The sequence below is a fragment of the Mytilus edulis genome, chromosome 11 (genome assembly GCF_963676685.1).
Source record: "Mytilus edulis chromosome 11, xbMytEdul2.2, whole genome shotgun sequence".
NCBI classification, from domain to species: Eukaryota; Metazoa; Mollusca; class Bivalvia; order Mytilida; family Mytilidae; genus Mytilus; species Mytilus edulis.
In genome coordinates this window covers 32521661-32593749 of record NC_092354.1, presented here as the reverse complement: position 1 = coordinate 32593749, position 72089 = coordinate 32521661, and the positions used below count along the sequence as shown (strand labels likewise).

Below are 72089 nucleotides of genomic sequence, written 5' to 3'. Positions count from 1 at the left end.
GTATTACCACCACACTCTGCTGGTCTTGTTGAAACCACAAACTTAATATTAAGTCTATCCATATTTCCAACAATAGTTCCTTCTCCGTTCATTCCAAGCCGTTTTACAATATCAGCTTGCAATGCTTAGGTTTTCACTGATGAAAGATTATATTAAAAGTAAAATATGTCTTCCCACTTCTATTCTTATCTTTCTTTCAAATCCTTCTCGAAGGAAAACGTATTTTGGATAATGATAAGCGATGGCCATTCTTTGATCCAGAAAAGTTCAAATATATATATATATATATAGGGGCAGTTCGAGCCAATTTTTAAAAAGAGGTCCAACCCCAGGATAAAGGGTGGAGGTGTTGCTCTAACTATATGTCCATATTCAAATGCATTGTTCACAAAAAGGGGGTGTTTCAACCCCTGTCCCCTTTTTTGGATCTATCACTGAATCTATTCTTGATGCACAACTGAGTTTTATGGCAATTAAATGATACAGGAAAGCCTCACTATCCTGTTGTTACTAACTTACTTGTAGTATCATGTGGTGATCAATCTACTGCTGGCGATAGCGTCAACCATTTAGCCATTTCTTGAATAGGACTGTCAATTGACTGCTTGTACAGAACCTCATTGCTGATGTTGATTGCCTTTTATTTTTTCCCGTCAAACTTCTGTTTTATGGTGATAACATTGGCGGCACTGGCAGTTTTGAAACTTTTTTAGATGAACATGTAGGTTCATCTTCATGTTCCGAGTCTTCTGAAAAAAAATTATATACAATAAAAATGATTTGAAAACTAAAGTTATATACATTTTTTTTCAATCAACAGGCTGCACTGCTTTCAACCATCAAATTTGACCACATATCACAAAAAATTGTACTAACATTCATGATTTCTCAAAAAGTGAACTTAAGAGAAAACAGACATTGTTTCAAAACTAGTTGTCTTTCTTTTGCAAACTAGGTTGATCAATATATTTCAAGATCTTCTTCCTGCATCAACAGATTTACTTTTAATAGGCTTTTACAAAGTAAAATGAAGTCTGGAATACGTTTATATTTTTCGTGTCGTCGTAGTCCCAACTATCTTCTATATATTATATTTTATGTGAACAGTCTTCTGCAATTATGTGTACGGCATTGTGATTTGATGTCAATGAGAGATAATGTACTCCTTGTCCTTTGGAATAATGTGCAATCGTCATGATAGGAAGGTGTCTAGTTATAGTGTTACTTTCATCGGACCCGTGATTTAATATGGAAACAATAACAATTTTAACATTAAATATATCGGATCTATAGTATGTGAACGGGTATAGCCTGTAAGGTGATCTAGGCCCGGTTTTTCAAAAGACTGGATAACTATCCAGCAGTTATACAGTGGTTAAATTGTCTTGATCTAACGCCTGGTTAGTAATTGGCGAGCTATCCAGTGCAAAACTCTTAGCAATTCCTGTTTAAATTGCAAAATGGAGACAGAAAAGAACAAAAGTTCTGCAAATTTTAGTGATACTGATGATATTCTACTAACTTAATTAATGTAAAAAAAACTTCAAGTACACTTTCAATAAAAATTATACTACACCAAGCGAACTAGAAAGTTGGGGTATGGTACAGACTGTACAACAGGCACAAATACAACAAATTATTTGCATAAGAGCAACTTTCTCCTCATTCCTCTTTGAAGTAACCATTGATTGATTGTTGGTTGCTTAACGTCCAGTGGCAAATATTTCATGCATATTCAGGACGAGAACAAGTTCACAATAAATACAATAGGTAGGTTCATACGATAGAGGCCATCTGGGATGATGATCGGGGAAATTTAGACTGGAAAATGAGGTTATATTGGATAGGGACCGAAATTTTGCCTTGCAACAGGCCACCTACAAAAAAACTGACCTACCATTAAGATTTATTTACTCTTAACATTAAACAATATATGTTTTTTCCTAATACCGATTTCCTGTCAAAATATAATTTGTTTCTTTAAAATGTATGATGAGTTCCCTTCGCTCGTTTGTTAAGTTCTCTTACGGTTTTTGTAGGTAGCAAGATATTTTGTCATCTGGGGACTACATGTCTTGTACATCAACAAAGAAATAATAAAAATATACATTTAGGATTATTTAAGTCTTCCATTTGATATTTGATTTAGATAATTTGAACGAAATTGTCTAAGACATTTGCATTTTATGCATCTACACATTAGATTTTTTTCTGCAATTGAATTTATAGGTGTGTAAAGTATGTAACTACCTAATCATTGTGAAAATAACTTTACAATCATCAAGCCAAAATGTAATACTAATTCTTGCATTAGTTGTATCATATAGACACAATTACTTATATCTAAATATCCTCCTATTTTAATTGTACATATATAATAAAAAGCATTTTCATAATTAATCTGAGGATTTCTATATTGATAAACATGACGATGATTTCTCTTCGCTCGTTTGTTAAGTTCTCTTACGAGTAAATCATTGGAGTCAAGATGAAAATGGCCAATTTAAACAGCAGGCAACTGTCAATTGTTTAAAATTAAACAAGAAAAGAGTCAGAATAATAGTTAAAATGAAAGCCATCGATAAATAAATTATGTTTGTCATCGAATATCCTTATATGGATATTCGCTTAGCTATTTGTGCATCACATTTGGGCGTCCATTGACTCTCTAAATGCAAAATTTATTCAGTTACATTATTTCTTTAAGAAGAATTTCATTACATATAAAATTTTGAGAATTGTTGGGTTTTTATTTTTAGTATTTTGTATAGCTTGTAAGCATGAAAGTGAATCAGAACATATAATAAATTTGGATCTATCTGAAGAAGAATAAATTTCAAAGCCAAAATTATTGCTTCTGCTTCAGTAGTAAAGATGGATGCATCAGATGACAAACGGAGAGTTGCAGCTCTGTCCCCGAAGACAGCAGCAGATGCAACTCTGTCACCATCTTTTGATCCTCAGTATAGACAGTTGAAAAAGCTGGATAATTGGCTTAAATTCAGCATAGTCTTGCTGAATTAAAAGAGGATTTGTAGGAAAAGTACGAAGTCGATTCACGTATATGTTTCTAAAAAGAAAAAAAGACAGTTGCTTTTTATTGTGCAGCAAATAGTTTAATTTTGGGAAAGACTCCTGAAGTGGATACCTTGGTATGTTGGGTTAATTCAAATTATTGCAAAACTGTAGTTTAAAATACCAATATATATAATTTCATATGACCCATGTCAACATTTATTTAGATGTACATGTTTAAAATGAAACAGCACTGTATTTCACCTTAGTAAGGATGTATAATATACATGTTGGTCCTTCTGCTTAAAACATAAAAAAAGTTTTTATTGACAGATGCAAATGATTTACGAGAGAAGGTTGCACCAGGAAACACTCAAGAGAAGGTTGCATCAGGGAACACCCAAGAGAAGGTTGAAACTTGACAATGTTTTAACTTTTGATTTTGTAGATGTCATCAGGAAGAAATGTGGAGTTACAGAACAAGAGGTTACTGAAAAAGCAGCAACCTATTTGAAATGGGCTCCAGATAGACGGGCGGTGGATAGATACTATATTCCTATAATAGTAAATGCAATTGGAAGTATATAACCTCAGAGTGCAGCCAGTTAAAACAGATTTCCAATGTCTAGTGAGAAAAGAAACTGACAATTGCGACGTTCAGATTCACTTTCATTTTAATGATGTCAATTCAATTACTTTGAGTAATCAGGATGTCTTTTTTTTTATAATTGTATTGATAAATAAATTTCTTTTATTTTTATTTTTTTTTGATTTTTTCTCTATAATCAGTGATTGAACATAAGAATACATGAGACTTTGTTTCATATATTTTCGTCACTTTTTTGAAAAAGGCATTAGGCGAAATATATTTGTAGTTCCGTATGTGGGTTAAAAATTAGAAAATTTTATGAGAATATGCTTTTTATTGTGGTTGGATAATTTGGTTTTTGTAAATAAAAAAGGTCGAATGGTCGCTCCAGGGCCAATCCATAACAACTACATGTAGTCCCATATGTCAAGACATCTTTCTACCTTCAAGAACCGCAAACGAACTTAATAAACAACAGAAAGGATGTTTTATATATATCATATACATGCCATTTAGAATGTAAAAACCAATTTTCTATTGCCGACAATAGTAATGTTACTTACTGTACTGATTAAATTGAGTTGATTTTTTTTTATAAAACCTTAATTTCAATATGCAGTTGACTGTAAAAAGAGATCATATCTTAAGAAAACATTTGGAAGTTTGAACCGATGTTTTTCCCAGTAAGTTCACATTTTGGAATACATCTACGATGGATAACTGTATCAAAAGAGTTAAGAAAGAGACGGTGGCATTGAAAATTAACCAGGGAGAAATAAGAGTAGTACGCACATCAAAACAATAAAGATAAACAAACGTGAATACATACATAATACAAATGATGGCATAGAAACGGGACAAAGAGTTCACCACAGGCTAGAAAAAGAAAAAAAAGGCGTGTTACTAAATTATATCAAACAGTTATTATTACTGTAAAGAAAAATTTTCATTTGCATTTTAAAAAGAAATGTACATATTAAAACTTGAAATTTATTAAAATGCCTAAAACTCTTAACAGAAAACAGGCTCATCATTTGAATTTAGAAGAACACAGATACCAATTTATACATGCAGTAAGCAATGCTTTAACTTTCACTACAATTTTATTTTTTTGTGTTAAAATAATATGAATAAGTGAACCAGTTTAAACTGCATGCAAGACATGTAAGCAAAGTTTTAAGGATGGCAGTAACCAATAGCAGTTTACATTAATTGATTATCTAAATTTAATGGAATATAAAATAATAAAATAACTAAATAAAAATGTTTATAAAAACTTTGTTTATATATGATGGAGAAATGTTTGCCACATTTCTGCAAGAGAAAGTACACTCACAGAGAAGAAACAAGGAAGACAGAAAGTTGAGATTACTCGCTGTCATTGAGCTTATGCTGTTTTTGATAGCTTACAGTTGGAATCTGTCAGATGGTCTAATTTTTTATACAGATATTCATTGTTTTTATACTGCAGGTTTTCAAACCATTGATGTCAAATGCGATCCTGTCATGTAACGGAATCTCCATAATAACATTCAAGTTCTTTTTGCTTAAAATTCATGTGGATATTCAGCTCCAGCAGATTTGCGACCTTTGTGAGAAAGGTTGTGGGAACTTGCTATACAGCCTTTTGACAGCAAACAATACCACGAGTGACTTTTTTCAAGTACCAACTCATCTCCTTTAATAAAAAAAAAACGACGTTGTACTGAAGCCATATATGTTTGGAATCAGCGTTCATTAAGCTACCATTTGACGCTAGAAATGAGTTGTCAGAAGCATGAAACATAAGGAACAGAAAAGCAATATGAAGATTTTGAAAGGAAAAGAATTCAGGTAAAAGTTCATTCACATGATAGGAATGCATCTGTCAGTAAAAATTAGAGCCAAACCCAACCAGATGTTATTGATTCCTATGACACTTGGCATCGTGCAAAGTAATATAGCTAAGATAACAAAAGGGGCAACGAAAAAAAATCGGAGACCCGAAGCATCCAGAACTAAGAGACAAATCAGCCGGTGATAACCCTATGTTTACTTGGCAATGCAGACCTGTAATTACCATGCTGATCACTTAGTGCTCTGGCTTGATTCCATTGTGGACTATTAGGATCATAGAAACTGTCACCAAATCTCTAGAGTCAAACTTAATGACTATGTTCCACCACGAGACATTATCCGGGATCCACCAGCCGATGTGTTGCTTAGAAACAGTATAAAAAACTTTACATTTATAACAATTCAGAAAAGTACACAAATTGTCGTTATATTGAGAGTTATCATAATACAAAACTTATACATGTAAATGTAAAGTTAACACCCATTATTGGTGCCCTGGACTTATATTGTAGAGCATAAGCAAAATAGAGTATCCCTGAAAATGAAATGACTCTACTGTGAGAATTAATGCATTGTTCTCCCCAAATGTTCTCCAAATGGTGGCAGCACTTCTGTTGGTGATTCATCTGAAAATGTTATCAAACTTCTCGAATCTTCTTTTAAAAGCGTGAAAAGAAAACATACATAAAAGATGAAGGGCTTCTGATAATATCCAAATATCTCATGTAGCTGTTTCAATACTTGCAATTGTCAGCTAATGAAATCAAGTTAAAATATGACAACAAACTGGCTAAGTACAAAGTAAATCTACTAAGAAAAATACACATTAACACACATTAAGCAGTGGTTTCAAGCCAAACGACAAAAAAGAAAACATTAAGATTTCGATTCGCAAACAATAAGGTTATTAGTTATGTATAATTTTAGTAAGTTAAGTTTAGTGAGACATTCAATTTAATAACCTAGACGTATTTATGTAAATATTTATTCTTCATGTTACCTCACCTTTGGTGAAATGCCCTTCCGAGACATTACTATAAAAGACAAAACTGAATTGAAGAAACGCATTGCATTATTTCTATATACCAATTAATTATTCGAATGTTAAAATACTTGAAAAATGCTCTTATTTCAAAAAATATCTGCATCCCAGCTTACAAACACTTCTTTGAAAAATACAGTCTCAAACAGAGATAATTCTAATTTTACACCTGATACTACACAATTATAAAAAAACCTATGCAATATTTGCTACAGATTGATGTAAGATAGAGTCGTAAAGATTTCCATTATTGTTTACCCCCAAATCTGAAATACACCAACAGAACAGTAACAATAAACAAAAACACAGAAATGTGGAATGAGGTGTTTAGAGAGCATCAGAATATATCACCACATTGTAATTGCATCCTTGAATGGGACTTGTCAATGGAAGAGAAGTTTGGATGAGCTTCGGGAGAGTGTGCAAAATGTACAAAATGTACATGCAGATCCAACATGCTTTACTTGTACAAAGGGATTGCAAGGATAAAATGGGATCGACGGGCTGTACAAATAAATCTTGGCTTACAAGTTGGTCTACATTATACTCCCATTTGTACAGCAAGTAACCGTAAACTCTGTATAGCCTCAACTATTCCTCCTCCATTTTTCTCTAGTCTGCAACATACTGCAAATGCAATATCTGAAAAGATAGAAGTAACCGTGACTCCCGTTTCGTTATAATTAAATCCGTTTGTGATACCGTGTGAAATAAACGTGCCAATGAATATTTGAACTATGCATTTTGTAAATTATATATAATGTAAATAGTTTCCTAGAATGGAATGTTAATAAATAATAGATTAGTGAATTTACTTGTATATTTCTTGGACAACAAGACTACATTATTGGATTATTTGTTTTAAATTATCTGTTATTTTGATGTACCCGGTCTGACCGGAAAGTTTTATGTTACTCGACCTCCATGGCGATTTTGGATATAAAAAGATGCATAAACAATAAACAATAAAACGGTTTGAGTTCACCCCGTTAATTACGCTGTTTAAACTTGATATATATTTTGTGAAAATTCTTATGTCAAACAAAAATTCCTGTAAACTTGGAACAAATGTTCATTGTGAGGTGAACTTTAACTTTATTTTCATTCAACAGTTGCTAAACCATTATATTAAATTGTGCTTTTTCTACAGAATAAGGTTCAATTTCTGAATGACACCAGCCTAAATTATGAAGGCTATAATTTTCATTAACTATAATATCTTTATTGTAAATTAGATACTACTTCATGGGTGTATGTTAAATTTATGAATTATGAAGGCTTAATATGGGTTTTTTTTATAGTGCAATAAAATTATACTTGAAAAATAGTTTATATTGAAGGTTGTAATTAACTCTAATGCTGTTCTTTAGGTATACAGAAAACAACGTAAAAAGTGTGGAAGGCTACAGGACATATGCAGATTGCATTCCAAAATTCTTACACAGCCGTTTTACTAAATTTGTAAAAACTGCCTTTCAAGAATGTCACCATCAATTTCAGAAATTCCATTTGAAAATTTTACGGCTGTTGGAGATTGGGAATTTCTTGTTCAGAGTGTCTCTTATGCAGATCATGGTGAAAGATCAAAAATATTTGCTTACATGCCTTGAACATTATATTTTGTTTCTATAAAAGGTACTGTTAGTTTGATCCAAATAATCCAAGTAAAAAAAAATGTATAAGTTGATGTAATTGAAACAGAATGTGAGGTCAACGACGAAGATGACATTATTGATAATCAAAACGTACACATTCTGTGAGCACTTGAAAGTGAAAGAAATGGCAAGGTAAGTCCGAAAGTTGGAAACTAATGACCGGGCAAATAGTTTAACGCTTGCAATTAAAAAAAAACAACAGTCAAAATAGTGTGTACTTATATTATATAGAAAATTACAAGGTAAACAGAGAAGGTGACGAACTATGGGAAAGTGACCTGGAGGATCTTGCACTGGACATGGCTTTGCCTTTCCAAACTATTAGTAACTAATAAGCAATTTTGATAAATATATACATGCAGTAATAAGGTTGTATTTGCTTCACAGAATAGAAAATGATAGCTCATAGTTCTTCAATACCATTCATCGTTCGTTTGATCAATGTGAAAATGCTTCTAGTGCTTACATATTCTTTATTTCGTAATCACCTTGAAACATTTGGTATTTGCAAAAGTTAAAATTTGATGGAAACAAGCAATTGGTGTTGATAGCAATCTCTGGTGAAAGTTGTGTTGTAGCTTTTTGTTAGTTTAATTTTATGTATAGCATTACTAAGTCCGTGCAATAATCACATAAATGTTGTGTCTTATTGAATTCACAGCTTTAAAAAAATATGATGCCAAAGGAACAGGTTTTTGAACCAGTGGAAGGACTGGTTGTCATATATGTTACACGCACACAATGAAATTAACTTGTTTAACGTTCAAAGAGTTCATAAATATTTTCGTACTATACTTTCGCTTTTAGCCATTTACAGGTTTTATAATGGCCTCCTTCAAGGTGAATCTTCCAATATTAAAGAAACTTAATACAGCTATCAACATGGCCGAAGATACAAGCCTTGGACTTCCAACAGTAAGAAAGACTACACTGATCTTGTAATGATAGGAAAGGATTCATATGTAAAGTCTTCAAATGACAAAAAGATGGAAAGTCCTTTGTAATATTGATTGATAACATGAGAATCCACACTTGCTTGGTACCAACAAAGGACTTGAGTACAGTTTACAACCTCCAGTACTCGTGAATTTCAGGAAATCAGTGTTTGGAAAGTTTAGAAGTTTACTTCAATCAATAGTATACTGCTTGAAGAGAATGCGTGCAGAAAATAACGTTGATGTTCCCATCACTAGTTCATCTGCATTTCATTGATCAAAACTTGCCAAAGCATTGCGATATGTATTAACAATGATGAATCGATTAAATTGACTTAAAATTGTAAAGGAACACTACGTTCAGAACGTCGAGGAAGCTCAAACAAAGAAATATAACAACTAGCAACATTAGCTGCTTGTACAAAGTAAAAACGAAATATTGCACAGAGATGTAAGCTGTGCATGTGTCTTGTCAGAGGAGTGTTCCGGTCATGTGCTTAAAGTTTCAAAGGTAGCACATGACCAGCCAGTAAAAGATACTAAAATAGTACATTAATAATACATGCAGTAGGAATAAAACAGCAGCAGGAAAGACACACCCTTGCAAAATGTTGAAATCAAACAACCCTAAACAGATAGTAAAGAGGCGATAGATAATTCAAGACATGACAAGTATGATAAGATCATGTTGGAATTAAAAGCATGCAAAAAAAGAGTGTCACCATTAAGAGCTTACTACTACGTCGCTTAATAAAGAAACCTTTCTGTGCGTACATCATGGTTGTACATCTTAACATAAAATATCCAGTCGGCAAAATGGCCAAGTATTAAGGAAATTATCGATGTAATAAAATTGGCTGCCTTATTAAATATAGATTCTTTGAATTTGATGTGCATTTTTCAAAAATTTAACATTACTTATGAAAATGCTTTTTATTATATACGTACAATTGTACATTTTAAATGAAGTGGTTATTTGGACATGTAATTTTGGAGACAGAACAGTGTGTGCAACGGAGGCTTGCACACAGATTTCTCCCACTGTTCAGGGATTGGTCCGTTTTAGTGGGACACATTTTAATTTATCAGATTTTTCCTTAGAGGCCTTATGTCTCATCAACAGACGGGTTACCGCTTGTACACTAAATGACCAAGAATTAAGGAAATAATAGATATAATAAAATTAGCTGCATTTTTGAATATAGATTCTTTAATTTGATGTACATTTTTTCAAAATTTAACGTTACTTATGAAAATGCTTTTTTTTTATCTACGTACAATTGTACATTTAAAATCAAGTGGTTATTTAGACACGAGTGATTTTATTTTATTCGATATCACAAATGCCAGAATAAGTGTAAAGGAAGAGGGACGGAAGATACCAAAGGGACAGTCAAACTCATAAATCTAAAACAAACTGACAACGTAATGGCTAAAAATGTAAAAGACAAACAGAAAAACAATAGTACACATGACACAACATAGAAAACTAAAGAATAAACGACACGAACCCCACCAAAAACTAGGGGTGATCTCAGGTGCTCCGGAAGGGTAAGCAGATCCTGCTCCACATGTGGCACCCGTCGTGTTCCTTATGTGATTACAAATCCGGTAAATAGTCTAATTCGGTAGGTCACATTCATGAAAGGGAAGGGGATTGTAGTTACGACGTAAGGAACATATCCGATATCATTTGTGAAACGGTTATTTCATAACGGTCAACCAACTCGTGATGGCGTCCGTAAAATTTACGAAGGGATGATTTCAACTTCACCATTTGGAACTCTTGGTTTAATAGTTTCCTTGTGAGCAGTAACCCTCTATCAAGAAAATCATGATAGGAAATGCAAGCCCGGGAATATCGCGTATCAATTGGGAGATATATACCCCGTGTGCAGGTGCTGCTGGAATGTTGCTACTTAGAAATGGAAAGTTTACAATTGGAAAGCTGAAATCATCTCTTTTGTCGTAAAGTTTTGTTTTCAACCGACTGTAAGTGATTCAGTAATTGGTAATGGTTTAATGTTATCCTAATGCTAAAATGCTGTTTTGCCCGGACAAAATTACATCAGCATTTTTGCAGTATGTTTCATAAATAAAATCTGAAATGAAATTTATGTATGCTGCAAGTGCATATGTTTCTGGAATAATTGCAAGCCAAATCACAGTAATATTTGTGTGTGACCATACAATAATTGCTTGTATTATGATAAATATTTAACAATAATTGTCGACCCTTAAAAAAATATTTGGTGTGCTCTCAGTGAAATAACCTTGAAATGTTTACTTTTTTGGATATTCACCTTTTCTAGGGGCCATATGTGTATATTTTTTATAACTTTAACCTTACTTTAGAGTAGTTTGTAAGTGAACCAAACACAAAATGAATAAATTTTGTAACATTCAAATATTTTTATTATGCCCCATTTATGGACATAAGGCTTTCTGGTCCTAGTTCATAGATTCCATGTATATGCATTAGTTAAAACTTTTAATAATTTCAGGCCGCAGTTGTTTCCATACCAGTGGACAAAAGAATAATTGGTAAAATCGAGGAGTATGTTGGTGAAGGTTTAGTGTCATCAAGCTGCTTAAGACCATTACTTGAGCAGTTTGTAAGACACGAAATATTTGCTGGTGAGAAATGTGCCAACTGGACAAACAGAAGATTTTTCCCAAGTCAGCGGGATATATCTGACTTCGTTTATGCTGCCAAGTTGAAGGGAATGTTATTGTGTATAATTAATGTATTGTAAATTATTTTGATCAAAAAGAAATGAAAGTATAATTAAAAACATCATTTTCCTATCAGCAAAACTGAGTTCTCGTTGTTTATTCGTTTAAAAAGGGTCGTTAGGCAGATTCCAACCTAGCACTACCTAGCTTTTCCCCAGAACATCAAAAAAGTATGCTGCAGCATTAGCGGTATTTGTCAATGACAGTCTGAAGGGTTATTTGGTCGAATGACATTAAGTTCCATCGTTTGTTGGTATTGGTCAAATGAATATGTTGAAGAGTTGTTGGAATGAGGGACACTGAGTTCCGTCACACAAATATGGTGGACGCAGAAAACGACAATAAGGAAAGTAACAACAGCAGATCAATTTAAGTTACCACACAAATATTTTACGAGGGCTAGCAAAAATAAAGAAAATATTTAGAACTACGTAATTCCACGGAGAATGTAAACCAGAAATTAAACAGCCGATACAATCGCATCAACACGGAATAATTGATAACGATCAATTCTTGCCAGAACAATTTAATGACATTTCTTCTACTATCAATGTTCAGAAATATTCGCTGGACCCAACCCTACAAGTCAGAGAAAAGACAACAGTGGCAAAAAGGCGAAAAAGTGAAGAAAAAGTAGGTCCATTTCATAGTGACACATTTAAAATTTAAACTAATGTTAAACAATTAGAACTTTAAAATGTATATTCAAAACAGTAGCTATTACTGAGCACTTTGCACTGGCTTGTTCTATTCTAAGTCAATTATTTAACGTCAAAGCGAACACAAATTGAGCAATAATATTATAAAGGGACCAGTCAGCGGTCATGAATTGCTTTTCTTTTTAATTAGAACAATTGGCTATAGCATGCAGTAAGATATATTCGTAAACTTCCCGAATCGCAATGATTTATAAAAGTTTGCTGCTTTAAGGCAGCAACCATTTGATTTTCTGGGGGGGGGCTATGGTTTTTTTTTCTGTGCAAACTTTTTTTTTCGCCTTCGGCGAAGAACAATCTATTTTTTTAGCGACAAACCGAAGACAATTTTTTTCTTTCAATTTTAGCATTACATATAGTGGCAGATGAGGGTGAAACAAACAATTTTTTTTACTCAGGGTCCAAAACAAATTATTTTTTTCACCAAAACCTGGAAACAAACTTTTTTTTCCAAAAAAAACCATAGCCCCCCCCCCCCCCCCCCCCAGAAAATCAAATGGTTGCTGCCTAATTACTTCTAACAAAGAGCTTATAATCATAATATAGTTTTGCTGTTATATGTACACTGACAATATTATTACTTCCATCACTATTCAATATGTTTGCTAATAAAATAATGTATGTCTCATACATTTTTCTGAATGCAATACGAAATGTCTCAGACATTTGTATTCAGAGATAATGAGTAGACTAGCAAAGCGAATGTCCATATATGGAGATTCGAGGACACATAACGGTTCGGTTGCTTTCATGTTCCATGTTAACGACTATTCTGACTTTTGTTTGTTTATAAATTTTACAATTAACCGTTGCCAGCCGTTTAGTTAAGTCGTGTTTAATCAGATGAATTACTCATTCTTTTCTAGTGTGTTCATTGCTGCTGGCTAACAAACAGCTTATTATCATAAAATGTTTTTGGTGTAATCTGTATAGTAGCAATTGGTTTTCCCGTTTGAATGGTTTTACACTAGTAATTTTGGGCCCTTTATAGCTTGTTGTTCGGTGTGAGCCAAGGCTCCGTGTTGAAGGCCGTACATTGACCTGAAATTGTTTACTTATTTAAATTGTTATTTGGATGGAGAGTTGTCTCATTGGCGCTCACACCAAATCTTCCTCTATCTATTAACACTATCGTAGTCAATACCACTGTCCTGTGGGCAGTCCATATATCACGATAATGACCAGTTATTCAAGAACTATTATGTAAATATTTTCCCAAACAGATGAAAGCCCTTGGGGACAAGGTAGATAAGCTGGAAGAAAAGAAAACAGCAAATGACGAATCGGATTAGAAAGAGTCAGGCAAAACGTGAAAGAAGAGGCATCCAAGGGACCAAAGTTGATATTGACGTTTAACACGAGGGACTTGTAATTCTTGAAAGTTTAGCTAAAAAGCAAAACAGTGATATCAAAGACAAGATAAACATAATTTTAAACCGATTTAATTCTCATAAGTCAAACCCATTTGTTGCTGCAGCACTTGTGTTGAAATAAATTTGCAACAGAGAAGAAGAGGGCATTTTAGATAAGGAACAAATGTTAATGAAAAATTTCAGAATGGTAAAAAAACAATGATGATGTCAATACAAAAGGGTATGGCATGTTTCAGCCAATGCCTTATAATTACGGTTACAATCGTTTTAGTTATCCACAAGTACCTTCACCTCCACGTTTTTCTCAATAACCACGAAGGTCAAGACCCCAGCCCGCATACCATTGATATGTTATCGTTGCAATAAACCTGGTCATATGGCTAGGGATTGCCTTATCCCTCCACCCAGAACTAGTTATTGGACTCTTATCGTTGTTTTTCGTTGTTGTAGCTCATAAGATGTTGGCATACATTGTACATATGATATAAAATATCTATATATATATTACCTTATATAACTGAATTCTGATGCAAGTTATATATAAAACCAGGAATTTTTTCGAATGAAACAACCGGGGTGTGATTTTGAATAGCGACCAATGAATGTGTTATATAAGCATATGAACCATAAGCCTGTATTGTACTGCTTCGTAAAGGGAATAGTGTAAAATGCACAAGTAAGATTTTTTATGAGAAAATAAGGGGCTCTTAAAAGGGCCGATATGAATGTCCCAACTATGATGGGAAATCGTAGAAACTCTAACGTGGTGAATAAACTCATCATATATACCAGGATTAAAATTTACAACTGCTTTTTCTTTGGTCTGCCAAAATAATTTGTGATCATGGTAGTTAAAGTTTAAAATCCTCATAAAATGAAAATTCTTCCGAACAACTAAAATGTTAGATTCGAAATTGAAACTAGAATTGTCATAAATTTGTTTTAAGCACTTAATGATTATGGACTTTATATAAAAATTAGTCCTGGTATCTATGATGAGTTTATTTACAACCACTGAGTCGATGCCACTGCTGGTGGAGATTTATTTCCCTGAGGGTATCACAATCCCAGTAGTCAGCACGTTTTTGTGGTGACATGATTTATTGATATTGTTATATTTATAAATTAACTGTTTACAAAATTTAGAATTTTTTGAAATTCTTAGGCTTTTCTACCTCGGGCATAGATTACCTTAGCTGTATTTGTCGACACTTTTAGGATTTTTTTTTATCTCAATGCTCTTCAACTTTGTACTTTTTTTGGCTTTTTTTTTACTTTTTTGGATTCGAGCGTCATAGTAAGGCAGCTTTGTGAAAAATTGTGCACATCCTGCTACAAGCATGAAATTTGACATAGACCTTCCTCAACTGTTACTCTTTCATTTCAGATAGGGAGGCATTTGAAAAAAATGTCTCACTTCCGGTTAAAGCCAAAATGGCGGACATTATACTTTAATCAGCCCAATATCAGAGGCTGGCCCAAGACCACAATTAATGACCCCGCTTTTCGTTGTCCACGAATATAGTTCCTTTTAATTAGAGTGTATTTTTCCTTAATTTTTTTTCTTTCCTTTCCTCACTCATTCCTTAAATCTTTTTGGGTGGAAATGAAAGAAGAGAGGTCAAATAAATTTTTGGAGGTTGTATTTTAACTGATTTTGATATGGAATGAGTGATTAGGTCAAGTGCAAAAAGGTGATATTTACAGTTTTCGGAACATCTCTTGACTTGTCAATAGGGGTATGGATGTGTATTGGCTAAATTTGTAAAAGTGATTGCTTCAATCTTTCTGAATTTTGGATATATATTTGGACTAGGACAATACATTACACACACAAAAAATTGGACAAAAGTGCATGGTGCAATTTTTTTAATGATGCAAAAGGTTATAAAGAACTGATAGAGGAATTAATTGTGGTCTGTGGCCGGCTAGTGTGTGAAAAGGTGTTTTTTTCATGCTACTATAATAATATTTGGTACAAACCTTTGTTATGTACTACTTTTGGATATATTATATAGATTAGATGTCTTTAAAAACCCTACTTCCTGTAAAACTTAACATGGTCGACATTGTACTAAAATATGCTCATTTTTTAGGGAGGGTGATTGAAATGTGTTTTGACGTATTGCTACTATCATTAAATTGTGCAGGAAGCTTTCTTTGATGCTGCCAATGAATACAATGTATAAAACATGCGTTATAAAACCATACTTCCGGTAATATTCACAAATGGCGGACATAGAAATATCATTATTCTATTTTGATTGATTGATTGTTGGTTGCTTAACGTCCAGTGGCAAATATTTCATTCATATTCAGGACGAGAACAAGTTAACATTAAATACAACAGGTAGGTCTTGTCATAATAGAGGCCGTTCGAGATGATAGTCGGGGACATTTGGACTGCCACTGAAAAATATGGGTATATTGGATAGGGACAGAAATTTTGCCTTGCAACAGGTCACATACGGACCCATCAAAGAGAAGTTGCAAGGGTTCTTAACGTGCAAAGAACATGGCACTCTCTTTACACGAGGCATCGGATGTAACGTCCCCAATCTGAGCGGACGTGACTGCGAACCTGATACATCCCGCACAGCCAACGGACGCCCCACTTCGGCAAGTGTTTTACTGCCGGTCGGAAGAAGACCAAGTGGCCATATTTCTATTCCCCAGTCACCCTTGGAGGTTATTCTATTTTGATATTCAACTTCAAAATGTAAAGAAAATGTTTTTTTTTTGTACTGGTCATTTACTTTTGGCTTTAGGTTATCCTCTAAACCACTTGTTCTATTCTAAAGATAATGTTTAAACACAAAGTTAACACTTTCGGTAAATAAAACCAATATGGCGTAAATTTCAAAGATGATTCCTTAGTCCATATCTTCAATGAAATTTTGACAGATTGATTAAAATAAAATAAAATCACTTAAGTACTAAAACATTTTTAAATAACTGATTTATGGCCGTAAATGCATGTTTATTCACACTTCTCGGAGAGCTGATTTTCCTCATTTACGAAGACCATGGTATTGTTTCTTACATCAATAATATGCAAGCTCCTGATAAGGTGGGGTTGCCTGTCATATAGTTGTCCAACAGGGTTCCAATGGATCATATTTTTCCCTTCGCCATTCATAAGCGTTTGGACTAGTAAGCATAGGAACCAATTTCCAGCTTGTTACTCATCCACAGCCACCATGGTATATTGCACGTTTAACATGCTGAAAAAAAAACAGGGCCGAGTCGTTCAAATAGCCTCATGAGTGTCTGGACTAGTTAGGGACCGTTCAATATTTATGAGATGGATGGGCCGGTGCATTCTTAATATTGTTTCATTAAAAAAGTTATTGCCCATCCTTTTAAATTCTGAAAAAAAGTCCTTGCCCATCTAAAAAAATCTATAAAAAAAGTCCTTGCCCCTCTAAAACTCTAAGACAATCAAAAATGATTTAGGTTCTATTTTTAAGTTTTTAAATTTTTATGTCTTGAAATCAAAGAATAGACTTTATACAAAATTTAAAATGTGCTAGTTAAATCTATATCTATATATCTATGTGTGTATCAGAACCATACATTTTACTGATTTTCAAAACCAGTATGAATATACATGTACAGATTTGATTTTATATGTACAGCCTCAAATACAATATTGATTTAAGATAAAGGAAATAATATAAATTAAGGGACAATAACTCTTGGACTAGTAAACATATCATATACTGAATTACTAATTATTGTCCTAATAACAGAACATGTTTATAGTTCAAATATCAATGTCCCTTTATCTATTCTACTTTTCAAAAAAAGAAATTTAAGATGGTCTTTTTAAGCAAATATAGGCAGACATGTTTTTGAATTTAATGATGCAGCCTTTTTTGACAGCTTAACACAATACTATAAAACAACCTGGCATTCTTTAAGATCAATATATAAATGAGATAGTTGTACAGTTATATGAAAATCTAAGTTGATTTGAAAAAGTTATAAAAAAATGAAAAGTGACCATCTGAACTTAGTCTAAACTTAAAATTGAAGCTTTTTTTCAACCTATTAACTAAATCCATAAAATGACAGCAAAAATCAAAGTACTAAACAGCCTGGCATTCAGTAAGATCAATATAAAAATGATATAGCAGTAGAGTTTTAGGAAAATGCAAGTTGATTTGAAAAAGTTGTGAAAAAAATTAAAGATGACTATCTTGAAATAACCAAAAACTGAAAATTTAATCTTTTTCTTAAACCTTTTTAATAAATACATAAGAATGACAGCAACACACCAAACTACCAAACAACTAGGCATTCTATAGGATCAATATATAAATGAAATAGCTGTAAAGTTTTAAGAAAATCCATGTTGATTTGAAAAAGTTATAAAAAATTTTAAAGATGACTATCTGGATTGAGCCTAAACTGAAAATTTAAGCTTTTTTTTTAAAGCTTTTTATTAAATCCTAAGAATGAAAGCAATACATGTGTTGAAACTGGCATTATTGAATTGATTTTGAATTTGAATTATAATATCCCACTCATACCCTGGATTTGAAGAGTAAATGTCTTACTCTGCTGAAATGACTTAAAGAAATTATTGTTTATAACTAATGCAGTTCCTTTTCTTGCTTGAATTATTTTTCTATGTTGATTTTGGAAATTTTAATACCTTGGTATGCATTAGGGTTTCAATGCTTATTGTTGAAGGCTGTACCGTTCCTGTTGCTGTTCAAAACTTCTTTTTTAAATTGTTGGGAAATGTTTGGAATATGTTTGAATTCAAGTAAATGTTATTTCTACATTAAAGTAGAGCTTATAAGATGTTGTTCTGGCATGTACTCCTGATTCTGTTTTTTTTTTAAATTGCATAATGCCAGTTATCTATTTTTAGTATATATAATAGTCCTAGATTTAATCTATCAATAATTACTGATGCCAATTGTCACTACTAAAGTACTATAAATGGTTGTATAACAATTTGCAAAATGATCAAAGAAAGTAGCCCTGATTAACATTTTTATGCTTCTGATAGTTTATATCCATATATATACCATATACAAAGAGTCTTAAGTAAATTTAATGATTATAATCCAATTCATAAGCAGAGAAAATATAGTCCATACAATTATTTGCCTGTCCCAAGTCAGGAGCCTGTTTTTCAGTGTCGTTTGTTTATGAGTTTCATATTTGTTTTTCGTTCATTTATTATACACAAATTAAGCCGTTAGTTTTCTCGTTTGAATTGTTTTAAATACGTGTTAATTTGCCGGACCTGACGCTCAGAAATCTAACCAATTGGTGGAATAACAATAATCAGTGCCCTTCTGCACGACTGTGTTGCACCAACCACAAATACAAACAACAGGACATTAAGATGTTCATTATATCAATCATTCTGGTTGTGTGTCGGTTGAACATCAGAAACACGTCTAAAACCTTGAATGAGGAAAATGAACCGTCTCTATTACATGTATCACAGGAGTCAGAAAAAAAACACTTCAAAACAGAAAATTTTGAAAATATGAAATCAAATTTCGACTTAAAATTACAGTACGATCCTACTGTTGTTTCTGTACTCTTTTCCGTCTACAAGTGTAAATGTGATTGATTGATTGTTGGTTGCTTAACGTCCAGTGGCAAATATTTCATGCATATTCAGGACGAGAACAAGTTTACAATAAATACAATAGATAGGTTGATACGATAGAGGCCATCTGGGATGATGGTCGGGGAAATTTGGACTGCCACTGTAAAATGAGGGTATCTTGGATAGGGACAGAAATTTTGCCTTGCAACAGGCCACCTACGGACCCCTCAAAAGAGTTGTTGCACGAAGGGTTCTTAACGTGCAACGAGCATGGCACTGTCTTTACACGAGGCATCGGATTTAACGTCCCCCTTCTGACCGGACGTGACTGCGAACTTGATACATCCCGCACAGCCAAACGGACGCCCCACTTCGGCAAGCGTTTCACTGTCGGTCGGGAGAAGACCAAGTGACCATATATCTATACCCCAGTCACCCTTGGGGAGTGTAGATGTGATAGTACCGTCTATATGAACTCACTTAATAATCATTTAGTGGGTTGATATATACCTCATGTTCTCAGGGAGTGATAAACCACTCACTGAGAACATTAACAAATGCATCAACGGGAATCACTGGTTATTAGGTAAACATATATGCTTCAGAATGACAATTAGTTGAGCAAAAATAAAACTTAAACGTGTCCGGTTTATCGAATCTGACAGAGAATAAAGAGTTACAAATGAACGGAGTAATTTGTAGAAGTTAAAGTTTTGTGTCGTACCGGATACTTATCAATGTTTTTGAAAGAAATTCATATGTGGATCCCTTTTTGTGCATATGCTTATAAAAGTATGGTCACTTGGTCTTCTTCCGACCGGCTGTAAAACGCTTGCCAAAGTGGGGCGTCCGTTTGGCTGTGCAGGATGTATCAAGTTTGCAGCCGCGTACGGTCAGAATGGGGACGTTTAATCCGATGCATCGTGTAAAGAGAGTGCCACGCTCTTTGTAGTCATTCACAGTAAATAATATACTTATGATCATGAAAGTATGCTATTGGAAAATTTGTATTTGCAAGTATCTGTTAATCTGGTAAAACTTTCTATATATTATACATGATCATACATTAACTTATTATAAATATAATTATCAGTTGGATTTTGTTTCTTATAAATGTTAGTATTTTCTAGTTCATCACAAGACAGTTCTCAGAGTTTATATGGTGATACACTTGCCAAGAATATTTATTGGAAAGATGAAAACACATTAGATGATTCAGCTCCAGACCCAAGAACAAATGCATTCAAACCAAAAAAACGTCCAGGTTTTCAGTTTGCTAACTTCACTAGGTAAATGGATATATGTTGTATGAATTCTTACTTGAAATGGATATTTCTGTTATCTGTTCTACACTTATTCATTTAAGAAATATTTCCATCTTTATAGAAGATAGTTTTCATTTGAATAAATTCATTTGAAAAGCCCCTTTTCCAATCATAAAAAATGTAAAAATATTCACTTTCACTATAAATACAGGTTAAACTTTCCCTTTTATGATTTTTTATAGTTAAAAACCCTGTATGTTAATGATTTAAAGAAGTATATTGAAATGTCTTAGAATATTTACAATATATTTATTAAAAGAAATTAATTTGTCTTATGTTGGCTCGTCTCTTATATTTTCTCAGTATATGCTTTGTTTTAAATATTACTATTTTATGTTGGTAGGAAACAACTACAAGGACTAAAATCACCAGCAGATTTCTTCAAACTCTTTTGTACAATGGAACTTTTTACTCAGATTTGTATAGCCACAAATAACCAGGCAAGAACTTTAATTAGTGCAGGAATGTGCACTTCATACACATCTAATGGAGCCTGGGAATTACTCACAGTAAATGAGTTACTACGGTAAGACTTAATATAAGTGAGAAAAAAATATGGCTCCTTTAAGTAACCTGTTGTGGATGTTTAAATAAACTTTTGGGTTGTTGTATAATTGGTATATGGTTATAATATATATATATATAAGAAAATTATTAAAAGATAATATTATCAAAAGATAACATTTGATATACACTAACATTATAATAGAAGGGTATTCTTTATTTTGAAAAGTGAAAACAGAGTATTATATAAGATTTTTTTTTAAATGTTGTCTTTTACAGATTTCTCGGTATTGTTATCTACATGTCAGTTGTAAAGCTGTCCACAGTTGATAAATATTGGTCATCTGATGTGTTATACAAGAGCTGTCCAGTTCGAGATGTTATGTCAAAGAAAAGATTCCTTGCAATACTATCATTTATTCAAGTGACGTCTCCAGCTGAAGTTGATAAAGGTGAAGTATTTTTAATAAAATGAATATATTCAATATTTTAAAAAGAATTACATATTGCTTGCTTAATGTTATAATTCAGAAATACAGTTGCAAGCTATGGAGTTTTTCATTATATGTGCTTAATGACATTATTTAAAATTTTACATTTGGCCATGATTTTTCAAAAAGATAAATTTTATATCAATATTATAATGGACAGGGGGCATGCATGTCTTATTAAAAGAATAGATATGTCATGTATGTCTTTTGCTCCCAACTTTCATTCTTCAACTGAAATAATAAAAAAAAGATGTGGTATGATTGTGACCACTCTGTACAAGAGACCAAAATGACACAGATTTAAACAACTACATTTGTATAGGTCACTGTACAACCTTCAACAATGACAAAATCATATACCGCATAGTCAGCAATAAAAGGCCCCGAAATGACAATGTAAAATAATTCAAACAAGAAAACTTACGGCCTTATTTATGTACAAAAATAAAATACATGAAGAAAATGATTACCTACAATGTGTTCACTTTTTATTCTCCTTCAACAATAAAACTTTTAAGAATTATTAAATTTGAGATGAAAGCTTTTTTTACCTGTTAATAACAACATCAAAAATTAAAAATAGGTGTTGAATAAATGCAGTAAAAATATTTAATCTCCAAAACTATATTGTTAATGAAAAATTATATTAGAATCTATGAATTGCATTCATGTGGGATTCAAACTGATGTTTTTGCTGAAATAATTTTGGAAAAATAAATCAACAAAAGTTTTTAAATGTTTATTCAATATATATATTACTTTCTCACAAATTTATATGTAGTATTGTAGAATATAAACGATTTTGTACTTTTGTTGTCCACTCTGGTTTTTTTTTCTATTTTCAGTAAGATGTAAAATCAACGTATTATGATGATTGACTGGAGAACACATCGCTGGACGATTGTGAAATTTTATATTTAACATTGCCAACCAGTTTATCTGGGTCCCAAAAAAGCTTATGTCTATAATGGAGAACGATTAAGAACATAGAATAACTAAACTGCTAACTTGAATTTAAAAGAAAGAATTATTCATTAAACATGTTAAACATGTTAAAGATATATTTTTTATCATATTACATCACTGCATTTTGTGAATTGTTATTCTTATTAAAATAACTAATTATTCAAAGCATGTGTTTTGTCCTGAATGCAATATATCTGGAAATCAATCTGCAGCAGAAGAAACATTGCAAACTTTTTGTAAAAGGCTTAATATTTCAAGATATTTTCATTTAATGGATCTTAGTTCAGTTGGTCAATTCTGTATCTTTCAGACACTATTTGCTATAGGTGAACTATATTTGGTAAATGGAATGATTATTTGGTGTACATGTTGATTGTTCTATTGTCAGGTTTAATGCGACATTGACCTCATTTTCATGGTTCAGTAAACAAGTTTTGTTCTTGTGTTAGATTTCTTCTATACTGTAAGCAATATGGTTTCAGTTCTCGTGTATGGAATCATTGTAAGGTGTACATGTCTGTCTGTTTTTTTCAGGTGACAAGTTAACAAGAAGGAGGTATTTGCTGGACCATGTAAAGGAAATATCACAAAGATTATATTTTCCACACAAAGATATTTCTGTAGATGAAAGGATGGTTGCTTCTAAACATAAATATTCTGGCATTCGGCAGTTTATCAAAGACAAACCAATACGATTTGGGATAAAATTGTGGGTTCTGGCATGTTCTGTTACTGGGTATACATGGAATTTCTTTGTGTACTTGGGTAAAAAGAGAACAAACATAGTTGACAAATCAAAGGGCTTAGCATTCACAGTTGTTACCACTTTGTGTGAAAAGTTATATGGACAAGGATTTAGGCTATATGTTGATTCTTTTTACACAACATTACGTTTAGCAATTGACCTACTTACAAACAAAGTGTATTTAATTGGAGCTATCAGATCTAATAGCACAGCGATGCCTCTAGTTTTCAAACAAAGTGTAGACTGGAGTAAACTTGTGTCCAGAGGTGATTTTAGATGGCATAGGGAAGGTTCGTTTGTTTTCATACAATGGAAGGATTGTAAGACGGTTACACTTATGTCCCCTTTGCACAAAGGTTCTGATGTAACGTCCTGTTTTAGAACTATTTCCAACCGTAGCGCATGGAAAAGGCAGAATGTAAAACAGCCACAAGTTATTCATGATTTCAATGTTAATATGGGCGGAGTGGACTTGCCTAACCAATATTTAAACAAGTATTCATCTTATATAAGAACTCAAAATCATTGGTGGAAGGTATTATTTTTTCACTGCTTTGACATTATGGTGGTAAACTCCTATATAGTTTTTCAGGAGTTTATAGGAAAGTATCCTGCCCAGTTTGAAAACACTACATTTGTTTCTAGGTTTGGTCAACTAGAGTTTAGAGAATCGATAGCATCTGAGCTAATGAATATCGGTAGACCTTCTGTTGAGAACATTGTCGCCAAACATATGCCATCTTTTCTAAGTATCAGAAAGGATTGCGTTTACTGTAATGCAAAAGCCAGTATGGATGGTTTACCGTCACCAAGCCACAAAGTATTTTCAGTTTGTAATACTTGTAATGTCCCACTTTGTTGTTCAGCAACAAGAAACTGTTTTTACAATTGGCATACAGAAGTAAATATTCAAACCTATGTCTCTCAAAATGGAAAATTTAAAAAGAGAAAACTTGAAACTTGATTCCGGTTATTTGGATACTGTGCATGTGGCTGTTTCCTCCCAGCGACTTACCAGTTGTTAATTGATACTTTTTGTTCATTTGTTAATTTAAACATGTATATGAAATAAAGCAATTTTCTTGTCCACTTGCAAGTGTTGATAATCCATACAGGTAGTACTCCAATTGACATCAACAGTTATTTCGATAAAGTTGTTCACCTTTGAAATAAGGTTCAGGAAAATAAAGGAAATACTATGGGATCAGGTATTTTTTTTAAAAATTGGAGTGTTGCTTAGCAACAGAAAAAATACAGTATTTATGAACATAATCATTAACTTTGACATGGTTTAAAAAGCTGACTTTCCAAGCTTACTTTAACGGGTAAGAGTTATATCTATTTTAATTTAAAACATATTCAGGAAATTCAAAATTTCCATAAAATGACAAGAAAAAGCGGGAAATTTCAATACTTAGAGACGTGTCACGTGATCTGTTGCTATGGTAACATGTATCTAATATGTTCATTTTGTAGCCCCAACATATCTGTTCTGAGATAGATGGATACAAAAAGATATGCTTTATTATAAATAAAGAAATTTATGTGATATTTAAGAACACCTTTAAAAGTGTAAATTTTGCTTAAAAATGCATGAATGGGAAGGGGTTAAGATATTGCCCTTTAATAATTATTTAAACCCAAAATGGCCATTGTTGAAGATATGCAGGAGAGCGACATAGGCTCTTTAGAGCTTCCCGTTATTTTTTTATATAAATTCCAGAATAGTAATCTCATTTGTAAACTCACCAAATATGTCTAGACTGTTTTGAGACAAATTGCTAAAGAATAACTTTTTAAGGCAAGCAATGCATTGATAACAGAAGGTGCTTACCATTCAACGCACCGGATATTGCTCGCTTGGAGTAATCTGGACTGTTTTATACTAAATGAATTTAAGAAATTTAAACATCATGTAAATACCAGTGGCTTTGGAAACCCTTTTTTGTTTACTCACCCTTTACAACTCGGTAGTCAATACATCGGTACCGACATGAATAATACCATTTGTTTGCACTTTTATTTGTTTCATTTCTAGATTTCAGCAAAAAAAATGCTATTGCTATAGATGCGCACCGTACATAAAATAAAATAGAAATTGGTATCCTTATTTATTGACGATAAAGCAAGGTTAAAATTAACATAACAGTCAAGAAATAATATACAATTCCACAATATAGATTTTTTTAAACAATTGTACTTAACAATATTGATACATGAAACATAAGAGATAGTTTTTAAAAGTTGATGATACATAAACAAAAATATAAAATCCCTCTTTATATATATGAGTAACTAAAGTTAGAAAAACTATGTCCTTGCTTTTGCCCACAGTTGCATGAGAACAAATCCACGTTAGTTGTTGTATTTCAGCTGTCTACGTTGGTATCTACTCCTTTTTCTTCCATTTGCTTTCTTCCTTCCTATACGTTAAAAAAGATGAAAAAGGTAAATAATATAATTTACAATCATTTTACGTTATTTTCATTTTTCATTTCATTTTTATTTTACTTAGATTTATTTGTAAAGTAGTGATTTAGTTCTACAGTATGATGTCGTAATATATTATAATCTTCATTTGTTCTCGTCCTAAACATGCCTAAAATATTTGCCACTGCACGTTAAGCCAACAACAGTCATGTTCATGTTTCATATCGAATTTTTTTTACGAAATGTATTATAGTAGGAAAAAAATATAGTTATTTAAATATAACAAGAATTATGTAAAATAAAACAAATTTATAATATTACTCAGTCATTCGTGGTTTTGTGTAAAAGGATTACGTAACTATAAAACAAGGTTTAATACATCATTTTCTACATGTGGAAATGTCTGTTCCAACCAGGAATATGACAGTTTTTTCCATTCGTTTGATGTGATCGAGCTTTTTTTTTCTGACATTTCATGAAAGAAATGAGTTTGGTATTTTATTCTATTTTACTTTTTCTCTTATATTCATATAGGTTCGTGTTCAAGGAAATACTAACAATGATTGCAATATGCTTACCTGATTTGTTATCCGATTCTTTGCATTGTTCTGTAAATATAATAGGCATTGAATTAAGTAATAAGCTAAACAATTATTCATTTGATAGTTAAAAAAAAACTTCTACGTTTTTATTACTCTAGTTATCAGAATATAATATTCATATCCTTCAAAAATAACTAGTTTCTCTTTTGTTTTCTTTGTCAAAATAATTATTTTAAGGATAAGTTGTTTCGGTTAGGTTTTTTGTCGTACATTTGCTATAGATGTAACATGTCTATGACAGATTAAAAATTAAGGATGTTCGCTCCTCTTTTGTTTTTGAATTTTTGCCAGATATTCGGAATCCTCTGGTTTTATTCATGTTGTGCCATTAGAAACTTTTGCCCACTAACCCCTACTTTTCATTTTATAATTTGATAACATATAGTTTAAAATGTCATCTTTGAACATATTATAAAACCCTTGTTATTTTTTCATCGATTTTGAAAGAAAAAAAGTGACAATGTTAAATATATGAAAAGTCTAGAAAAATTATTTTCACGCCAAATTTTCAATGGCTTATATCTCGGAAACAAGCACACGGACCCTTCATTTTTTCTGCTTTTTTAGTTGTGTTTTTATATGCTATCAATTTATAAGTGTTTTAAAAATCTTATTTTGAAACAGAGTAGCGAACAAGTTGTTGTGTATGTATTCCTTTTTGATTTTAAATTTTAGTTTATTAAAAGTTAAGATAAGTATAAACCATATAATATGAACTCTTATTGTGTTTGCAGTAATATACTTTTTTGGATATATATAAGTCGATATAAAACAACTAAATGTCCAAATAATAAAGTGACCAACATTTTAGGATTAACATATACTAGTAACAATACTAACCTATTTCACACGTATCTCCCGTATAACCATCAAGACATGAACAGGTAAACCCATTAACCATGTCTGTGCAAGTTCCTCCGTTCTTGCAAGGTGAATTCGCACATTCATTAATGTCTGAAATTGTTTTGAGAAACTGATTAATATCCTGGACATTTTATGGCAATGTGTTTTTGAAGACATCGTGTAGCCTGTTTCAATACTTTGTGTCACGTTTACTTATACTTCACACAACACATTACTAACCATTTTCATATACATTTTGTCACCTGTGGAACATTTAACATAAGCCTAAAGGTAACACATTTAAAACAAAAATAGAATATGCTGAAATATAAAACGATTTTAGTTTTTAATGTTTTTTATCACTTAGTCTTAGTGTCTGATTTTGAAAGTTGCATGTTCCTCCGTTTTTGCAAGGATAATTCTCACATTCACCAATGTCTGAAATTTATTTGAGAACCTGATTATTATTATTATTGAATTGTTTGGGATTATTTGTTCTTTAGTTTGTTAAAAGCATTGTTTTACCTGTTTCAGAACTTTGTGTCACGTTTACTTACACTTTACCCAAAACTGTATTTACCTGATTCATAGTCATTGTGTCACCCGTGGAACACTTAACATAAACTAACACATAGCACATCTAAAAGACATTGCAATATATTCTAAAATATAAATATATTGTTTCAGTTTAAAAGATTTTTAATATTAAACTTTATCACTTAGTCTAAGTGTTGAATTTTATTTGTAAATAAGTAATTTTGCAATACACCTATGTTTAATATATTAGAGGACTTTTTGTTTGATTTTAAAAACTACCCTTGTTAAAATATTTGGACTAGCTCTTGCCGTGATATAGCCTTTTTGTTCTGAGGTGGCGTAAAACAAGCATCTATCAATCCATATTTCGTATGCATTGTATCATCCATTTAACACAACACTGATTGACACCTAATCAAATTACTGTACTAACCTGTTCCACACAGATTTCCTGTATATCCAACCTGACAAGAACATTGGAACCCACCCAAGGTGTTTGAGCATATTCCTTCGTTCATGCAAGGCATATTTGTTGTGCATTCATCTATATCTGAAATTGGCATTTATAACGGTAACAGATTAATATAGAAATTTATTTGGACTGATATTTTTTGTCAATCAAGATTGCATGTTCAGAAAAGAATAATTCTTGAAATGATGTTTTATTCGCATTTAGTTAGTTGTTTGTTTTAACTGCATTGTACTTTGATATTCTTCTTTGTTCGTAGGATACCGATCCAATCTTCGTGGATCTTGTTAGTAAAAGTCTACCAAAAATTCAAAAGTTCGACAAAGTATAAATTTTCGATGAAATTGAAAAATATCTTCAACCCACGAAAATAAATGAATTTCACAATAAACTAAAAGTGAATGAGAAAAAACATAACCATATTCTGACTGTCATCGACATAACATAAATATAAACCACCCTTACCCATCTCACGTTCGGTTGCGCGATGGCTGTTTTTAACTAAGAGTCAACTTTACAACTATAGGTCGATGTTTAATGGAGTCCTTTTTGTATTGTTATGCTCTCAAACTGTTGATATAATTTGACTATGAAAGCATTTGGCCTCTCGCCGCGATATAGCCTGTGTGATCTGAGGCGGCGTAAAACAAGCATCAATCAATCCATATTTCGAATGCATTGTATCATCTTTTGAACACAACACTGATTGACACCTAATCAAATTACTGTACTAACCAGTGCCACACAGATTTCCTGTATATCCAACCTGACAAGAACATTGGAACCCACCAAATGTGTTTGAGCATATTCCTTCGTTCATGCAAGGCATATTTGTTGTACATTCATTTATATCTGAAATTGTCATTTATAACGGTAACAGATTAGTATAGAAATTTATTGGGACCGATATTATTTTTCAATCAAGATTGCATATTCAGAAAAGAATAATTCTTGAAATGATGTTTTTTTTTCTCATTTAGTTATTTGTTTGTTTTAACTGCCTCGTACTTCGGTATTCTTCTTTATTCGAAGAATATCAATCCAATCTTCGTGGATCTTGTTAATAAAAGTTAACCACGAATTCAAAAGTTTGACAGAGTACAAATTTTCTACGAAATTGCAGATTATCATCAGCCCACGATAATAAATGAATTTCACAATAAACTAAAAGTCAGAAAAAAGTATTACCATATTCTGACTACCGTTGACATTTCATAAATATAAACCACCCTTAACCATCTCGCGTTCGGTTGCACGATGGCTGTTTTTAACTTTAAGAGTAAACGTTGACAACTATTGGTCGATGTTGAATGGAGTCCCTTTTGCATTGTTATGCTTTCAAACTGTTGATATAATTCGACTATGAAAGCATAGACCATTTTCATAATACCGACTTTTGACTCCGGAATTTATATTTGTCGACGGGTTACCTATTCTGTGTTAAGACATCCTGGTACTCGATCAAGTACGAGCAACGTAAAGAAGTAAAATCAAACTTACAATCGTTACAATTTTGGGGGGAAATTAACTGATTTATGTTTTATATACACGACAAAATCATCCGAAAACAGTAAATAGTAAACTTTCCCCCCAAATTTTACCGATTATATATTTAATTTTACTTCTTTTGGTCGCTCTTACTACTTGACTAAGTACTAGGATGTCCAACCGCAGAGTAGGTAACCTGTCGAAAAATTATATAATCCGGAGTCGGTAATATGAAAAAATTCTATACGTACCGGTTTTGTATACATAACTTGCTGGACGTTCAACATAAACTAGCATACGATACATTTCTGAACTTACCTATGTCACACAACTTTCCCGTATAACCATCATAACATGCACAAGTAAACCCATTAACCATGTCTGTGCATGTTCCTCCGTTCTGGCAAGGGGAATTCATACATTCACTAATTTCTGAAGTTGCTTGAGCTTGAAAGAGGCTTACGGATAAAATTACTATTAATATATATAACATGATTTCAGGCGTCTTTTGTTCTTCCCGTGCTGTAGAAATATATAATAAAACTGTATTATATGAAATGTTCGAACTATATGAATTTGTATGAGATATAGAAGCAGATATTATGTGTCATTTTCAATTAATATCAACCATATAACCATTCAATGTTAATTATAAGTCATAACATGAACGAGATATCAGAAATTTAACATTTAATTCAAACCAATATTACACACACTCACATATATATAGTATTTGCATATGGTAGTTGCGTTGAAAAAAATAACAATACATAGAAAAGTCCTGTAATAGGGGCCGATTATGAACGTTTGCAATTGATTAACTGATTCGATTGCCTCAACAACCCGATTTGCGGTAATAATGAATTTTCGGAACATCCGTTAAAATTGATTGTAAGTTAACAATATAATGATCTTGTAAATTATAAAACAATCAAATAAGAATATGACAACACTATTTGATAGACTGTGTAATTCTAAACTAGAGGCTCTAAAGAGCCTGTGTCGCTCAACTTGGTCTATGTGAATATTAAATATAGGACGCAGATGGATTCATGACAAAATTGTGTTTTGGTGATGGTGATGTGTTTGTAAATCTTACTTTACTGAACATTCTTGCTGCTTATAATTATCTCTATCTATAATGAACTTGGCGCAGTAGTTTCAGAGGAGAAGATTTTTGTAAAAGATAACTAAGATTTACGAAAAATGGTTCAAAATTGACTATAAAGGGCAATAACTCCTAAAGGGGTCAACTGACCATTTCAGTCATGTTGACTTATTTGTAAATCTTACTTTGCTGATCATTATTGTTGTTTACAGTTTATCTTTATCTATAATAGTATTCAAGATAAATAACCAAAAACAGCAAAATTTCCTTAAAATTACCAATTCAGGGGCAGCAACCCAACAACAGGTTGTCCGATTCATCTGTAAATTTCAGGGCAGATAGATGTTGACCTGATAATCAATTTTACTACATGTCAAATTTGCTCTAAATGCTTTGGTTTTTGAGTTATAAGCCAAAAACTGAATTTTACCCCTATGTTCTATTTTTAGCTGTGGCGGCCATCTTGGTTGGTTGGCCGGGTCACGCCACACATTTTTTAAACTAGATACCTCAATTGTGATTGTGGCCAAGTTTGGTTTAATTTGGCCCAGTAGTTTCAGAGGAGAAGATTTTTGTAAAAGATTACTAAGATTTACGAAAAATTGTTAAAAATTGACTATAAAGGGCAATAACTCCTAAAGGGGTCAACTGACCATTTCGGTCATGTTGACTTATTTGTAAATCTTACTTGGCTGAACATTTTTGCTGTTTACAGTTTATCTCTATCTATAATAATATTCAAGATAATAACCAAAAACAGCAAAATTTCCTTAAAATTACCAATTCAGGGGCAGCAACCCAACAACGGGTAGTCCGATTCATCTGAAAATTGCAGGGCAGATAGTTCTTGACCTGATAAACAATTTTACTCCATGTCAGATTTGCTCTGAATGCTTTGATTTTTGAATTATAAGCCAAAAACTGCATTTTACCCCTATGTTCTATTTTTAGCCATGGCGGCCATCTTGGTTGGATGGCCGGGTCACGCCACACATTTTTTAAACTAGATACCCCAATGATGATTGTGTCCAAATTTGGTTTAATTTGGCCCAGTAGTTTCAGAGGAGAAGATTTTTGTAAAAGTTAACGACGACGGACGACGACGACGGACGCCGGACGCCGGACGCAAAGTGATGGGAAAAGCTCACTTGGCCCTTCGGGCCAGGTGAGCTAAAAAACAACATTACAACTGGATTCCATGCATAGCTTGGTAAATACTATTGATTGAATGATTATTGTTTGTCTTTCGTCCAGTTGAAAAAGTTACACTTCCCCTCGAAAATTAGGATATATTGAACAGGTACAGACATTTTGTCTTGCAACTGACCACTTGTGAACGCCTCAAAGAGTTGTTGCAATGATTCTTAAATCCAAAGAGCTTTACACGAGGCATCGGATTAAACGCCATGATTCTGACCGGACGCCCAAATTTGGCAGTTGTTTTACTGCGGTCGATAGAAGACTAAGATTGTATATGATTACCTTGCAGACTTGATACACAATTGACTCATAATCAAACTTAAATTTTATAACAAATCGGTCTAAATTCAATATAAAAATATCACGGTCAGCACCCAAATCCTACTTTTCAGATTTCTAGCACCCAAATCCCACTTTTAATATGTCTAGTGCTTTACGACATATAGTCTTCAGATTTTTAATATAATATTAAATTGCTTTATTTTTCAGTATTATGAATAAATCTTCTTATCTTGTACATTTTCTTTATCTTGACAAACGAATTAAACTGTATACAATATCAACAGTGATTTTAAAAAAGAATCTGTGCTTCAGACATTGTCGTTGGTTCATGTCTGTTATTTTGTTTTTCGTAAATTGTTTTGTTATAAATTAGGCCATTAGTTTTTTTCAATTAAATTGTTTTATATTGTTTATGTCGGGCCTTTCATAGCCGACTATACGGTATGGGTTTTTCTCATTATTGAAGGCCGTACGATCGCCTATAATTGCTTACATCCACATCATTTGAACTCTGGGTGATAATTTTCTCATTAGCAATCATACCACATTTTATATAAATGATTTTTTCAGTAATTTCAGTATTTAAAACATGTGTCGCGTATTTCCCTTTTGTAACTACGAGGTTACCTACCAATTCTTCTGATCAACATGCAGCTGAATAAGTAAGTCCATATACGAATAAAATAAAACAAACCTCTGTCAATTAAGGATGTTCGCTGATCTAGTTGTTGATATTTTGTTAGCTATTCAGAATCCTCTAGTTTATTAATAATTTTGCCCGCTAACCCCTTCTTTTCATATTATAATGCAGTTTAAAAATCCATTTTTGAAAATCTTAAAATTCCTTGTAAATTTTTCAGTTTTGGAAATAAAAAGGAGCCAATGATAGATGTTTGAAAAATCAATAGGGAATCATTTCTCGCCGAATTTTCAATGGCCTTTATCTCATTAAGAAGCACACGGACCTTTCATGATTTCTGCTTTTTAGTTTCGTTATTTATATATTATCAATTTATAACAATCTTTAAACAAGAATGTGTCCATAGTACACAGATGCCCCACTCCCATTATCATTTTCTATGTTCAGTGGACCGTGAAATTGGGAATAAAAATATAATTAGAAAGATCATAACCTAAGGAACATGTGTACACAGTTTCAAGTTGATTGGACTTCAACTAAATCAAAAACTACCTTGACCAAAAACTTTAACCTGAAACTTGCACTATCATTTTCTATGTTCAGTGGACCGTGAAATTGGGGTCAAAAGTATAATTTGGCAATTAAATTAGAAAGATCATATCATAGGGAACATGTGTACTAAGTTTGAAGTTGATTGGACTTCAACTAAATCAAAAACTACCTTGACCAAAAACTTTAACCTGAAACTTGCACTATCATTTTCTATGTTCAGTGGACCGTGAAATTGGGGTCAAAAGTCTAATTTGGCAATTAAATTAGAAAGATCATATAGTGAACATGTGTACTAAGTTTGAAGTTGATTGGACTTCTTCAACTTCATCATAAACTACCTTGACCAAAACCTTTAACCTGAACGAACGAACGGACGGACAGACGGAAGGAAGGAAGGACGGACGGACGGACGCACAGACCAGAAAACATAATGCCCCTCTACTATCGTAGGTGGGGCATAACAAAAAACGTATCACTTCGGAACAGAGCAGCGAACATTCTTTATAGGAATGTCAGGATTTACTACGCAATTTCCACTTTACATAAGTACATGTATCTGACCTATCGCCCATGGATAGCAAGATATATGCATTGAACTGACAAACCGATAGTATTTGGGGGGAAACTAAAGTCCGGATTTAAGTGTTCTGCCGTTTTCCGGGGAATGAAAGTAAATGCTTAATGTATGAGCTAAAAGGTAAGCACAGATATTTCAAGCCAACAATTTTTGTGAAAATGTCAAACTAAATATACAAATTTAAAATTCAATTTAAGCTTAAAGTCTTAAGACAAACGAATGTTGCTCTTTATTATAAAGTCAGTATTTAAAATGAGATGTTATTAAAAAATATTGTACGGGAAAGAATTTAAAGTCGAGTGCAAAACACAATAACAAAATATTTAAATTGATATATAACGCCGCTGTCTAAATCAGTGATGGTAGGTGTTCTGGTTGATTTGTGTTTGCTTTACGCCGCATGAGCTCAAAAAGGCTATATCGCGGCGAGAGCGTATTCAAATATTTTTACAATTTAAAGTATATTTTTTAAAATCAGACAAAAGGTCACAAATAAAATTAAATACTGATATAACGTGATAAAATTAAAATCATTTTACAACATTTTTATATTTTGTAAAATATCCCAACTTCTTTTAAGAATGAAACAATATTTGTAATATTTGTAATTGGAACACTATTAAATAAACTCATCATAGATACCAGGATTGAAATTTTCTCTTTACGCCAGATGCGCGTTTCGTCTACAAAGGACTCATCAGTGACGCTCGAATCAAAAAATGTCAAAAGTGCCAAACAAAGTACGAAGTCGAAGAGCACTGAGGACCAAAAATTCCCAAAAGCTTAGCCAAATACAGCCAAGGCAATATAGTCCCGATGCAGAAAAGCCCCAGCATTTCAAAACATTTAAAAGCATTTAAATAAATCAAACATATTATTGACATTGAAATGCTTCCTACGAACAGTCAATACAATTAATAAAGGTAGGTGTTCTGAATATAGATAGCTTAGCATTATGAAATACAGTTTTTTGCTTACCTTTCAACGGTTCTCGAAGTAGCTGCTAAAAAAACCTCCCAATATCCAAATAAAGATAGAAAAATGATAAGGTAGTGGCTTAATATATATATATATATATATATATATATATATATATATATATATATATATATATATATATATATATATATATATATATATATATATATATATATATATATATATATATATATATATATTCTCAATGTTACAACTGTTGTATCTATTATTATAAATATCAATATCTCTTTGTGTATGATGAAGTATGACCTTTTAAATAAATGGTTTTTTTCATATTTTTTGTTGTTGTTGAAGAAGGGCACTTCGTACAAACTAACAAAACAACTAAAACAATGTAAAAATATAAAAAAAATAAGCAACATATGGCAGATCTTGCCACAGCTTGGTGAATATGTAATTTTTTTTATATTATCAGTATACAATAGATCATTGATCGTTCACAATTGTTGTCGACAAAGATTGATTCTCTTTGTTACCGAAGGAAGAAACAAGGAAGACTTCCTGAATTATACTTAACAAGGAAGTTGCCAAGATGACCATGTGTACTGAATTATACTAAAAGATAGAAGTTCTCAAACTGACCTGCTGTACTGAATTATACTAAAAAAAGAAGCTGTGAAGATGACCATGTGTAATGAATTATACTAAAGAAGGAAGTTCTCAAGATAACCATGTGTACTGAATTATACTAAAAAAGAAAGTTGTCAAGATGACTTTGTGTACTGAATTCTACCAAAGAAGGAAGTTTTCAAAATTACCTTCTGTTCTGAATTATAATAAACAAGAAAGTTGTCAAGATGATCATGTGTACTGAATTATACTACAAAGGGAATTTCTCGGGATGACCATGTGTGCTGAATTATACTAAAAAAGGAAGTTCTCAAGATGACCATGTGTACTGAATTATACCAAAAGAAAGAAGTTCTCAAACTGACCTGCTGTACTGAATTATACTAAAAAAAACGGAAGTTGTCAAGATGAGCATGTGCACTGAATTATACTAAAGACGGAAGTTTACAAAATGACTTGCTGTACTGAATTATACCAAAGAAGGAAGTTCTCAAACTGACCTGCTGTACTGAATTATACTTAAGAAGGGAGTTCTCAAGATGACCATGTGTACTGAATTGTACTTAAGAAAGAAGTTCTCAAACTGACCTGCTGTACTGAATTATACTTAAGAAGGGAGTTCTCAAGATGACCATGTGTACTGAATTGTACTAAAAAAAACAAGTTGTCTAGACGACCATGTGTACTGAATAATACTTAAAAAGGAGGTTTATAAAATGACCTGCTGTACTGAATTATACTAAACAAGGAAGTTGTAAAAATGACCATGTGTACTGAATTATACTAAACAAGGAAGTTGTCAAGATGACCATGTGTACTGAATTATACTAAAAAAGGAATGTCAAGATGACCATGTGTACCAAATTATACCAAAAAAGGAAGTTGTCAAAATGACCATGTGTCCTGAATTATACCAAAGAAGGAAGTTCTCAAAATGACCTGCTGTAATGAATTATACTAGACAAGGAAGTTGTCAAGATGACCATGTGTACTGAATTATACTAAAAAAGGAAGTTGTCAAGATGACCATGTGTACTGAATTATACCAAAAGAATGAAGTTCTCAAACTGACCTGCTGTACCGAATTATACTAAAAAAAGGAAGTTGTCAAGATGACCACGTGTACTGAATTATGCTAAAGAAGAAAATTCTCAATATGACCTGCTAAACTGAATTGTATAAAAAAACAGGAAGTTGTCAAGATGACCATGTGTACTGAATTATACCAAAGAAGGAAATTCTCAAAATGACCTGTTGTACTGAATTATACTAAACAAGGAAGTTGTCAAGATGACCATGTGTACTGAATTATACTAAACAAGGAAGTTGTGAAGATGACCATGTGTACTGAATTATACTAAAAAAGGAAGTTGTCAAGATGACCATGTGAACTGAATTATACCAAAGAAGGAAGTTCTCAAAATGACCTGCTGTACTGAATTATACTAAAAAAAGGAAGTTGTCAAGATGACCATGTGTACTGATTTATACTAAAAAAGGAAGTTGTCAAGATGACCATGTGTACTGAATTATACTAAAAGAAAGAAGTTCTCAAACTGACCTGCTGTACTGAATTATACTAAACAAGAGGCTCTCAAGAGCCTGAATCGCTCACCTTAATTCTTTTGGTTAAATCTCTCATAAATGATTATTTTGGCTTTTCAATTTATTTAAATGTTTTTTGGATCGTCCTATTTTCTTCAAAAGCCAAAAAAAATAATCATTTTCTCCTATGTTCTATTTTAGCCATAGGAGCTATGTTTCTTGACATACAAGGAAATAAAATATACAATTTATACTAGATACTCTGAAACTCATTTAGCCTAAGTTTGGCTGAAATTGATACAGCAGTTTCAAAGTTCAGATTTTTTAAAGTAAGTCAACATGATGAACAAATTGTGAAAAAAGTCTTTAAAGGGCAATAACTCCTTAAGGGGTCAGTTGATAATTTTGGTCAAATTGACTTAATTGAAGATCTTACTTTGCTGAACATTATTGCTGTTTACAGTTTATTTCTATCTATAATTATATTCAAGATAATAAACAAAAACAGCAAAATTTCCTTAAAATTATCAATTCAGGGGCAGCAACCCAACAACAGGTTGTCTGATTCATCTGAAAATTTCAGGGCAGATAGATCTTGACCTGATAAACAATATTACCCACGTCAGATTTGCTCTAAATGCTTTGGTTTTTGAGTTATAAGCCAAAAACTGCATTTGACCCCTATGTTCTATTTTTAGCAATGGCGACCATGTTTGTTGATAGATCATAATTTCGGATACAATTTACAAACTAGATACCCTAAGGAACATTCAGTTTAAGTTTGGAAGTATTTGGCCCAGTAGTTTCAGAGGAGAAGATTTTTGTAAAAGATTACTAAGATTTACGAAAAATGGTTAAAAATTGACTATTAAGGGCAATAACTCCTAAAGGGGTCAACTGACCATTTCCGTCATGTTGACTTATTTGTAAATCTTACTTTGCTGAACATTATTGCTGTTTACAGTTTATCTCTATCTATAATAATATTCAAGATAATAACCAAAAACAGCAAAATTTCTTTAAAATTACCAATTCAGGGGCAGTAACCCAACAACAGGTTGTCTGATTCATCTGAAAATTTCAGGGCAGATAGATCTTGACCTGATAAACAATATTATCCCATGTCAGATTTGCTCTAAATGCTTTGGTTTTTGAGTTATAAGCCAAAAACTGCATTTGACCCCTATGTTCTATTTTTAGCAATGGCGAACATGTTTGTTGATAGATCATAACTTCGGATACAATTTACAAACTAGATACCCTAAGGAACATTCAATTAAAGTTTGGAAGTATTTGGCCCAGTAGTTTCAGAGGAGAAGATTTTTGTAAAAGATTACTAAGATTTACGAAAAATGGTTAAAAATTGACTATAAAGGGCAATAACTCCTAAAGGGGTCAACTGACCATTTCCGTCATGTTGACTTATTTGTAAATCTTACTTTGCTGAACATTATTCCTGTTTACAGTTTATCTCTATCTATAATAATATTCAAGATAATAACCAAAAACAGCGAAATTTCCTTAAAATTACCAATTCAGGGGCAGCAACCCAACAACGGGTAGTCTGATTCATCTGAAAATTTCAGGGCAGATAGATTTTGACCTGATAAACAATATTACCCCATGTCAGATTTGCTCTAAATGCTTTGGTTTTTGAGTTATAAGCCAAAAACTGCATTTGACCCCTATGTTCTATTTTTAGCAATGGCGACTAGTTTGTTGATAGATCAAAACTTCGGATACAATTTATAAATAAGATACCCTAAGGAACATTCAGTTAAAGTTTGAAAGTATTTGGCCCAGTAGTTTCAGAGGAGAAGATTCTTGAAATAGTTTACGACGACAGACGACGACAGACGACGACAGACGACGGACGACGACGGACGCCAAGTGATGGCATAAGCTCACTTGTCCCTTCGGGACAGGTGAGCTAAAAAAAGGAAGTTGTCAAGATGACCATGTGTACTGATTTATACTAAAGAAGTGTATTCCAACAGGTGACATTACACAAATTGTTCTTTTATTACATGAATGATTTGTATATCATCATGAACATTAGCTCTTTCTTCTTTACTAATGGATACAACAATGCTACTAGTGTTGTTTACATCATGTAATGAGAGTTTTTGCACGATCAGCTGCTTGTTCAGGGGTTATGTTAATGATATATTTTCTCTCTCCAATAAATTATTAAAAGGCAAGCATGTTACCTTGCTGTTGGCTTTGTACAAAAAATACTTGTCAATACATTTCCATTTGAAGTTTCACTGGTGTATCAACATATTTGATTACATAGACATCTCTTATAACCCTTTGATTTCTAAGAAACTCTTCGAACACTTATGATTATCCAGTTGGATTCAAAACTTACCCCCGTAAGGACCTCATTATGTATATTCATATATTCATTAATGGTGGAGCTGTTTCTACCGATGAAAATGTATTAATTAAAATTGCATACATGCCTGTAAAATGAAAACGGGTATTCATTATATCATAATATAAATTGGCTTACTGTTTCTGTACATCACCCCAGAAACAACCCTACTGAGTGAAATTGACAAAACACAGCGCAGTTTCAATTTGAGGTTATTAGTAGAGGTGTTAGGTAAGACTTATGTTAGACACTTAAAATGAAAGATACAATGGCAGCAAGTACAACTGAAATAATGCAACTCTTTTTCTAATGCAAATTCCTATCATCGCCTTTTCTGGGCAGAACAACAAATAAGCAGTAATGTAAAGTCATTGAAGGGTATGGTGTCTATTCTTGCATCACAAATCAAGTGCAACATACTAGGCATGAAGAGATTCTGGTTTCATCACTCTTCCGAGTTCAAGGGCATTGTTCAATTATTCGCAATATACTAAAAGTGACAATGGATTTTTGCCAGATTTAGTGAAAGAATTAAAAAATGAGGCTTCGAAAAAATAGATGTGAAGTAAAGTTGATTCGTGGAAGAATCATGTAGGACTTCTTTTCGACGAAATCAAAGTAAAATCTGACTTAGTGTACGATAAGCATAGTGGCGAACTAATTGGATATCTAGATAAGGTCGGACACAAGATTAGAACTTTGAAGAGATTATGGAAGATACAAGTACTACAGAGACAGATGCAAACATTGTTTATTGAGTCCCCTTGTTTATTTTAAAAGTGCTACATTCCTTTTGTAATCTAGTATTTTTGTTATTAATTTGACCATGAGTTTAAAAACAAACCAAAAGACACATACTTAACTATGATTTTTCAGAGGGAGGAGTTTCCAAAAGTCAGCATGTTTGGTTGTCGTATTTAGGTCAAATGTGTCAATTTCGAAGTGTAACACATCACATGCATGATCAATGAAATAATAAGAGTTGGGAAGTGTTTCAGATAATGAATATATTAAATGCATGCCAATTTGATAAATTAATTATTCTGCAGTAGTCAATATATGCATGTGCAAACAAATTTTATTGGATTTAGAGCATTGGTTTCTTAACAAAGCTAAAGAAACAGCTGAAGGACGCCTCCCGGTGCGGGAATTTCTCGCTGCATTGAATACATAAAAAGTAAAATCACAAAAGTACTAAACTCAGAGGAAAATCAAATAAGAAAGTCCCTTATTATGGTGACCTTCTGCTGTTGTCAGTTCTATGGTCGGGTCGTTGTCTCTTTAACACATTTGCCATTTCCATTCTTAATTGTAATGATATGAAAACAAAAATCTTATCATTGGCATTTTATTTCTTTCAAACTAGTTTGTCTTGTATACGTTAATAGATTGTTTGCTTTTAAACCTGTGCACTGAATGGTTAAAAAATAAATATCTCCAAAAATGAACTTTTGTCTTAATTTTTGGATCTTTAAAAAAGTTAATGAAATTTTGAATCAATTGTAAAGTCTTTTCATACATTGTCTCCTAATATTATGTTTAAATATTGGATATAAATACTTGGTATGGTGTTCATTATCACTGAACTAGTATATATATTTGTTTAGGGGCCAGCTGAAGGACGCCTTTGGGTGCGGGCATTTCTTTCTGCATTGAAGACCTATTGGTGACCTTCTGTTGTTGTCTGTTCTATTAACGGGTTGTTGTCTCTTTGTCACATTCCCCATTTCGATTCTAAATTTTATTTGAAAGGCTAAGAAGGTTAAGTGTTCAGGATAGTTTATTGTGTGTATCGCTGAAAAAATTAAATAAAAAATTTGTATACAGAAAGAGTGTATGATAATTTTATTAAATATTTTGAAATAAGGATTTCGATGGGGGTTGAGGTTGGTAGTGTTATTGCCTATTTACTATTCTATTATCAACATCTCACATTCAATACATGAACATATTGGTTTACAGTTGTAATTTTTCAAAGCCATACTGCAGTAGTAGGTATTCTCGATTACAACCCTTATATCATATTCTACCTGTTGTTATTGTCAGAAAACAACAAGTATAAAATGATAGGGACATTGTATATCTTATATCATATTCTACCTGTTGTAATTGACAGAAAGCAACAAGTATAATATGAAAGGGACACTGTATGTTTTATATCATATTCTACCTGTTGTAATTGGCAGAAAACAACAAGTAGAATATGAAAGGGACATTGTATGTCTTATATCATATTTTACCTTTTGTAATTGGCAGAAAACAACAAGCAAAGTATGAAAGGTACACTATATGTGTTATATCATATTTTACTTGTTGTAATTGGCAGAAAACAACAGGTTAAGTATGATAGGGACACTGTATGTCTTATATCATTGTCTACCTGATGTTATTGACAGAAACAACAAGTAAAAGTATGATAGGGACATTGTATGTCTTATATAATATTCTACCTGTTGTAATTAGCAGAAAACAACAAGTTGAAAATGATAGGGACACTGTATGTTTGAGATTATATTCTACCTGTTGTAATTAGCAGAAAACAACAAGTACAATATGATAGGAACATTGTATGTCTTATATCATATTCTACCTGTTGTAATTGGCAGAAAACAACAAGTAGAATATGATAGGGACATTGTATGTCTTATATCATATTCTACCTATTGTAATTGGCAGAAAACAACAAGTAAAGTATGATAGGTACACTATATGTGTTATATCATATTTTACTTGTTGTAATTGACAGAAAACAACAAGTAAAGTATTCTTAATACATTGTATGTCTTATATCATATTCTACCTGTTGTAATTGACAGAAAACAACAAGTAGAATATGATAGGGACATTGTATGTCTTATATCATATTCTACCTTTTGTAACTGGCAGAAAACAACAAGTAAAGTATGACACAAGTAAAAGTATGATAGGGACATTGTATGTGTTATATCATTTTCTACCTGTTGTAATTGGCAGAAAACAACAAGTAGAATATGATAGGGACATTGTATGTCTTACATCATATTCTACCTGATGTAATTGACAGAAAACAACAAGTAGAATATAATAGGGACACTGTATGTTTTATATCATATTCTACATGTTGTAATTGGCAGAAAACAAACAGTAGAATATGATAGGGACATTGTATGTCTTATATCATATTCTACCTGTTGTAATTGGCAGAAAACAACAATTAAAGTATGATGGGTACACTATATGTGTTATAACATATTTTACTTGTTTTAATTGGCAGAAAACAACAAGTTAAGTATGATAGGGACACTGTATGTCTTATATCATAGTCTACCTGTTGTTATTGACAGAAAAACAAGTTAAGTATGATAGGGACATTGTTTGTCTTATATCATATTCTACCTGTTGTAATTGACAGAAAACAACAAGTATAATATGATAGGGACACTGTACGTTTTATATCATATTCTTTCTGTTGTAATTGGCAGAAAACAACAAGTAGAATATGAAAGGGACATTGTATGTCTTATATCATATTCTACCTGTTGTAATTGGCAGTAAACAACAAGTAGAATATGAAAGGGACATTTTATACCTTAAATCATATTTTGCAATTTTTGATTGGCAGAAAACAACAAGTTAAGTATGATGGGGACACTGTATGTCTTATATCATTGTCTACCTGTTGTTATTGACAGAAAACAACAAGTGAATGTATGATGGGGACATTGTTTGTCTTATATCATATTCTACCTGTTGTAATCGGCAGAAAACAACAAGTAGAATATGATAGGGACATTGTATGTCTTATATCATAATCTACCTGTTGTAATTGGCAGAAAACAACAAGTAGAATATGAAAGGGACATCGTATGTTTTATATCATATTTAACAATTTTTAATTGGCAGAAAACAACAAGTTAAGTATGATAGGGACACTGTATGTCTTATATCATTGTCTACCTGTTGTAATTAGCAGAAAACAACAAGCACAGTATGATAGGTTCACTTTATGTGTTATATCATTGTGTTACTGTTGTTATTGACAGAAAACAACAAGTAAAAGTATGATAGGGACATTGTATGTGTTATACCATATTCTACCTGCTGTAATTGGCAGAAAACAACAAGTAGAATATGATAGGAACATTGTATGTCTTATATCATATTCTTCCTGTTGTTATTGGCTGAAAACAACAAGTATAAAATGATAGGAACATTGTATGTCTTATATCATATTCTACCTGTTTTAATTGGCAGAAAACAACAAGTAGAGTATGATAGGGACACTTTTTTTTATATCATATTCTACCTGCTGTAATTGGCAGAAAACAACAAGTAGAATATGATAGGAACATTGTATGTCTTATATCCTATTCTACCTGTTGTAATTGGCAGAAAACATCAAGCAAAGTATGAAAGGTACACTTTATGTGTTATATAATATTTAACTTGTTGTAATTGGCAGAAAACAACAAGTAGAATATGATATGGACATTGTATGTCTTATTTCATAGTCTACGTGTTGTAATTGGCAGAAAATAACAAGTAAAAGTATGATAGGGATATTGAATGTCTTATATCATATTCTACCTGTTGTAATTGGCAGAAAACAGCAAGTAGAATATGATAGGGACATTGTATGTTTCATATCATATTCTACCTGTTGTAATTGGCAGAAAACAACAAGTATAATATGATAGGGACACTGTACGTTTTATATCATATTCTTTCTGTTGTAATTGGCAGAAAACAACAAGTAGAATATGAAAGGGACATTGTATGTCTTATATCATATTATACCTGTTGTAATTGGCAGTAAACAACAAGTAGAATATGAAAGGGACATTTTATGTCTTAAATCATATTTTGCAATTTTTAATTGGCAGAAAACAACAAGTTAAGTATGATGGGGACACTGTATGTCTTATATCATTGTCTACCTGTTGTTATTGACAGAAAACAACAAGTAAATGTATGATGGGGACATTGTTTGTCTTATATCATATTCTACCTGTTGTAATCGGCAGAAAACAACAAGTAGAATATGATAGGGACATTGTATGTCTTATCTCATATTCTACCTGTTGTTATTGGCAGAAAAAAACAAGTATAAAATGATAAGGACATTGTATGTCTTATATCATATTCTACCTGTTGTAATTTGCAGAAAACAACAAGTAGAATATGAAAGGGACACTGTATGTCTTATATCATATTCTACCTGTTGTAATTAACAGAAAAAACACAAGCAAAGTATGAAAGGTACACTATATGTGTTATATCATATTTTACTTGTTGTAATTGGCAGAAAACAACAAGTAAAGTATGATATGGACACTGTATGTCTGATATCATATTCTACCTGTTGTAATTGGCAGAAAACAGCAAGTAGAATATGATAGGGACATTGTATGTCTTATATCGTTTTCTACCTGTTGTAATTGGCAGAAAACAACAAGTAGAATATGAAAGGAACATTGTATGTCTTATATCATATTCTACCTGTTGTAATTATCAGAAAACCACAAGCAAAGTATGATAGGGACACTGTATGTCTTATATCATTGTCTAACTGTTGTAATTGGCAGAAAACAACAAGCAAAGTATGATAGATACACTATATGTGTTATATCATTGTCTTACTGTTGTTATTGACAGAAAACAATTAGTAAAAGTATGATAGGGACATTGTTTGTCTTATATCATATTCTACCTGCTGTAATTGGCAGAAAACAACAAGTAGACTATGATAGGAACATTGTATGTCTTATATCATATTCTTCCTGTTGTTATTGGCCGAAAAGCAACAAGTATAAAATGAAAGGGATATTGTATGTCATATATCATATTCTACCTGTTGTTATTGGCAGAAAACAACAAGAATAAAATGATAGGGACATTGTATGTCTTATATCATATTCTACCTGTTGTAATTGGCAGAAAACAACAAGTAGAATATGATAGGAACATTGTATGTCTTATATCATATTCTACCTGTTTTAATTGGCAGAAAACAACAAGTAGAGTATGATAGGGACACTGTATTTTTTATATCATATTCTACCTGCTGTAATTGGCAAAAAATAACAAGTAGAATATGATAGGAACATTGTATGTCTTATATCATATTCTACCTGTTGTAATTGGCAGAAAACATCAAGCAAAGTATGAAAGGTACACTATATGTGTTATATCATATTTAACTTGTTGTAATTGGCAGAAAACAACAAGTATAATATGATAGGGACACTGTATGTTTTATATCATATTCTATCTGTAGTAATTGGCAGAAAACAACAAGTAGAATATGAAAGGGACATTGTATGTCTTATATCATATTCTACCTGTTGTAATTGGCAGAAAACAACAAGTAGAATATATAAGAGACATTTTATGTCTTAAATCATATTTTGCAATTTTTAATTGGCAGAAAACAACAAGTTAAGTATGATAGGGACACTGCATGTCTTATATCATAGTCTACCTGTTGTTATTGACAGAAAACAACAAGTAAAGGTATTACGGGGATATTGTTTGTCTTATATCATATTCTACCTGTTGTAATTGACAGAAAACAACAAGTATAATATGATAGGGACACTGTACGTTTTATATCATATTCTTTCTGTTGTAATTGGCAGAAAACAACAAGTAGAATATGAAAGGGACATTGTATGTCTTATATCATATTCTACCTGTTGTAATTGGCAGTAAACAACAAGTAGAATATGAAAGGGACATTTTATACCTTAAATCATATTTTGCAATTTTTGATTGGCAGAAAACAACAAGTTAAGTATGATGGGGACACTGTATGTCTTATATCATTGTCTACCTGTTGTTATTGACAGAAAACAACAAGTGAATGTATGATGGGGACATTGTTTGTCTTATATCATAATCTACCTGTTGTAATTGGCAGAAAACAACAAGTAGAATATGAAAGGGACATTGTATGTTTTATATCATATTTAACAATTTTTAATTGGCAGAAAACAACAAGTTAAGTATGATAGGGACACTGTATGTCTTATATCATTGTCTACCTGTTGTAATTAGCAGAAAACAACAAGCACAGTATGATAGGTTCACTTTATGTGTTATATCATTGTGTTACTGTTGTTATTGACAGAAAACAACAAGTAAAAGTATGATAGGGACATTGTATGTGTTATACCATATTCTACCTGCTGTAATTGGCAGAAAACAACAAGTAGAATATGATAGGAACATTGTATGTCTTATATCATATTCTTCCTGTTGTTATTGGCTGAAAACAACAAGTATAAAATGATAGGAACATTGTATGTCTTATATCATATTCTACCTGTTTTAATTGGCAGAAAACAACAAGTAGAGTATGATAGGGACACTTTTTTTTTTATATCATATTCTACCTGCTGTAATTGGCAGAAAACAACAAGTAGAATATGATAGGAACATTGTATGTCTTATATCCTATTCTACCTGTTGTAATTGGCAGAAAACATCAAGCAAAGTATGAAAGGTACACTTTATGTGTTATATAATATTTAACTTGTTGTAATTGGCAGAAAACAACAAGTAGAATATGATATGGACATTGTATGTCTTATTTCATAGTCTACGTGTTGTAATTGGCAGAAAATAACAAGTAAAAGTATGATAGGGATATTGAATGTCTTTTTCATATCCTACCTGTTGTAATTGGCAGAAAACAGCAAGTAGAATATGATAGGGACATTGTATGTTTCATATCATATTCTACCTGTTGTAATTGGCAGAAAACAACAAGTATAATATGATAGGGACACTGTACGTTTTATATCATATTCTTTCTGTTGTAATTGGCAGAAAACAACAAGTAGAATATGAAAGGGACATTGTATGTCTTATATCATATTATACCTGTTGTAATTGGCAGTAAACAACAAGTAGAATATGAAAGGGACATTTTATGTCTTAAATCATATTTTGCAATTTTTAATTGGCAGAAAACAACAAGTTAAGTATGATGGGGACACTGTATGTCTTATATCATTGTCTACCTGTTGTTATTGGCAGAAAACAACAAGTATAAAATGATAAGGACATTGTATGTCTTATATCATATTCTACCTGTTGTAATTAACAGAAAAAACACAAGCAAAGTATGAAAGGTACACTATATGTGTTATATCATATTTTACTTGTTGTAATTGGCAGAAAACAACAAGTAATGTATGAGAGGGACATTGTATGTCTTATATCATTATCTACCTGTTGTTATTGACAGAAAACAACAAGTAAAAGTATGATAGAGACATTGTATGTCTTATATCATATTCTACGTGTTGTAATTGGCAGAAAACAACAAGTAAAGTATGATATGGACACTGCATGTCTGATATCATATTCTACCTGTTGTAATTGGCAGAAAACAGCAAGTAGAATATGATAGGGACATTGTATGTCTTATATCGTTTTCTACCTGTTGTAATTGGCAGAAAACAACAAGTAGAATATGAAAGGAACATTGTATGTCTTATATCATATTCTACCTGTTGTAATTATCAGAAAACCACAAGCAAAGTATGATAGGGACACTGTATGTCTTATATCATTGTCTAACTGTTGTAATTGGCAGAAAACAACAAGCAAAGTATGATAGATACACTATATGTGTTATATCATTGTCTTACTGTTGTTATTGACAGAAAACAATTAGTAAAAGTATGATAGGGACATTGTTTGTCTTATATCATATTCTACCTGCTGTAATTGGCAGAAAACAACAAGTAGACTATGATAGGAACATTGTATGTCTTATATCATATTCTTCCTGTTGTTATTGGCCGAAAAGCAACAAGTATAAAATGAAAGGGACATTGTATGTCATATATCATATTCTACCTGTTGTTATTGGCAGAAAACAACAAGAATAAAATGATAGGGACATTGTATGTCTTATATCATATTCTACCTGTTGTAATTGGCAGAAAACAACAAGTAGAATATGATAGGAACATTGTATGTCTTATATCATATTCTACCTGTTTTAATTGGCAGAAAACAACAAGTAGAGTATGATAGGGACACTGTATTTTTTATATCATATTCTACCTGCTGTAATTGGCAAAAAATAACAAGTAGAATATGATAGGAACATTGTATGTCTTATATCATATTCTACCTGTTGTAATTGGCAGAAAACATCAAGCAAAGTATGAAAGGTACACTATATGTGTTATATCATATTTAACTTGTTGTAATTGGCAGAAAACAACAAGTATAATATGATAGGGACACTGTATGTTTTATATCATATTCTATCTGTAGTAATTGGCAGAAAACAACAAGTAGAATATGAAAGGGACATTGTATGTCTTATATCATATTCTACCTGTTGTAATTGGCAGAAAACAACAAGTAGAATATATAAGAGACATTTTATGTCTTAAATCATATTTTGCAATTTTTAATTGGCAGAAAACAACAAGTTAAGTATGATAGGGACACTGTATGTCTTATATCATAGTCTACCTGTTGTTATTGACAGAAAACAACAAGTAAAGGTATTACGGGGATATTGTTTGTCTTATATCATATTCTACCTGTTGTAATCGGCAGAAAACAACAAGTAGAATATGATAGGGACATTGTATGTCTTATATCGTATTCTACCTGTTGTTATTGGCAGAAAACAACAATTATAAAATGATAAGAACATTGTATGTCTTATATCATATTCTACCTGTTGTAATTGGCAGAAAACAACAAGTATAATATGATAGGGACACTGTATGTTTTATATCATATTCTACCTGTTGTAATTTGCAGAAAACAAAAAGTAGAATATGAAAGGGACACTGTATGTCTTATATCATATTCTACCTGTTGTTATTGGCAGAAAACAAAAAGTAAAGTATGATAGGGACATTGTATGTCTTATATCATATTCTACTTGTTGTAATTTGCAGAAAACAACAAGTAAAGTATGATAGGGACACTGTATGTCTGATATCATATTTTACCTGTTGTAATTGGCAGAAAACAGCAAGTAGAATATGAAAGGGACACTGTATGTCTTATATCATATTCTACCTGTTGTAATTGGCAGAAAACAAAAAGTAAAGTATGATAGGGACATTGTATATCTTATATCATTGTCTACCTGTTGTTATTGACAGAAAACAACAAGTCAAAGTATGATAGGGACATTGTATGTCTTATATCGTATTCTACCTGTTGTAATTATCAGAAAACCACAAGCAAAATATGATAGGTACATTGTATGTCTTATATCATTGTCCATCTGTTGTCATTGACAGAAAACAACAAGTAAAAGTATGATGGGGACATTGTTTGTCTTATATCATATTCTACCTGTTGTTATCGACAGAAAACAATAGGTAGAATATAATACGGACATTGTATGTCTTATACCATATTCTACCTGTTGTTATTGGCAGAAAACAACAAGTATAAAATCATAGGGACATTGTATGTCTTATATCATATTCTACCTGTTGTAATTGGCAGGAAACAACAATTATAATATGATAGGGACAATGTATGTTTTATATCATATTCTATCTGTTGTAAATGGCAGAAAACAACAAGTAGAATATGAAAGGGACATTGTATGTCCCTATATCATATTCTACCTGTTGTAATTGGCAGAAAACAACAAGTCAAGTATGATAGGGACACTGCATATCTTATAGCATGGTCTACCTGTTGTTATTGACAGAAAACAACAAGTAAAAGTATGATGGGGACATTGTTTGTCTTATATCATATTCTACCTGTTGTAATCGGCAGAAAACAACAAGTAGAATATGATAGGGACATTATAGGTCTTATATCATATTCTACCTGTTGTAAATGGCAGAAAACAACTAGCAAAGTATGAAAGGTACACTATATGTGTTATATCATATTTAACTTGTTGTAATTGGCAGAAAACGACAAGTAGAATATGATAGGGACATTGAATGTCTTATATCATATTCTACCTCTTGTAATTGGCAGAAAACAACAAGTAGAATATGAAAGGGACATTGTATGTCTTATATCATATTCTACCTGTTGTAATAGGCAGAAAACAACAAGTAGAATATGAATAGGACATTGTATGTCTTATATCATATTTTACAATTTTTAATTGGCAGAAAACAACAAGTTAAGTATGATATTGACATTATTTGTCTTATATCATATTCTACCTGCTGAAATTGGCAGAAAACAACAAGTAGAATATGATAGGGACATTGTATGTCTTATATCATATTCTACCTGTTGTAATTGGCAGAAAACAACAAGTAGAATATGATAGGAACATTGTATGTCTTATATCATATTCTATCTGTTTTAATTGGCAGAAAACAACAAGCAGAGTATGATAGGGACACTGTATTTTTTATATCATATTTTACCTGCTGTAATTGGCAGAAAACAACAAGTAGAATATGATAGGAACATTGTATGTCTTATATCATATTCTACCTGTTGTAATTGGCAGAAAACATCAAGCAAAGTATGAAAGGTACACTATATGTGTTATATCATATTTAACGTGTTGTAATTGGCAGAAAACAACAAGTATAATATGATAGGGACACTGTATGTTTTATATCATATTCTATCTGTTGTAATTGGCAGAAAACAACAAGTAGAATATGATAGGGACATTGTATGTCTTATATCATATTTTGCAATTTTTAATAGGCAGAAAACAAAAAGTAGAGTATGATAGGGACACTGTATTTTTTATATCATATTCTACCTGCTGTAATTTGCAAAAAATAACAAGTAGAATATGATAGGGACATTGTATGTCTTATATCATATTCTGCCTGTTGTAATTGGCAGAAAACAACAAGCATAATATGATAGGGACACTGTATGTTTTATATCATATTCTACCTGTTGTAATTTGCAGAAAACAACAAGTAGAATATGAAAGGGACACTGTATGTCTTATATCATATTCTACCTGTTGTAATTGACAGAAAATAACAAGTAAAATTATGATAGGGATATTGAATGTCTTATATCATATTCTACCTGTTGTAATTGGCAGAAAACAACAAGTAGAATATGATAGGGACATTGTATGTCTCATATCATATTCTACCTGTTGTAATTGGCAGAAAACAACAAGTATAAAGTGATAGGGACATTGTATGTCTAATATCATATTCTACCTGTTGTAATTGGCAGAAAACAACAAGTAGAATATGATAGAGACACTGTATGTTTTATGTCATATTCTACCTGCTGTAATTGGCAGAAAACAATAAGTAGAATATGATAGGAACATTGTATGTCTTATATCATATTCTACCTGTTTTAATTGGCAGAAAGCAACAAGTAGAGTATGATAGGGACACTGTATTTTTTATATCATATTCTACCTGCTGTAATTGGCAGAAAACATCAAGCAAAGTATGAAAGGTACACTTTATGTGTAATATAATATTTCACTTGTTGTAATTGGCAAAAAACAACAAGTAGAATATGATATGGACATTGTATGTCTTATTTCATAGTCTACCTGTTGTAATTGGCAGAAAATAACAAGTAAAAGTATGATAGGGATATTGAATGTCTTATATCATATTCTACCTGTTGTATTGGCAGAAAACAGCAAGTAGAATATGATAGGGACATTGTATGTCTCATATCATATTCTACCTGTTGTAATTAACAGAAAAAACACAAGCAAAGTATGAAAGGTACACTATATGTGTTATATCATATTTTACTTGTTGTAATTGGCAGAAAACAACAAGTAATGTATGAGATGGACATTGTATGTCTTATATCATTATCTACCTGTTGTTATTTACAGAAAACAGCAAGTAAAAGTATGATAGAGACATTGTATGTCTTATATCATATTCTACGTGTTGTAATTGGCAGAAAACAACAAGTAAAGTATGATATGGACACTGCATGTCTGATATCATATTCTACCTGTTGTAATTGGCAGAAAACAGCAAGTAGAATATGATAGGGACATTGTATGTCTTATATCGTTTTCTACCTGTTGTAATTGGCAGAAAACAACAAGTAGAATATGAAAGGAACATTGTATGTCTTATATCATATTCTACCTGTTGTAATTATCAGAAAACCACAAGCAAAGTATGATAGGGACACTGTATGTCTTATATCATTGTCTAACTGTTGTAATTGGCAGAAAACAACAAGCAAAGTATGATAGATACACTATATGTGTTATATCATTGTCTTACTGTTGTTATTGACAGAAAACAATTAGTAAAAGTATGATAGGGACATTGTTTGTCTTATATCATATTCTACCTGCTGTAATTGGCAGAAAACAACAAGTAGACTATGATAGGAACATTGTATGTCTTATATCATATTCTTCCTGTTGTTATTGGCCGAAAAGCAACAAGTATAAAATGAAAGGGACATTGTATGTCATATATCATATTCTACCTGTTGTTATTGGCAGAAAACAACAAGAATAAAATGATAGGGACATTGTATGTCTTATATCATATTCTACCTGTTGTAATTGGCAGAAAACAACAAGTAGAATATGATAGGAACATTGTATGTCTTATATCATATTCTACCTGTTTTAATTGGCAGAAAACAACAAGTAGAGTATGATAGGGACACTGTATTTTTTATATCATATTCTACCTGCTGTAATTGGCAAAAAATAACAAGTAGAATATGATAGGAACATTGTATGTCTTATATCATATTCTACCTGTTGTAATTGGCAGAAAACATCAAGCAAAGTATGAAAGGTACACTATATGTGTTATATCATATTTAACTTGTTGTAATTGGCAGAAAACAACAAGTATAATATGATAGGGACACTGTATGTTTTATATCATATTCTATCTGTAGTAATTGGCAGAAAACAACAAGTAGAATATGAAAGGGACATTGTATGTCTTATATCATATTCTACCTGTTGTAATTGGCAGAAAACAACAAGTAGAATATATAAGAGACATTTTATGTCTTAAATCATATTTTGCAATTTTTAATTGGCAGAAAACAACAAGTTAAGTATGATAGGGACACTGTATGTCTTATATCATAGTCTACCTGTTGTTATTGACAGAAAACAACAAGTAAAGGTATTACGGGGATATTGTTTGTCTTATATCATATTCTACCTGTTGTAATCGGCAGAAAACAACAAGTAGAATATGATAGGGACATTGTATGTCTTATATCGTATTCTACCTGTTGTTATTGGCAGAAAACAACAATTATAAAATGATAAGAACATTGTATGTCTTATATCATATTCTACCTGTTGTAATTGGCAGAAAACAACAAGTATAATATGATAGGGACACTGTATGTTTTATATCATATTCTACCTGTTGTAATTTGCAGAAAACAAAAAGTAGAATATGAAAGGGACACTGTATGTCTTATATCATATTCTACCTGTTGTTATTGGCAGAAAACAAAAAGTAAAGTATGATAGGGACATTGTATGTCTTATATCATATTCTACTTGTCGTAATTTGCAGAAAACAACAAGTAAAGTATGATAGGGACACTGTATGTCTGATATCATATTTTACCTGTTGTAATTGGCAGAAAACAGCAAGTAGAATATGAAAGGGACACTGTATGTCTTATATCATATTCTACCTGTTGTAATTGGCAGAAAACAAAAAGTAAAGTATGATAGGGACATTGTATATCTTATATCATTGTCTACCTGTTGTTATTGACAGAAAACAACAAGTCAAAGTATGATAGGGACATTGTATGTCTTATATCGTATTCTACCTGTTGTAATTATCAGAAAACCACAAGCAAAATATGATAGGTACATTGTATGTTTTATATCATTGTCCATCTGTTGTCATTGACAGAAAACAACAAGTAAAAGTATGATGGGGACATTGTTTGTCTTATATCATATTCTACCTGTTGTTATCGACAGAAAACAATAGGTAGAATATAATACGGACATTGTATGTCTTATACCATATTCTACCTGTTGTTATTGGCAGAAAAAAACAAGTATAAAATCATAGGGACATTGTATGTCTTATATCATATTCTACCTGTTGTAATTGGCAGGAAACAACAATTATAATATGATAGGGACAATGTATGTTTTATATCATATTCTATCTGTTGTAAATGGCAGAAAACAACAAGTAGAATATGAAAGGGACATTGTATGTCCCTATATCATATTCTACCTGTTGTAATTGGCAGAAAACAACAAGTCAAGTATGATAGGGACACTGCATATCTTATAGCATGGTCTACCTGTTGTTATTGACAGAAAACAACAAGTAAAAGTATGATGGGGACATTGTTTGTCTTATATCATATTCTACCTGTTGTAATCGGCAGAAAACAACAAGTAGAATATGATAGGGACATTATAGGTCTTATATCATATTCTACCTGTTGTAAATGGCAGAAAACAACTAGCAAAGTATGAAAGGTACACTATATGTGTTATATCATATTTAACTTGTTGTAATTGGCAGAAAACGACAAGTAGAATATGATAGGGACATTGAATGTCTTATATCATATTCTACCTCTTGTAATTGGCCGAAAACAACAAGTAGAATATGAAAGGGACATTGTATGTCTTATATCATATTCTACCTGTTGTAATAGGCAGAAAACAACAAGTAGAATATGAATAGGACATTGTATGTCTTATATCATATTTTACAATTTTTAATTGGCAGAAAACAACAAGTTAAGTATGATATTGACATTATTTGTCTTATATCATATTCTACCTGCTGAAATTGGCAGAAAACAACAAGTAGAATATGATAGGAACATTGTATGTCTTATATCATATTCTTCCTGCTGTTATTGGCAGAAAACAACAAGTATAAAAAGATAGGGACATTGTATGTCTTATATCATATTCTACCTGTTGTAATTGGCAGAAAACAACAAGTAGAATATGATAGGAACATTGTATGTCTTATATCATATTCTATCTGTTTTAATTGGCAGAAAACAACAAGCAGAGTATGATAGGGACACTGTATTTTTTATATCATATTTTACCTGCTGTAATTGGCAGAAAACAACAAGTAGAATATGATAGGAACATTGTATGTCTTATATCATATTCTACCTGTTGTAATTGGAAGAAAACATCAAGCAAAGTATGAAAGGTACACTATATGTGTTATATCATATTTAACGTGTTGTAATTGGCAGAAAACAACAAGTATAATATGATAGGGACACTGTATGTTTTATATCATATTCTATCTGTTGTAATTGGCAGAAAACAACAAGTAGAATATGATAGGGACATTGTATGTCTTATATCATATTTTGCAATTTTTAATAGGCAGAAAACAAAAAGTAGAGTATGATAGGGACACTGTATTTTTTATATCATATTCTACCTGCTGTAATTTGCAAAAAATAACAAGTAGAATATGATAGGGACATTGTATGTCTTATATCATATTCTGCCTGTTGTAATTGGCAGAAAACAACAAGCATAATATGATAGGGACACTGTATGTTTTATATCATATTCTACCTGTTGTAATTTGCAGAAAACAACAAGTAGAATATGAAAGGGACACTGTATGTCTTATATCATATTCTACCTGCTGTAATTGACAGAAAATAACAAGTAAAATTATGATAGGGATATTGAATGTCTTATATCATATTCTACCTGTTGTAATTGGCAGAAAACAACAAGTAGAATATCATAGGGACATTGTATGTCTCATATCATATTCTACCTGTTGTAATTGGCAGAAAACAACAAGTATAAAATGATAGGGACATTGTATGTCTAATATCATATTCTACCTGTTGTAATTGGCAGAAAACAACAAGTAGAATATGATAGAGACACTGTATGTTTTATGTCATATTCTACCTGCTGTAATTGGCAGAAAACAATAAGTAGAATATGATAGGAACATTGTATGTCTTATATCATATTCTACCTGTTTTAATTGGCGGAAAGCAACAGTAGAGTATGATAGGGACACTGTATTTTTTATATCATATTCTACCTGCTGTAATTGGCAGAAAACAACAAGTAGAATATGATAGGAACATTGTATGTCTTATATCATATTCTACCTGTTGTAATTGGCAGAAAACATCAAGCAAAGTATGAAAGGTACACTTTATGTGTAATATAATATTTCACTTGTTGTAATTGGCAGAAAACAACAAGTAGAATATGATATGGACATTGTATGTCTTATTTCATAGTCTACCTGTTGTAATTGGCAGAAAATAACAAGTAAAAGTATGATAGGGATATTGAATGTCTTATATCATATTCTACCTGTTGTATTGGCAGAAAACAGCAAGTAGAATATGATAGGGACATTGTATGTCTCATATCATATTCTACCTGTTGTAATTGGCAGAAAACAACAAGTATAATATGATAGGGACACTGTACGTTTTATATCATATTCTTTCTGTTGTAATTGGCAGAAAACAACAAGTAGAATATGAAAGGGACATTGTATGTCTTATATCATATTCTACCTGTTGTAATTGGCAGTAATGGAATTTAAGTTAATAGACTTAACTTCAGTTATCGCCGGGGCCACTCACGGATTGTGTCTCATGTTTTAGATTTACCCAACATGTGTGACGATATATTCTGTGACGTCATTTAGTCCTTTTTAGAATTTCCTCGCAGCAAGCAAGCTGTTTAAATTTTGTAAGCGGTAAACTTGAAAATTGAAATGATAAAGTAAACTACTGTAAGAATTTGTATGGTTATAACCTGACTCATGCTCCTAATGTTTATTAGAAGTACTAATCTTAGAAAGAATTCGTTTTATCGATCCATTTTTTAACCATATTGCATCGCCACGTGGAGAGCACATGCAAAGACTGAATGAGAAATTGGTCCCATGAATGGATTATTCGTTTCCATTTTTATAATTATTTAATTTTTACAAGTGTGAGTAATTAGATGCAACATTGTCCTAAGATTTGCAGATTATAAACATGTTTACCATGCGTCATTGTATATTTCTACATAAATTAGATGCACGAGGAGTTTAATTTGTTTTTAGTTTAATTTTTTTTATATATTACTTTTCCCCCATATCTTATACGATTGAAATTGAGTATTGACAGATCGTCTACTGCCTATGGGTATATATTTCTTTATATTATTTGTTGATATACTATAATACTATATTTTATGATATACAAATACAATCAACTATCTTGTGGTTTGCTGTAGTTTTGGTAAGTATTTTTATCTGTGTAGGTAAAATTTGTTGTTCACAAATCTTCATCAAGATTATTTAACATATATTATGTACCAGTTGTACTTTTAATAAAAATATCTATTTATCTATCTAGACATTTATCATATATATGGACCAAGTTGTGCGTTAAATAAAATAGCTATCTATCTACCTAGATTATTTAATATATACATGTACCAAGTTGTACGTTAAATAATATCTATCTATCTATCTATCTAGATTATTTAATATATATATATATTTATATATTTACCAAGTTGTACGTTAAATAATATCTATCTATCTATCTAGATTATTTAATATATATATATATATTTATATATTTACCAAGTTGTACGTTAAATAATATCTATCTATCTATCTAGATTATTTAATATATATATATATATATATATTTATATATTTACCAAGTTGTACGTTAAATAAAAATATCTATTTATCTACCTATCTGTAGTTATCTCATATCTGGTTCACAGCTTTGCAGCGAACCGCCCTTTTTATGGCAGTTGACAGAGTCTCTGTTTTCCTCCGTCAATGAGGCAGAATTCGCTGCATAGAATCTTAATGTTAACTATGAAATTTTAGGTTTTTGGATAATACAGACTACACTTGTGTATCCCACGGTGTTTTCTAAATTTAAAGCACCAGTGTATCCCACGGTGCATCTTTACATTTTCATATATATCTATCTTCACATCTATCTATCTACCTGGTTGCCATATTATCTTCGGGTAACCGACCATAGATCTATCTACATATACATGGTCTATGGTCTATCTATCTATATATATATATTATATATTGTATGAATCTATCATATTATGAATAAAAGCTGTGGCCAGATATCGCCAAACCATATATGTATTTTGTTTTAATGGCACCATCTGAGATAATGGAATTTAAGTTAATAGACTTAAATTCAGTTATCGCCGGGGCCACTCACGGATTGTGTCTCATGTTTTAGATTTACCCAACATGTGTGACGATATATTCTGTGACGTCATTTAGTCCTTTTTAGAATTTCCTCGCAGCAAGCAAGCTGTTTAAATTTTGTAAGCGGTAAACTTGAAAACCCGCCCTCCCATTCCTTTTTATTGAACAAGATACTGCTCTTTTGTATTTATTTTTCAGGTTTGTGTCGGTGATAGTGATGATACAGATTTGACTGATGATGTTAACTCGTTTGCTGTTGAGAAAAGTGACTTTTATTTGAACTTTGAGCATCATAAATATATTCCCGTAAATGGCAGAATTCGCTGCATAGAATCTTAATGTTAACTATGAAATTTTAGGTTTTTGGATAATACAGACTACACTTGTGTATCCCACGGTGTTTTCTAAATTTAAAGCACCAGTGTATCCCACGGTGCATCTTTACATTTTCATATATATCTATCTTCACATCTATCTATCTACCTGGTTGCCATATTATCTTCGGGTAACCGACCATAGATCTATCTACATATACATGGTCTATGGTCTATCTATCTATATATATATATTATATATTGTATGAATCTATCATATTATGAATAAAAGCTGTGGCCAGATATCGCCAAACCATATATGTATTTTGTTTTAATGGCACCATCTGAGATAAACAACAAGTAGAATATGAAAGGGACATTTTATGTCTTAAATCATATTTTGCAATTTTTAATTGGCAGAAAACAACAAGTTAAGTATGATGGCGACACTGTATGTCTTATATCATTGTCTACCTGTTGTTATTGACAGAAAACAACAAGTAAATGTATGATGGGGACATTGTTTGTCTTATATCATATTCTACCTGTTGTAATCGGCAGAAAACAACAAGTAGAATATGATAGGGACATTGTATGTCTTATATCATATTCTACCTGTTGTTATTGGCAGAAAACAACAAGTATAAAATGATAAGGACATTGTATGTCTTATATCATATTCTACCTGTTGTAATTGACAGAAAACAACAAGTATAATATGATAGGGAAACTGTATGTTTTATATCATATTCTACCTGTTGTAATTTGCAGAAAACAACAACTACAATATGAAAGGGACACTGTATGTCTTATATCATATTCTACCTGTTGTAATTAACAGAAAAACACAAGCAAAGTATGAATGGTACACTATATGTGTTATATCATATTTTACTTGTTGTAATTGGCAGAAAACAAAAATTAAAGTATGAGAGGGACATTGTATGTCTTATATCATTGTCTACCTGTTGTTATTGACAGAAAACAACAAGTAAAATTATGACAGAGACATTGTATTTCTTATATCATATTCTACCTGTTGTAATTGGCAGAAAACAACAAGTAAAGTATGATATGGACACTGCATGTCTGATATCATATTCTACGTGTTGTAATTGGCAGAAAACAACAAGTTAAGTATGATATGGACACTGTATGTCTTATATCATAGTCTACCTGTTGTAATTGACAGAAAATAACATGTAAAAGTATAATAGGGACATTGAATGTCTTATATCATATTCTACCTCTTGTAATTGGCAGAAAACAGCAAGTAGAATATGATAGGGACATTGTATGTCTTATATCGTATTCTACCTGTTGTAATTGGCAGAAAACAACAAGTAGAATATGAAAGGAACATTGCATGTCTTATATCATATTCTACCTGTTGTAATTATCAGAAAACCACAAGCAAAGTATGATAGGGACACTGTATGTCTTATATCATTGTCTAACTGTTGTAATTGGCAGAAAACAACAAGCAAAGTATGATAGATACACTATATGTGTTATATCATTGTCTTACTGTTGTTATTGACATAAAACAACAAGTAAAAGTATGATAGGGACATTGTTTGTCTTATATCATATTCTACCTGCTGTAATTGGCAGAAAACAACAAGTAGACTATGATAGGAACATTGTATGTCTTATATCATATTCTTCCTGTTGTCATTGGCCGAAAAGCAACAAATATAAAATGATAAGGACATTGTATTTCATATATCATATTCTACCTGCTGTAATTGGCAGAAAACAATAAGTAGAATATGATAGGAACATTGTATGTCTTATATCATATTCTACCTGTTTTAATTGGCAGAAAACAACAAGTAGAGTATGATAGGGACACTGTATTTTTTTTTATCATATTCTACCTGTTGTAATTGCAGAAAACATCAAGCAAAGTATAAAAGGTACACTTTATGTGTAATATAATATTTAACTTGTTGTAATTGGCAGAAAACAACAAGTAGAATATGATATGGACATTGTATGTCTTATTTCATAGTCTACCTGTTGTAATTGGCAGAAAATAACAAGTAAAAGTATGATAGGGATATTGAATGTCTTATATCATATTCTACCTGTTGTAATTGGCAGAAAACAGCAAGTAGAATATGATAGGGACATTGTATGTCTCATATCATATTCTACCTGTTGTAATTGGCAGAAAACAACAAGTATAATATGATAGGGACACTGTACGTTTTATATCATATTCTTTCTGTTGTAATTGGCAGAAAACAACAAGTAGAATATGAAAGGGACATTGTATGTCTTATATCATATTCTACCTGTTGTAATTGGCAGTAAACAACAAGTACAATATGAAAGGAACATTTTATGTCTTAAATCATAATTTGCAATTTTTAATTGGCAGAAAACAACAAGTTAAGTATGATGGGGACACTGTATGTCTTATTTCATTGTCTACCTGTTGTTATTGACAGAAAACAACAAGTAAATGTATGATGGGGACATTGTATTTCATATATCATATTCTACCTGTTGTAATCAGCAGAAAACAACAAGTAGAATATGATAGGGACATTGTATGTCTTATATCATATTCTACCTGTTCTACCTGTTGTAATTGGCAGAAAACAACAAGCATAATATGATAGGGACACTGTATGTTTTATATCATATTCTACCTGTTGTAATTTGCAGAAAACAACAAGTAGAATATGAAAGGGACACTGTATGTCTTATATCATATTCTACCTGTTGTAATTGACAGAAAACAACAAGTAGAATATGATAGGGACATTGTATGTCTCATATCATATTCTACCTGTTGTAATTGGCAGAAAATAACAAGTAAAAGTATGATAGGGATATTGAATGTCTTATATCATATTCTACCTGTTGTAATTGGCAGAAAACAGCAAGTAGAATATGATAGGGACATTGTATGTCTCATATCATATTCTACCTGTTGTAATTGGTAGAAAACAACAAGTATAATATGATAGGGACACTGTACGTTTTATATCATATTCTTTCTGTTGTAATTGGCAGAAAACCACAAGCAAAGTATGATAGGTACATTGTATGTCTTATATTATTGTCCATCTGTTGTTATTGACAAAAACAACAAGTAAAAGTATGATGGGGACATTGTTTGTCTTATATTATATTCTACCTGTTGTTATTGGCAGAAAACAACAAGTCGAATATGATAGGGACATTGTATGTCTTAAACCATATTCTACCTGTTGTTATTGGCAGAAAACAACAAGTGTAAAATGATAGGGACATTGTATGTCTTATATCATATTCTACCTGTTGTAATTATCAGAAAACAACAAGCAAAGTATGATAGGTACATTGTACGTCTTATAACATTGTCCATCTGTTGTTATTGACAGAAAACAACAAGTAAAAGTATGATGGGGACATTGTTTGTCTTATATCATATTCTACCTGTTGTTATCGGTAGAAAACAATAAGTAGAATATAATACGGACATTGTATGTCTTATACCATATTCTACCTGTTGTTATTGGCAGAAAACAACAAGTATAAAATCATAGGGACATTGTTTGTCTAATATCATATTCTACCTGTTGTAATTGGCAGAAAACAACAATTATAATATGATAGGGACAATGTATCTTTTATATCATATTCTACCTGTTGTAAATGTCAGAAAACAACAAGTAGAATATGAAAGTGGCATTGTATGTCCCTATATCATATTCTACCTGTTGTAATTGGCAGAAAACAACAAGTAAAGTATGACACAAGTAAAAGTATGATAGGGACATTGTATGTCTTATATCATATTCTACCTGTTGTAATTGGCAGAAAACAACAAGTAGAATATGAAAGGGACATTGTATGTCTTATATCATATTCTACCTGTTGTAATTGGCAAAAAACAACAAGTAGAATATGATAGGAACATTGTAAGTCTTATATCATATTCTTCCTGCTGTTATTGGCAGAAAACAACAAGTATAAAATGATAGGGACATCGTATGTCTTATATCATATTCTACCTGTTGTAATTGGCAGAAAACAACAAGTAGAATATGATAGGGACACTGTATGTTTTAAATCATATTCTACCTGCTGTAATTGGCAGAAAACAACAAGTAGAATATGATAGGAACATTTTATGTCTTAAATCATATTTTGCAATTTTTAATTGGCAGAAAATAACAAGTTAAGTATGATGGGGACACTGTATGTCTTATATCATTGTCTACCTGTTGTTATTGACAGCAAACAACAAGTAAATGTATGATGAAATGTATGATGGGGACATTGTTTGTCTTATATCATATTCTACCTGTTGTAATCGGCAGAAAACAACAAGTAGAATAGGATAGGGACATTGTATGTCTTATATCATATCCTACCTGTTGTTATTGGCAGAATACAACAAGTATAAAATGATAAGGACATTGTATGTCTTATATCATATTCTACCTGTTGTAATTAACAGAAAACAACAAGTATAATATGATAGGGACACTGTATTTTTTATATCATATTCTACCTGCTGTAATTGGCAGAAAATAACAAGTAGAATATGATAGGAACATTGTATGTCTTATGTCATATTCTACCTGTTGTAATTGGCAGAAAACATCAAGCAAAGTATGAAAGGTACACTATATGTGTTATATCATATTTAACTTGTTGTAATTGGCAGAAAACAACAAGTATAATATGATAGGGACACTTTATATTTTATATCATATTCTATCTGTTGTAATTGGCAGAAAACAACAAGTAGAATATAAAAGGGACATTGTATGTCTTATATCATATTCTACCTGTTGTAATTGGCAGAAAACAACAAGTAAAGTATGATATGGACACTGAATGTCTGATATCATATTCTACCTGTTGTAATTGGCAGAAAACAAGAAGTTAATTATGATATGGACACTGTATGTCTTATATAATAGTCTACCTGCTGTTATTGGCAGAAAACAACAAGTCGAATATGATAGGGACATTTTATGTCTTAAACCATATTCTACCTGTTGTTATTGGCAGAAAACAACAAGTGTAAAATGATAGGGACATTGTATGTCTTATATCATATTCTACCTGTTGTAATTATCAGAACACAACAAGCAAAGTATGATAGGTACATTGTACGTCTTATAACATTGTCCATCTGTTGTTATTGACAGAAAACAACAAGTAAAAGTATGATGGGGACATTGTTTGTCTTATATCATATTCTACCTGTTGTTATCGGTAGAAAACAATAAGTAGAATATAATACGGACATTGTATGTCTTATACCATATTCTACCTGTTGTTATTGGCAGAAAACAACAAGTAAAAAATCATAGGGACATTGTTTGTCTTAGATCATATTTTACCTGTTGTAATTGGCAGAAAACAACAATTATAATATGATAGGGACAATGTATCTTTTATATCATATTCTACCTGTTGTAAATGTCAGAAAACAACAAGTAGAATATGAAAGTGACATTGTATGTCCCTATATCATATTCTACCTGTTGTTATTGGCAGAAAACAACAAGTCAAGTATGATAGGGACACTGTTTATCTTATAGCATGGTCTACCTGTTGTTATTGACAGTCGGTCATGTGATCACAATAATTTTCTGATATGTATTGACAATTGTCTAAGAAGTAAACTTGAACCAACCACACAAATACCAAGAATTTGCCACATTTTTCAATAAATTATACCGCTTTTTTGATAATTCACTTAGATGTTACCTTAAATCGACCATATTTTATAGATTTTTGCATAGAATGTACACCTAACCTAACTTTGATATATTGTGTTTTTTGGCACATTTTACCGTAAATTTGACATTTTTTTGATAATTGTATTTGATGCAACTTAAATCGGTCATTTGATCAAGATAATTTTCTGATATGTATTGACAATTGTCTAAGAAGTAGACTTGAACCAACCACACAAATATTAAGAATTTGCCACATTTTTCAGTAAATTTTACCGCTTTTTTGATAATTCATTTAGATGTTACCTTAAATCGACCATATTTTATAAATATTTGCATAAAATGTATACCTACCCTATCTTCGGTGTATTGGTATATTGACAATTGTCCAAGAAGTAAACTTGAACCAATCACACAAGTATAAAGAATTTGCCACATTTTTTAGTAAATTTTACCGCTTTTTTGATAATTCACTTAAATGTTACCTTAAATCGACCATATTTTATAGATATTTGCATAGAATGTACACCTGACCTAACTTTATTATATTGTTTTTTTTTTGGCACATTTTATCGTAAATTTGACATTTTTTTGATAACTGTATTTAATTTACCTTAAATCGGTTATTTGATCAAGATAATTTTCTGATATGTATTGACAATTGTCTAAGAAGTAAACTTGAACCAACCATACAAATATTAAGAATTTGTCACATTTTTCAGTAAATTTTACCGCTTTTTTGATAATTCATTTAGATGTAACTATCAATTACAGTTGCCCTGAGAGAATGTGCAAGTCAGTATGTAGAAGGAAAGCTGATATGAAGCAGCATCTTAAAAAAGTTCATGACATTGAAAATGTTCTTAAACTGGAAACTCAATTAACCAGCTGTAAGAAAGAGGTCAGAGAAAATAAAGGAATTGTTGATCCTGGTGTTTTTATTTTTCGTGGCTGGACCAAATTAGCAACAACAACAACCTCTACCAATCATTCACCAATACTTTTACCACTATGGGTAACACAGATACACCATCTATCACCAGCACACCATCTATCATCACTACACTATATATCACCACTTCACCATCTTTCGTCGAAAATCTTCCACCAAAATTTCCAGAAACACCAAGACCGCCATTACTTCCACTACCAGACCTTCCTATATTTCCTGATCGAACCCCATTTTCCTTAACATCAAGAATTTCTCTTGCAGAATATAAAAACAGAAGCCAGCCGGAAACATAAAATGCCTATTCTGGGCATCCTGCAAACAACCATTCTGGTTGTACCTCAACAATTTCAAGTAATGAAAACCTGACAACAGAGCAAAACAACTAATCTGGTTGTAAGACAACAAGCAGTGAAACTCAGACATCAATTACAGATCTGCCTCCGTTGGTGTTGCAACTGATTCCAGAGACCCACCCAGAAGTAGAATCCCTTCTACGGTGGTTGTGTAACTCAATGGACGGTTGCGTGAGTCGGCGAAACACAAGTTGGAGAATATCATAATCAAGGAGTCAGGAAGCAGACTAAAAGATAGAGAAAGAAGACGGAAACTAGAAGCAAAAAACAGAGAAATTAGGAGACAAATAGCTGAAAACAAATGGAGAAATGAACTGTTCAGAGACATTGCCAAACAATAGACGTTGAAACTTTATATTTAATATTGTGATGTTACTCTATATTTATTAACAACAACGCTGTTAACCGTTTATGAATGGAAAACATTTCCATTCTCTCATTTAAGTAACCTCCAAAGTGTTGTCAGATGAAAATGCAACCACTTGTTAATTGTTAATGTCAGAGATTTGATTGAAACAATAAAGACAGGTTGTCATGGGCATTATTTGTGTGCATGCATCAATTATCTTTCAGCTATAGAAACAGAATTGAATGTGAAGGTGCAGAAGCCTGTTGAAGAGGATAACTTGATTGGTAGTAATTTTATTTTATTTCTTGATTAGATAATTTATGTTGAACATCTGTAAACATTAAAAATATTGAAGCAACTCAAAATTTACCAAAAAATCTGCCAAGACCCGGCAGATCTATGTGGAGAACACATACCAACTTAATATTGAATTATGGGAAATAAAATTAAAAACCTATAACATGTATAAGGCCGAACTTATTAGACGGGCATAAATTGGCGCATGGCGAAAAAAATGGAAAAGATTTAAAACATTACACAGATTTGAGGCCTTATCTTTTTTAAGGGACACATGTTTGCGAATGACGTCACGATTGTAAATCAGACACAGATTTGAGGCCTAATAATTTTTGCGGACAGATTAGCGATTGAAGTCACGATGGGGCATAGATTTGAGAAACGGACACAGATTTGAGGCCGTACACAGATCTGAGGTTTACATATAAGTAGGAGCAGTAGCAAAACAAGTTTTCTATGATGTAATTACCACGAAAAAAGTTCAAACTAAATTTAAGCCTACTGATTTGCAACCTTGTGACATTACAGATTAAGTGAAATTGATCAGCTATTTTGACAAAATTTTAAACAAAAGCTTTATGATAAATGTGATCATAACTTGCATTTATTTCGTATAAATTTTCACAAAACAACATTCATTTCTATAATAGAAAACATTCAGAACTGGAGATACATGTACAGGTTCATAAGACAAAAAATAAATGACCGATACTTTAAAGTACATGTAGTTCACCTACCAGCATGACCAGTCGATAATATATGTATAGCCGTGTTGTTTACTCATACATGTATATGTAATAATTCTCATTTTCAACATACATCTAAACTTAGTTCTTGCTATATCTTGCAACTAATATTTGATGCAAATGTTTGATCTACCCTAATAAAACAAAATTTAATTATACATGTACCTGTAATCAATTGTTCACCAATAAACTCAACGGTTCTTTGTAATTGATGTTTGCCAGACATAAGACCACCAAAGTGGCGCATGATTTTTAAAGAAAGTTTGGAATCCCTGTCAACTTTGTCAACAACATGCAGCACTTGTCTGTACATTTCGACATTTACAAATTCTCCATATTTGTACGTTGGATCCTTTTCATGAGTTGGTAAAGATTTGATAAAATCATTTATTGTGCCATTTTTCATCAGACTATGAAATAGACCTTCTACATTACTCCAACTGGTATCTACACCTACAAGAAATATATATATACAAAATTCAAACTGCAATAAGTTTGTCTATGAAACAATGAGAAAAAAATGCACATTTCAATATATAGTTATTGCTAAACTTAAACCTCAAGACCATCCAAGTAAGGACAAAATCCTGCATCCTTACTTTAAACTACATGTATTAGGCCATAATAAATAATAGATTTGTTTGCCCAAACGCTACCTACCCAGAAAAAAGCTGCCTACTCAAATTCTTTTTATGTCCTGATTTGAAGAAGTTTTTTTTTAATCAAATAGGCATGAAGACTAATAAACATCTGATACCTCAATTTCTTTTTTTGAAAAAAAAATAAAAAATGCCTACCTACCTACCCACTGTCTCAACCTTTGGGTAGGGTTTGGGCAAACCAAAATATTTTTAAGTGTGGCCTTATTTATCTCTACCAGAAAGAAGTTATCATCTATGTGAATTCAATATACAATGTATTGCAAATTTTGTATTCAATCATTCCTGTAAACAGGTACATGAGGGTTGGCACAAGTACTTTTTTCGTGCACGTCTTTTTCACATTATCTTGTGTTTTAATGCAGGTATATACTTCTTAGTCTTGTTTTTATTATTCGCTCATTTATTTACCAGTGTTTACGTTCTGTTATTTGGAATTGTTGTTGATATAAAAATCGTGTCACCCGCACCCTTTTGTTTTGACTACTTTAATGCTTTTGTATGGGGAACATATGTTTGGACCCCCCGCCCCCCTTTTGTATTTGGTAAGGCGTCAACGAAAAAAAGTATAATAGCTTTTCAAAACGTCATAATTATTTGGACTAGATTCGCCCCTGCACGACATGGAATAAAAAAGTGTAAAAATAACTCTCTACCTATTACCATCCTTATCAATATCAATCAAGTTATAAGGCAGCAACCATTTGATTTTCTAGGGGGCTATGGATTTTTTTCTTTCAATTTTAGCATTACATATAACGTGACGGTACCCAAGTTGCACCTATTATGACAGTTTTTTCACCTACGTTTTTTTTATGATAAAGACAAAAATTTCCATTCTGTGTTTATTTTGTAGCCGTATCCTTCTTTATTATATAGGTACACCAATTTGATTTTTAATCCATATGGAATCATAGAAAAATTGGTCTAAACTGACCTCCAAACCATCAATGATTCTGAAATGAGGAGTACCCAAATTGCATCCATGCTTAAATTCGCACTGTCAAAATTCTAATAACAGAGCTTTTGTTTAATTTCTTTAAATATTTTGAACAATTGGATATTAGTCCATGCTTCCCTCTTTAATTTTTTTAAATGGATACTTGTAACATATTGTATTTGATCATTTTAAAAAGATGACGTTTTGATGACGTCGCCATGCGACGTTTCAGTACATTTTGCTTTTTCAGTAAACACTTCTCCTGTTGATAAATACTGTGAACGTTTTGTGCATATCTAAATAGTTTTACCTATGTTGAAAGATGTGCATAGTATCAAATCATAAAAATACAAATTGTTTACGGTCTCTAGGAAATCTTGTAAGATTATTTTTACTATTTTGGCTTAATAGGTGCAATTTGGGTACTCGGTGCAATTTGGGTACCGTTACGTTAGTGGCAGCTGAGGGTGAAACAAACATTTTTTTTCTCAGGGTCAAAAACAAATTATTTTTTTCTACAAAAAAAGTCCATAGCCCCCCCCCCCCGAAAATCAAATGGTTGCTGCCTAATACAATGCAAAAGTAAATTTGTAATATTAACTTTCTTCTATGCACTCATGATATATAAATTTCTCCATATCCTTTTCTTCATATCCACATTTTTCACATTTTAAAACAACCACCTCGTCTTCTGTCTCTTCCAACTAAACTACCTTTTGACAACGGAGAGATATCAGAGCTCCAGAAGAGACGCACCTTGCAAAAAAATACAAATGGAGATCTCCAGTTTCAATCCAACGGCCCAAAAAAAACAGACCCCTAAAGAATTCGTCAGATGTTTCCCTCGGTTTTAGTTTGTTACCCCGACTTTGTTTTTGGTCCATGGATTTATGAGTTTTGAACAGCGGTATACAATCTGACACGGCAGTGTTCTTTTTAAGTCTTTTGATGTTGAATCTGTTATCTAGGGTTTTCTTGCATCGTGTCTCAAAGGAACTTTTGCTTTTTTATTAGATTGAGGGTGATGTTTTTTTATGCCCCTCAGACAGAAAAGGAAGATACACCAAAGAGCAGTAAAAAGTGGGTGACCCCTCAAGTGGTAGGTGCCAAATATAGATTGTAAAATAACATGTTAATAAAACCTAATGCACATCTAGCAAAGCAAGGAATTTTAATATCCAATGCATTAGTAAATGCCAAAGATAATAAAGTTGTCATTTCTGCCCTTAATTGTACAGATAGGGATCTTACACTGAAAAAACTAAAATTTGTAGGAAATATTCAGTTTGTTAGTAAAATTTCTGAGTCTTTAGGATGTGACAAATCAGAAACTGAGGAGTTACCTGAACATTTACAATGTATGCTTGAAAAAGTGTCCTCTAAGCTTTCAAAAGAACAAAAAGATAATATAAAAAGGCTAATTTTTAATTTTTAAGATATTTTTCTGGGACCCCAAGGGAAATTAGGTCGCACTGAACTTGTCAAACATACAATTGACACTGGTGATGCCATGCCCATTAGAATTCCTCCAAGGAAAGTTGCTCTGGCTCAAAAAGACATTGTTAGTTAAGAAATTGAAATATGTTAAAAAAAAAACCGACACAATAGAGCCCAGCAATAGTCCCTGGAGTTCCCCAGTCTTGCTCTGTAAGAAAAAGGACCAGACTTGGAGGTTCTGCATAGACTATAGAGGCCTTAACCTTTTGACCCGCAATGATGCCTACCCTTTGCCCCCTATTGATACTTCTTTAGATTTATTGAGAGGGAATAAATGGTTTAGCACGATCGACCTTCCGGTTATTGGCAATGTTTAGTGGATGAAAAAGATAGACCAAAAACAGCCTTTTCTTGTCATCGTGGATTATTTTAATTTAAAGTAATGCCTTTTGGCCTGTGCAATGCACCTAGCTGTTTTGAGAGAGTATTACAAGGCTATAGACGATGTTATCATTTTTGGACCTACTTTTGAAAAAGCACTTGAAAATGTAGAATTTGTTTTTTAAAGATTTAAGCAAGCAAATTCAAAATTAAAACCAAAAAAGTGTTCTTTATTTCAACATCAAATTTTATTTTTGGGACATTTAATTACGGATGAAGGAATTGCTTGTGATTCCTCAAAAATTGGAAGCTGTAAGTGATTGGCCTACCCCTAAAAATATCAATGAGGTTCGTAAATTATTAGGATTAGCAGGATATTACAGACGTTTTATTCCTGAAAAGTTACCTCTACTCTTACCCATTTAACTAAAAAGGGGATACGGTTTGAATGGACCACGCAGTGTCAAGTCTTTTGATTGTCTTAAAAGCAAATTAATACCTGCGCCTATTTTAAATTATTTTAGATACTGACGCCAGTGGGCATGCCGTTGGTGCAGTTCTTTCACAAATTCAAAATGGTGAAGAAAAAGTTCTTGCCTATGCCAGTAAAATGTTAAGTGAAACCCAGAGAAATTATTGTTCTACTTACAGGGAACTTTTGGCAGCATTAACCTTTGTGAAACATTTTAGACATCATCAAAAATTTTAAATAAGGAGTGATCATGCTTCCTTAAGATGGCTTAATAATTTTAAGAATCCAGAGGGGATGGTGATCACCCCACCCTCTCTTGTTGAAGACTTGTAAACGGTGAAATTCCCAACCCTTGTTTATAAAATCGCCGAAAATCACACAATATTAGACAAAGGCAACACTAGTATTCCGCTGTTCAAAACTCATAAATCCATGGACAAAAACCGAAATCGGGGTAACAAACAAAAACCGAGCAAAACGCATTAAATAAAAGAGGAGAACAATTACATAACACTGAATGTAACACACACAGAAACGGACCAAACATCAGACAAAATCCCACGATAATAACAAATACAACATCAAAACCAAATACATGAATTTGGGATAGACAAGTACCGTGACAC

The 72089-nt window shown here is 31.9% G+C and overlaps 1 protein-coding gene and 1 long non-coding RNA gene across 2 annotated transcripts; both read left to right on the top strand.

The window, feature by feature from the left end:
* The first annotated feature begins 21599 nt into the window (after window positions 1–21599).
* LOC139494808 (uncharacterized) lies at window positions 21600–22822 on the top strand. Its single transcript, XR_011657163.1, has 2 exons — window positions 21600–21756; window positions 22641–22822. It is a non-coding gene; the product is annotated as an uncharacterized lncRNA (long non-coding RNA).
* Window positions 22823–23393: 571 nt separating this feature from the next.
* On the top strand, window positions 23394–59209 carry LOC139494191 (piggyBac transposable element-derived protein 4-like). Its single transcript, XM_071282366.1, has 2 exons — window positions 23394–24326; window positions 59069–59209. The coding sequence occupies exons 1-2, from the start codon at window positions 23394–23396 to the stop codon at window positions 59207–59209; spliced, it is 1074 nt and encodes a 357-aa protein (XP_071138467.1).
* The last annotated feature ends 12880 nt before the right edge of the window (window positions 59210–72089 follow it).

What these genes read in the sequence shown, in the direction of transcription:
- LOC139494191 (XM_071282366.1), top strand. Translation starts at nt 23,394, where the DNA reads ATGGTTGCTTCTAAACATAAATATTCTGGCATTCGGCAGTTTATCAAA. An exon ending in TACCGTCACCAAGCCACAAA is followed by an intron (nt 24,327 to 59,068) that starts GTATTTTCAGTT and finishes TTTATTTTTCAG; the next exon opens with GTTTGTGTCGGTGATAGTGA.